Source organism: Camelina sativa, chromosome 2 (assembly GCF_030686135.1).
Source record: "Camelina sativa cultivar CO46 ecotype springtype chromosome 2, ASM3068613v1".
NCBI lineage: Eukaryota > Viridiplantae > Streptophyta > Magnoliopsida > Brassicales > Brassicaceae > Camelina > Camelina sativa.
In genome coordinates, this window is record NC_141881.1 from 11,764,468 (window position 1) to 11,830,575 (window position 66,108).

Consider the following 66,108-nt stretch of genomic DNA (forward strand, 5'->3'; position numbering starts at 1 on the left):
CACGGAGAAGCCATTCAAACGCCTATCCGATGCCTAACCCGATGGGATACATGATGCCCTATCTGATGCACCCATCGAGCACACAATCGGGTGATTACTTCGGACTCTTTCCTCCGCCTTACCAGATGCCATACACGATGCCTTTTACGATGCACCCTGCAAGCGGCTATACGGGTGATCACTCTGGACCTCTCCCGCCATACCTGTCGTACTACCTGATGCCCTACCCGATGAGCTACACGATGCCCCCCTCGATCAATCCCTCGGATGCTGGTCCGAGTAAGTCGTTCGTGCATATCTCCGAGCTCTCTGACGAGCAAACCCCGGCACCTGCTGAAGCCAGAGACGACCATGGCTACACGTTGGCGAGTATGGAGGCTGCTACAACCTCCTTCTTCACCAACCAATGAGGTACCACTTTCATCCAATCTTTTTAAATAACATAGCATTTAGTTTTATTTCATTTTATGTGATTCTTGGATTCTTTTTCCAACTTTTATTTACACAGAGACTGTGTAATTTAAGTTTGGAGGAGGGTCCTAGAATATATTTAACATTGTGTTTTATTTTCTTAATTTTCTTATTTCAAATTTTTGCATGCTAATTTTATTCATTTGAGTCTACATCTATGTGCATTAAAAACCCCAAAAAAATTGAAAAATTTTGTTAAAAAAAAAAAAAAAAAAAAGTGTTCATGTAGTTGCATTTACTTATTAGGATTGAGTCTAGTTTGTTTTCATATAGGATTGTTGCATATGCATCTTAGGGGACAATGATTAAAACTACCTTGTTTAAAATCAAACCTTAGGATTGAAGCTATAGCCATTAATCACAGTTCATTGTTGCTAGATCAATCTTTGGAAAAAAATGAAAAATCTTTGCTTAGAAACTTGCGTCTTTTGAATGCTTCCTCCACTTGCTTGAACATTTGAACTTATCTATATTATTGGACTTAATTTGAACTTAAATTGTCTTGCTTATGGAATTTGAATACTTGCTCATGATAACTCTAAACTCGTGTTAGCACTCCATTTTTACCAATCTTTTCGTTTAACCCGATTTGTTTGTCCTACCCATGAACCCAAACCATTCTTTCAAACCTTATTGTGAATTGTTGAATGAAGCCTTTTTCATTGTGCTATAGGTTGTGAAACCTTGAGAGTATTGAGAACGACAAAGAACTGCCTCTTGATTTAGCTAAGTTAGAATTTGAACTAGCTGATAGATTCGGTTTTGAAAGATAGGTGGTTAGCATATTTATTTCGGGTTGGGTTGAGGAATAAAGAAAAAAAAAAGAGAAAAGAAGTCAAGGTTAGAATCAATTAGCTCTAGGTAATTAAAAAAAAAAAAAAAAAGATCTTGCTATAGGAGTTTAGCAAAGAAAGAAAAGAAAAAAAAAAGAAAAAAAAAAGAGAGCTAGATGTTTAAAGTTTAAACCTTAGCGAGTAAAAAAAAAAAGTTAAAATCAAGGATGTGGGTAGTTTAATTCTAGAGGGGTTAAGATAAAATTAAAAAAAAAAGTGAATGAGAAAAGGGTAGATCATCAAGAGTTAAGCTTTGTATGCCCAAATTGTTCTCAATCTTAGATAGTTTTCACAACTGTCTAGCATCCATTGTTTTGAGAGAAAACCACCCAAAGAATTTGTTTGAAACCACCTTACTAAAAAACCTTACCCTTGAAACCGATTGAGTTTGATTCACCTTCCATTTGCAAGAATTCGCCAAACACTTAATTGAATGTGAAAGAGATGTTCTTTACTTTTAGTTGGAGGTTGAACTAGATCGATGCATGGTAATAAGCATAGAAAAATATTTGTAAGTATGTTGATTGATCTTAGCACCATTAAACTATCTATAAGGACTATAGCTTGAATCCTTCGCTTAGCATATAAAGTTTATGAGTCCCCGTTTTCAAACCGCACCCTCCTACTTCCTTGCTAGAGGACTAGCAAGATTTAAGTTTGGGGGTCTGATAACTATCTCATTTACATGTTTTTAGCATCCTTTTTTGTCCATATTTTGCATTGTTCATACCTTTAACTTAGCATTTTTAGGTCATTAACTGTAGGAATTCACTTTTAGGCCATTTAGGGTGTTGCATTTTTGCATTTGCATATTTTGGATGAAAACAGGTGCTTAAGAGCCTAAAATGGGGAAAAACAAGGACAAATCCGAGCACGTACCCGAAGGAGCCATCGAGCTGCAAGAACAGTCCGAACCCCAACAAGATCGAGGAGGATCCAAGAGCAGGAAGAACAACCCGAAGATCTACCCGAGGAGTAACCCGACCTTATCCTCGTGTACCCCATCGAGTAGACCCTCGGGCAGGAATGGGAAGCTAGGTCAAAGGGGTTTCCATATATAAACCCCTCCTCTCCTTCCTCGCAAACGAGCACGCCGCAGACCCTAAGACCAGAGAGCGAGAGCTTCTGAGAGAGAACTGAGCAACTCAAAACTCTTTTCACTTTTTGTTAGGATTTGTTTCATAACTTTTTATCATTTCTTTAGATTTCTATCTTGTATTCTTACTTCTCTACTCTACCGTTTATTATAATGCAATTTTCATTCATATATGCTTTTATGTTTCTTGCTATGATTTCCGAGTAGTGTAGTAAAGTTTCTAGGGATGGGATAGATGATTTTGTGTTCTTGATCGGTTAGGATGTCTTAGTTTGATTGTATGTGTTTGATAGATTTCCTTCTAGATTGATGTTCTTAATGCTGTCAACAAACCGAGAGGGTGAGATTAGATCTAAGGTGTTTTACCACCGAGAGGTGTAGATGAGATGCTTGAATCAACCAATGCTAGAGGTTTACTCACTTGGCCTAAGAGATTAGATGAGTAAGGGGTTTACTGACAATAATGAATCGGATCTTAATGCATGCTTGGTCATGTTTCTCCAATGAGAGTTGGGTAGGGGAGTGATCAAGGTTGATTGTTTCTATCACGAGAGTGTTTTAACAAGAGTTTAGAGATTCATTGTCTAGGAAATATTTGCTTTAGGCATGTAAGGCATGAGTTATAAGGGGGCGGTTCTGGCAGATGCGAGAAGGGGTTCTTCTTATGGTGGTGCTTCCAAGGGTCATCACAATGGGTCTCATCATGGGGGTGCTAAACCCAGGGCAGAATCTCTTTCAGGCTCTACTCGCAGGAAGGGGGCGCCCAAGGGAGCTTCTGGCTCGGGTAACCCACAAGAACATCGGGGGAGGCAAGGTCTCTCTCGGGGACAGGCTCATCAAGAATTTGTCCCAGTCATGCCACCGGTTTTGGAGGAGGTAAGGGAGGCAGAGGTGGGGCATTCGCAACAAAAATCTGCCAAGAAGGCTTTATTTCAGGATTCTATAGTTGAGGAAGGGTCCAAGAGTAGTATTGGCTTGGAGGAGAGTCCTTGTGAGGAAGGTCAGATTCTCGAAGGTTTAACTGGAGCTGTGGGAAATGCGTGTTTAGGTACAGAGCCGGTTCTTTATGCTAGGGCTACGGTCGGTGTCACAGTTGTACAGGAGGAAGCTGTTGAGAGGCAGGAGGGGTTTGTACTTGGTGTTTCTAATGCTGATATGGTAGCGTAGGCTGCTTCGTTTGCTCTTGGTGCTGAGGTTCTGATGCAAGAGGGTTTGGTTGAGGATATTTCACCTGTGGATGGTCCCGTTAATGGTGATTTGGGGTTACAAGGTACTGCTGTTGTTGACACGGACCCCATGGTGGAATGAGAGACTGCTGGGGAGCCTTTTGACATGGAGGAAGATGATCTGTTGGCTGAAGAAGGGGATGACAAAGATCAGGTGGAGTCGGATGTTGCAGGGGATGTGTTAGTTGGACCGACTGGCGGTGACATACAGGCTGCTCACGGGGAGAAGGGGAAAAAGGGCAAAGGGCATTTGGTTCTTCGGGGGGTCAGCACAAAGAAGCGGAACGCTAGTCTACTTTTATCACCAAGACGATGACCTCCTCCATCTGTTTCGACTCTTGGGGACAACGATCCTACTCTTAAGGCACAGGAAGGGGCTAAGGGAGGTCACGGTGGGCCAAAACCACCAAAACCAATGGTTTTCAAATGAATATTATGAGTTGGAATTGTCAGGGTCTCGAAAATAAGGCCACAATCGGAAATCTTCGGGATTTATGGCATAAGCATAGGCCAGAATTTTTATTTCTTATGGAAACAAAGCAATCTTTTTCTTTTTTGGAATAATTTGTAGGCCATTTTGGCGATAAAAATTTAAAAACAGTGGAGCCTATTGGTTGTAGTGGAGGGTTGAATCTCTTTTATAATAAAGAAGTTTTTGATTTGTCAATTTTATTTGAGTCCAACCATTTAATTGATGTTGAAGCTGTCTATAATGGTCGTGTAATTCATCTAACCTTTATTTATAGGGATCATGTCCCTAAAAATCAGGAGTTAGTTTGGGAACGAGTGTTAAGAATTAGTTCTGCTCGGTCGACTCCTTGGTTTATCATTGGGGATCTCAATGAATTAACAGGGAATCATGAGAAGTGAGGGGGTAAGCTTCATCATGCTTCTTCGTTTCTTTCTTTTAATGGGATGATTCGAGATTGTGGTTTTTTGGAATTTTCGTATCTTGGAGATGTTTGTCTTGGAGGGGTTGGCGTGATAAAAAACCAATCCGTTGCCGTTTGGATAGAGCTTTAGGTAACGAGGACTGGCATGATTTGTTTCCGGACACGGTTACAGAGTATTTACCAAGGATTGCTTCTGATCACACCCCGCTTATTGTAAATATAGGTGCCAAGAGATCGCGAGGAAGACAAACTTTTATGTTTGATCGTCGTTGGGTTGGTAAGGCGGGTCTGATGGAGACTATTTCGCAGGGTTGGAATGGGGAACAGAATGAGGGTCCGATATCTTTTGTGGACAAAATTGTGAATTGCCGACGAGCTATATCTCATTGGCGTAAAGAGAAAGTTCCGTTTGGACGAGATACTATTGAGGATCTCAAGCGCCAGTTGGCTGTGGCTCAAGCGGATGATGCGGTTTCATCGGGGGTCATTACTGATTTAACCACACGTCTGCGGGATGCTTATAATGATGAGGAAATTTATTGGTATCAGAAAAGCCGTAACCGATGGATGCGGGTGGGGGATAAAAACACAAAGTATTTTCAAGCTCAGACAAAGCAGCGACGGGCTCGAAATCGGATCACTGGCCTTTATGACAGGAATAATGTTTGGTCAACGAGGGATGACGATACCTACATGGTGGCGGTATCGTATTTTGAGGATTTGTTTACTTCTATTAACCCGTCTAATTTTGAGGATGCTTTACGCGAGGTGCAGATGGTAATAACGGATGAGGTAAATGAGAGTTTGACAGCTCCGGCAATGGAGGCGGAGGTGCGTAAGGCTTTATTTCTGATGTCCCCGGATAAGGCCCCTGGACCGGATGGAATGACAGCTTTGTTCTTCCAGAAGGCTTGGAGAGTGGTCAAGGAGGATCTTGTGGCTATGGTTAATCAATTCTTAGTAGAGGGTGTTTTTGATAAAAGTTTGAATAGGACGCACATCTGCTTGATCCCGAAGGTGGCCAAGCCAACCCGGATGGCGGAGATGCGGCCCATTAGTTTGTGTAATGTGGGATATAAGCTTATTTCGAAAATAATGTGTCAACAGTTTACCGGAGCTTATCTCGGAAACGCAATCAGCTTTTGTTCCAGGTCGTTTGATTTCGGATAATATCCTCAACGCCCAGGAGATGTTTCATGGTTTAAGAACAAATCCATCGTGTAAAGGGAAATTTATGGCAATCAAAACAGATATGAGCAAGGCGTATGATAGGGTGGAATGGAGTTTTATTGAGGCTTTGTTACGGAAGATGGGCTTTGGGGAGACATGGATTTCCAGAATTATGTTATGTGTTACTTCTGTTGTATATAAGGTCCTTTTAAATGGCCAACCCAATGGTAGGATTGTCCCCGAACGGGGTTTACGGGAAGGAGACCCGTTGTCTCCTTATTTGTTTATTTTGTGTACGGAGGTCTTAGTTGCAAATATTAAGCGGGCAGAACGGGATAAACAAATTACAGGGATTAAAGTAGTGAATAAGTGTCTGCCAATTATGCATTTGTTATTTGCAGATGATAGTCTTTTTTTCTGCAAAGTAGATAAGGCTCAATGTGGTGTTATTTTGGATATCTTAAAACAGTATGAGACTGTCTCGGGTCAGCAAATAAATTTTGCCAAATCTTCGATCCGATTTGGTCATAAGGTGGATGACGTTGTGCGGACAGAGATGCAGGGGGTGTTGGGGAACTCAAATTTGGGTGGGAGGGGTCATATCTAGGGTTACCGGAGAGTCTGGGAGGGTCAAAGACAAAGGTTTTCTCTTTCGTTCAGGACCGTCTTCAGGGACGCACGACGGGTTGGTCGGCGAAACTTCGCTCCAAAGGGGGAAAAGAGGTGATGATCAAGTCCGTCGCCACGACGGTCCCGACTTTTGTAATGTCGTGCTTCCGGTTACCGAAAACAATAACGTCCAAACTCACGAGTGCAGTGGCGAATTTTTGGTGGAGTACTTCAGGACAGTCTCGGGGGATGCACTGTTTAGCTTGGGATAAATGTAACGACCCGGAACCTCGGTAGCGCTAGTACCGAGAGTTGTCGAAGAATCGGTGCCGAGAAATGCCGAGAAACGGTATCGAGAAAGACCGAGAATCAGCACCGAGAAAGACCGAGAGTCAGTATCGAGAGTTACCGAAAACTAGTGCCGAGAGATACCGATACTTAAGTATCAAGGAATACCGGTAGCCAGTACCGAGAGTTGCCGATACTTAGTATCGAGGTTTGCCGATAGTTTCCGATACTTGGTATCGAGGAATGCCGATAGAATGCGGAAGTCAGTGATGGTAGAATCCGATGATAGAACTCGATACGTTAAGGGGATTGGTATGGAAATGGAGAGTTTGAGACAACTGAAGTAGTGAACAGACGTTTGAACTGAAGAAATGGAATCCCAAGTTTACTGTGTTCAGGCTTGCAAGTTCCTGGATGAAAATGGGGATCTTCGGTTCGGAATATACAGGCCTGTAAGTTGCCGAATAAAGAGATGGGAGGTTTCGGTACTTAGTCTGAGAGACAGTCCGAGTAGAATAGGGTGAAAGTCCTAGTGAGAGTGATAGTGAAGTGATAGTGATAGTATAGTGATAGTGAAGTGATAGTGATAGTGAAGTAGACTATCCGGAAATGGTTGCATCGGTGATCGATGGACAGGGCCGATACGAGGATGGATCGATTGGACTATGGGCCGATGGATGGCCTAAAGGACTCGGTAATCTCGCGGAGATTTAAGCCGACTCACGGGTAAGGAAACCGAGAGAAATGGAAACTCGCGGTAAAAGGAAAGGTGATCGGATAAGGATAGATGCGAGAAACAAGGGAAGTCGGGGGCGGTGAGACTTATCGTTCTAAGGCAACTTAGGGCGATTTCGTCGACCCTATATAAGGGACAAAAACCCTTAGAATTTCTCTAGTTTTGCAAGAGAGAAAGAGAGAGTTCCATCGAAGCTTAAACCGAAAGATCCTACGTCTAAGTCGAGAGAGGAACGGTAAGTGTCCTTCCACCTTGATCCGTCGATGGTTATGGAATATATCTCGGATACTAATTGTATCGATCTGTCCGTGTAGAAGCGGGGATCAGATCCAAGCATAGGAACCGAGAGTTCAATACCTTAGGTCGATACCGAAGGTGAGTGCGTGACTGTGGCCGAGTTCCATGGTTGATTCTCTTGACCCGTGGTTTATTTAATCTCGTTGATTGCTTGTCTTGTTATGGTTATGTGTTCTATTGCAATATGAATGGTGGTTGGTCTAAACGATTTAGGCAACTATCCGATGGGAATTGTTTGACTTGCGTGACTTGATTGGAATATACCCTGTGTTAGATTGAGATCGTTGAACTGAGCCTAGTGAGACGGGATGACCGCTCCACTAAGTAAACTTTGTTTGCTTACGCCTCCTTTTAATGGACGCAGGAAGAGAAAGGTCCGATGATCAGGACTATAGTGGCTGACCAGCTCGTGTGACGAAGGCAAGGGAGGAAGGAGGAAGGTGGCTTTGGGTAGATTTATTCATGGCGTTTGTTTTTATAAGTTTTTGTTATTTCCATGCATGGGACAAGTTGTTATTTAAGGATGAATCGAATCTCTTATTATTAATGAATTCGTATTTTTAAGTTATATCACCTGTTATACATATCCGCTGTTAAGTCTTGTTAAATAATTGAGTAGAATTCAGAGGCCCTAAGAACATTTTTATCGGTCAGTATGTCCGAGTGTGGATTTTTAGGGTCGGGGTCTTACAATAAGCTCTGTTGCAGCAAGCAGTTGGGGGGTTTGGGTTTTAGGAATGTTGATGCTTTTAATTCGGCATTGTTGGCAAAGCAACTGTGGCGGCTGATTGAGGCTCCGGATACACTGTTTGCACGGGTTTTCAAGGGCAGGTACTATCGCAATTCCAATCCTATGGAACCGATTCATTCTTATTCTCCATCTTATGGGTGGGGAAGCATTACTTCCGCTAGATCTTTGGTTAATAAAAGGCTTATTATATGGGTTGGTTCGGGGGAGTCCATTTCAATATGGACGGATCCTTGGGTACCGGCTCAATCCCCAAGACCAGCGTTCAGCAAGGCTCATTTAATTAATTGTCACACAAACACTTAGCGTACGGATAAGCTCAAGGAGTTTTTTACCCCGAAAGATGTTGATCTGATAGGAGCCATACCTTTAGGAAGTCGTCGCCTAGATGATTCCATGGGATGGCATTATACGAAATCAGGAAAGTATACAGTTAAATCTGGGTATGACACGGAACGTTTTGCTATATCACAGCTTACGATGGTCTCTCGAGCGGGTCTAGAGATAACTCCTCTGTTGCCGCCGTCTGGGGTGTTTCCTTGTACACCGAAAATTAAACATTTTATGTGGCAGGTCTTGACAGGATGTATTTCGGTTTCGGCAAATCTGCGGCGTCGCGGTATTGCGTGTGTTCAGCGTGTGTACGGTGTGGGGCTGAGGAGGAAACAATTAATCATGCTATTTTCCGATGCCCACCGGCTCGATAGGTGTGGGCTTTAGCTTAGGTTCATGTAGGTCCTAGTTCTTTCCCGACAGAGTCTGTGTACGCTAATGTAGACCATTTCTTAGGTTCTTCTAACCCGGGTTCTCAGATAGCCGCTTTCCCGTGGCTTATGTGGTATATTTGGAAAGCGCGAAATGCTCGTGTATTTGATGATGTGATGGATAATCCACTGGATGTAGTTCGGTTGGCGGAGGGTGAGGCGAATGTCTATTACAGGCCCAGGTGGAGGTTGAGGATGAGGATCATCCCCATACTCCGCTTGTCCCTAATTCTAGACAAAGGGGGCCCACACGTTTCCTCCATACCTCTTTTACAGGTTATCGGTGTTTCGTTGATGGCTCTTGGAAAGTGACAGATGCTCTTGCAGGTGCAGGTTGGGTTTGTTCTTCACCCTCAAGATTCGGGGTCAGTTATGGGAGCAACCAATTTCCTGCGACGTTTGTCTCCACTCCATGCTGAAGTAGAAGCTTTCATTTGGGCTATGCGATGCATGATCGGACATGACTACCGGGACGTAACTTTTTATACGGACTGTTCTGATTTGGTGAAGATGGTGTCTTCTCCTCATGACTGGCCGTCTTTCACACCCTACCTCGACGACATCAAAATAGATCAAGCGGAGTTTTCTTCTTTTTCTCTATCTCTAGTTCCCCGTAATGCAAATGTTACAGCGGATTCCCTGGCATACCAAGTGCGACTGTCACCGCAGTATGTCTTGTTTGTGAACTCTTTTCCCTCAAATTGGTTCTTTTGAACTGATTCTTGTTGTAAAAAAAAAAAAATCATATTTCATCTTTCAATATTAAATTGTGACTCAAATAACATAGTCAACATAAATCAACCGTTTATGTAATTATAAAGTCAAAAATATAAGTACTGAAACAATATTTTAAAAACTGAAAATTTGAACTTATACAATTTAATTATTTTCCCCCTAATTATTATGGTTTTGTGTTTTTTTTTTTTAATTCGAAATCCAGCCGATCTAACAAATTAATAATCATTTTTTTTCCGTAATTTTAGACACCACGTGGATCGGACTCTTGGACAATGTAAATGGGCTTGGCCCAATTCATTTGACTTTTGTGTATGTTGATCGTGTTCCTCGCAATTCGCCGTGTTCTTTTCTCTTCTTCGCTCCCTCAAACTCAGTCTTCTTCCCGACACAACATACTCCGATCTTCTGCGCTTAATTCCATATCTGAACTCAAAATTCAAATCAGTAATCTTGAAACGGCTTAGATTCGAAAAATCTTAACTCTGGAGGTGATGTTTTAAGTAAGGATACTCAGTTTATGGAGACCGAACCGTCGCGTCGAATGTGGAATTAATCGTGGGTGTTGTTGAAACCCTAATTTCGTGGGTTTAGGGTTTTGTAGCACAGTTTTTTTCGCAGCGCAGACTAAAATCAAATGAAGAAGAAACAAGAAGAGAGTTCGTTGGAGAAGCTAAGCACTTGGTATCAAGATGGAGAGCAAGAAGGTGGGGAGAGAAGTGAGAAGAGAAGGTTGAGTCTTAAAGCATCGGACTTTGAGAGTTCTCGAAGCGGTGGGAGTAAAAGCAAAGAAGATAACAAGTCTCTGGTTGATGCAGAGCATCAAGATCGTGATTCCAAGGGTTCTGATAAGAGAGAGAGAGACGGGAGAGAACGAACTCATGGGTCTTCTTCTGATTCGAGTAAGAGGAAGAGATGGGATGAAGCTGCTGTTCCTGTTATTGATGGTGATTATAAAAGTGGTAAGCTTTCTGATTCTAGACATGATAGTAGTGGTGGAGAGAAAGGTTCTGTTAGTAATGAACATGGTGAGGGTAGGAGTCATTCCAAGTCTGATAGGAGTTTGAAAGCTAGTAGTAGAGAGGATAAGAGTAAGAGTCGAGGTGTGAAAGATGATGATAGGAGTAGTCCTCTTAAGAAAACGAGTGGTAAGGATGGTTCTGAGACAGTGAGAGAAGTGGGTCGATCTAACAGGTCGAAGACACCAGACAGAAGTGGAAAGCGTCATCAAGAATCTGAACATTCGGATGCAGACTACGAAAAAGAGAAATATGGTCGGAAAGATGAGAGATCCAGAGGTAGGGATGACGGCTGGTCTGATAGGGATAGGGATCAAGAAGGCTCAAAGGATAATTGGAAGAGAAGACATTCTAGTAGTAGTGATAAAGATCAGAAAGATGGGGACTTGCTTTATGATCGTGGCAGGGAACGGGAGTTCCCAAGGCAAGGACGTGAAAGGAGTGAAGGCGAGAGGTCTCATGGTCGTTTGGGTGGCAGGAAAGATGGAAACAGGGGTGAGGCAGTTAAAGCTTTGTCAAGTGGTGGCGTTTCAAATGAGAATTATGATGTAATTGAGATACAAACCAAGCCACTTGATTATGTCAGAGCAGAATCAGGTCCCAACTTTGCTCGTACGACTGAATCCGGTCAGCAGCCTCCTAAAAAGCCTACTAATAATGATGAAGAGTGGGTTTACAACCAGGAAGGTAGTAGACAGAGAAGTGAGACTTTTGGGTTTGGAACTTATGGGGAGGATTCGAGAGATGAAGCTGGTGAAGCCAGTTCTGATTACTCAGGGGCTAAAGCAAGAAACCAGAGAGGTGCAACTCCTGGTCGAACTCATTCTATGCAAACCCCTAATAGAGGTCCGCAGGCTCCACAAGGCATGAGAGGGAACAGACCCGTAAGGGGTGGGAAAGGAAGACCTGCTGGTGGCAGAGAGAACCAACAAGGTGCCATTACAATGCCTATCATGGGGTCACCATTTGCGAACCTTGGAATGCCACCACCCAGCCCTATTCATTCTCTTACTCCTGGTATGTCGCCAATTCCAGGCGGTCCTGTTGTTACCCCTGTCTTCATGCCTCCATTTGCCTCAACTCTTGTCTGGCCTGGGGCCCGAGGAGTTGATGGCAGTATGTTACCTGTTCCTCCTGTTCTCTCGCCTCTTCCTCCTGGACCATCAGGCCCAAGATTTCCTTCAATTGGCACTCCACCAAACCCGAATATGTTCTTTAATCCACCAGGTTCTGACAGAGGAGGGCCACCTAACTTCTCTGGACCTGCATTCAATGTTTCTGGACAAATGGGACGTGGAATGCCATCTGATAAAAATTCAGGGGGTTGGGTTCCTCCTCGAGGTGGTGGACCTCCTGGAAAAGCTCCTTCTAGGGGAGAGCAAAATGACTATTCCCAGAACTTTGTGGATACTGGAATGCGGCCCCAGAATTTCATCCGAGAGCTGGAGCTTACCAATGTGGAAGACTACCCCAAGCTGAGAGAGCTTATACAGAAGAAGGATGAGATTGTATCTAACTCAGCTTCGGCACCAATGTATTTAAAAGGCGACTTGCATGAAGTTGAGTTATCTCCCGAGTTATTTGGAACTAAGTTTGATGTTATTCTTGTTGACCCACCATGGGAGGAATATGTCCATAGAGCTCCTGGTGTTTCTGATAGTATGGAGTATTGGACATTTGAAGACATTATCAATCTCAAGATTGAGGTGACTATTCTTTAGGCCCTTCAATTGCTCATAGGATTTTAGGGTACACACATTCTCCTGGGATATATTTTGTGTACTACGCTTTGCTTAGCACTAGATCTACTAGTGCAGATATCATTTTTCATCTTAAGTAATAGGTGGAGGAAATAGTGATACTGAACATATAGTATTTTGACTTCTGTGTAGATTTTAGGGGTAAGGTTGGTTGCCATCTTTGCTATTGTGGTTTATAACAGAAGCAAAAAATTTCCATGTATCTGTAGGCGATAGCTGATACTCCCTCCTTTATTTTTCTCTGGGTTGGTGATGGTGTTGGGCTTGAGCAAGGGCGCCAATGCCTAAAAAAGGTACAGGATTTAAACAATTTCCCATTTCATTTATTGTTTTGGGTTTCACTTCATCTATATTTATTTTATTTTGTGTGTTACAGTGGGGTTTCAGAAGGTGTGAAGATATTTGCTGGGTGAAGACGAACAAAAGTAATGCAGCACCAACTTTGCGACATGATTCTCGTACTGTGTTTCAGCGTTCCAAGGTTCAGTATGGTCTGCTATTACCTTCTCGTATGATTTCTGTGTTGCATATCTTTGCTTAATACGTTTTATTGTTTTCTCTGTATAGGAGCACTGCTTGATGGGGATAAAGGGTACTGTTCGGCGTAGCACTGATGGACATATAATCCACGCTAACATTGACACTGACGTAATTATTGCTGAAGAGCCTCCTTATGGTTAGTAAAATGTATTTTGCTTGTCATATCTTGTTCCGTCTCTCTGTTCTGCTTCCAGCTTACCCCCGCGTTAAAGGTGAATATGATAAGAAATCATCAATTATGCTACATCACCAGTTAGATGTGTATAAATAGGATCGTTGCTTCATGTGATTAAGGTGTCGAGTGTTTTGGTACTGGTTTGGGCCGATTGTTGGGAGGGAAACGTTGCGTTCTCACAAAAGCAAAACCCTTAATTTCCTTTGGCTGTCGGATATGGTATATGTGATTAGTTTGCTGGATTAGTCTTGGATTCTCTATAGTTTGAGCTTGTTCACTGAGAAAGATATACGATTCTGTGGTTGATTGTAACAGGGCCATATTATGCAGTTGTAGCCGTACTATTTATTGGAAGTAAGTGTTACTTAATTACATCTCTTTACGCTGCAAATCTGTAGGTTCCACTCAGAAGCCAGAAGATATGTATAGGATAATAGAGCATTTTGCACTTGGTCGCCGGAGGCTTGAGCTTTTTGGTGAAGACCACAATATTCGAGCTGGCTGGCTTACTGTTGGAAAAGGCCTTTCTTCCTCAAACTTTGAATCACAGGTAAAATCTCATACACTCTGCAAACATCTATCTCTACCTCCTCCTGTATTTACATGAGCTTTAGAACTATGCAACGAACTTCTTTGACAGCATGGGTAAGATGTGTTTGACCTGTTTTGGATATTGTGTGCTTTAGGCTTTTGTGAGGAACTTTGCGGACAAGGAGGGTAAAGTGTGGCAAGGAGGAGGAGGAAGGAATCCGCCTCCAGATGCACCACATCTCGTTGTGACTACTCCTGATATAGAATCGCTGCGGCCCAAATCACCAATGAAGAATCAGCAACAACAATCATATCCAACGTCTCTAGCCTCTGCAAATTCCTCAAACAGAAGGACCACAGGAAACTCACCACAGGCAAATCCTAATGTTGTTATCTTACATCAAGAGGCTTCTGGTTCTAACTTCTCTGTTCCGACTACCCCACATTGGGTAGCACCAGCGGCACCAGCCTCTGCAGGTCCTCCTCCAATGGACAGCTTTAGAGTGCCTGAAGGTGGCAACAACACAAGACCACCGGACGACAAGAAGTTTGACATGTACGGCTTTAACTGAGCCCTGCACAAATTGCAGAGTTTCTAAAATTGTTTTTTGTTCGATGGATTTTTTTCCACCACCTTTGCATTGAGAAACTCTGTTTACTTAACGGTTTTGGTTCTCTGTTTGTAATTCTTTTCATTTTTTTTACCTTCGTAGAGCCACCAATACTTTATATTCATTTCATTTTAAGCTTTTACCTAATACTCCCAATTTGCTTCATACAAAGTGATGTATCCAATTCAAATCGCGTTAACTCTTTATATTCACAATTTACAAAGTCTTATTTGGTAAATGATTTCATTGGTATAACAGTATGTGCAAACCATCGAGTGTTAGAAGCAGCCATGGTTTCTCAAGGAACCTCCAAGAGACCAGAATCTAAGATTCACTCACTCCACATTCCAACAGAAATCTCTTGTATTCGAGCTCGACTCTGCTATACGCTTCATTCATTTCATCCGTAGCTTCCTGATTCGCTGAAGCGACCTGCATGCAGTTAGCTTCTTTAACAACTGGAGCATAATCTGTAAACGTATATTATGCAGAACTTAAGTATGTAACTGACACTGTCTTCTGGTGACGAATCATGTTCATCAGAAGCAAGTGGCTCGTTCCTATCACTCAATGCAGTTCTCCACCTTGTTCCTTTGGAGCCAGGGTGATGACCTTTTGATGTTTTTCTGGGGATTATTGAGTGTATCGTCCCAATTATGCATACGATGCACAATCCAAGGACAGGAAGCAGAGAAGTGAACAAAACACCTGAGTTTAACTGAAGAGAGACATGATTACAGGCTGGAAAAAAACACACTAAGAGTATACAATTCTAAGTTGCATCAAGATTCAAACAAACATCTAATGCAAGAGTTTAGGCTAACACCACCAAAGCATTGCTGAACACATAGATCCAAACACAGTAAGAAAACTCAATATACTATCCAAGAAGACAAAAAAAAACATGAATTTCAAAGCAAACTCAAAATCCTTAGCACTCCTAATGGCTAGAAAGGTGGGGATAGTGGGCTAGTAGGGATATGTTCTTACATGTCCCAATTTGTGTCGGTGTTGTCCTGAAAGATTCTCTGCAGTGCTAACAGTCTCACTATATTTCTCTTGCCGACGTAAATCAGGTAACTCCTCAGTTGTGTTCTGTCAGTACTCATCAATTAACCAAAGACTAATATAAGTCAGGATCTCCCCAATTCAGATAGATACTATTTAAGGACACCTTCAGTGATATACCATCTTAGAGTCATCTATAACAGAAGAAGGAACAACAGCGTCATGCTCCTCTTCAAAATTTGTGTCATCAAGTCTACTAATTGTCTGAGTTTCTTCAGAATTTTCAACCGATACTCCATATTGCTTCAGAATACGTCTCAAAGACTCGCTTCTGCAACATCAGAGAGACTAATTCTATGAAACATTGCCAAAACTAAAGTAACTTTGATTGTTCTCATTAAATTAAAACAGGTAAATTACGAAATAAGTGTAGGGTTCTATCACACTTATCTAAAGAGAAAACTGCTGATGAAGCTGAAACCATCATTTTTTCAAAGCAACCACCACTAAATAAAGAACTCAATCACCAGAACCACACAATTCTTATCATAACTAGCTTAATCCTAAACTCCACAACACAATTCTAATGAGAGATGAAGTTCATAAACATTTTCACTAACAACAATTACACACACAGAGAGAGAACAAAGTCATCACCTTTTAGCAGAACGAGCCAGTTCGTGTTTAGTCCTCAGTTCCTTCTCTGACATCTGTTGAACACGAAACCTCCATCTCTACAAATACAAAACAACCACATAAACAATACTTCACTAAAAACTCAAAAAAAAAAGGAATCTTTGCTTGTAACCCTAACCTCTGAAACTCGTCTAAACCGTTTACTTCTGAAACCAATCAAGGAGGAGCCGAAGACGACCTCATTGATTAACAAAGCAGCAGCCCCAAGGTGTAAACTTGCCATGTACCCAGATGTTTATAAGACGAAATGCGGAAGATTTAGAGGACCATGTTCCACACCACTTAGAAGTTAGAAGACATTGTCTTCTTCTACTACTATAAAGCTTCGTCTTCATCTGAAAAGCAGAACACATGGTCCCCAATTGGCCAATTATCGTTTAAATCGCTCAAAGACTCATAGAAAGATACCAAAGGGTCCTCAGTTTTCTGATAAGGACGTTTCCTTTTGGAATATCTCTGAGTGAGAAAAGTAAAGGGTTGCTTTGTAAGGAATTAAAACTTTTGGGTCTGTATGTAATTTATAAATAGTGTAAGGGTGTAATAATAAATTCTATACCGAGTAATGAGAGGTGCTTCCAATAGCAAAAAAGAAGAAGCAATCATTCAGATTTTTCAGATTGTGACATCTTACCTTTTTTTCTTACCGCAATAAATCACGCGCGAAAGTCTCCAACGTCCACGCGCCTATTCCACTTCTTCATATCCACGCGCTTCATTTTTTCTAATTCAGATTATATTACTTTCAATATGTTAATGCCAATTTGAGTTGCGTGTAGGAGAAGTTATTTTCACTTGCTTATAAAAAAACTCTGAAGCAATCCAATTTTTACAAGGAAAAATACCTCTTGTTTATGTTGTATTTGGTGATATTGCAATTGCAGAAGGTTTTAATGGTTGTTATTACTATAATGGCCGTGGCATGTGTTGGGATACAATCCAAGTCCCACATCTGAAGTTTGAAAGGATTATCATTAATATATAAAGGATTAGGGTCAATCTACTAATTGCCAATTGGTTTTTAGTTAGAAGCCCAAGATAAGCCCAAATTTAACATGGTATCAGAGCCCAAGGTTAAAATTCTGGTGGACCTAGAAAAGTGGATACAGACATGCCTCTTGTTAACCCGAGTAATGGGGCCCAAGAAGGGGTTTATTGTCGGTCCAAGTAGGATCGGTTCGAGATGGAGTTATCATCTCGAGGAGGCGTGTTAATATCCCACATGTGGTCCTTGGTTTGAAGGGGAGATTGTTGGGATACAATCCAAGTCCCACATCTGAAGTTTGAAAAGATTATCATTAATATATAAAGGGTTAGGGTCAATCTACTAATTGCCAATTGGTTTTTAGTTAGAAGCCCAAGATAAGCCCAAATTTAACAGCATGATGACAAAGTTTTGTGATTTAATTAGTAGCGTTCTATCTATCTTTCATAGCGTAAAGCTTCCGTGGCTTTCTTCATTTTCTCAGTCTGAATTATAAGAGATGTTTAGTTTTAATTTATTTTGTATGCTTAGCTACCAGAGTCTCCAAACTTCAACGTAAAGCTATAACGCTTGATGCTAAACTCGGTAGAAACAACCAATTTTACCTGATCAACATCGAATCTGTTGGAAGAACAATGGTAATCCAGGTGATGGAGATGTTTTGACAGATGTAAGACAGCGAGATGATAATTAACCCGACGACTACGAGCTGGTGTCATCGAGATAATTTAGTGTCAATGTCCTCCATATCATACAAGTGCCTCGGGTGAGATCATCTATATCGCAGCCCTGAAAACGCTGAACATCTAGAGGAACCGCATGGTATATGTGATCCATATAGTAACCTTCAAGCACAAGAGTTGGTCCAAATTCTGCCTCATCCAGGATGGTCGGTCCACGACTATCCCGATAAGCGAGGAGATGATTGGATAGGGGATCCAATGACTTGGGAGCACGATGTTGGAGTTCTCTGATCAAGTCGTCTTTACTTCTACCAGGTAAGTAAAGATATTTGATTAATACTTCATTTCTCATTGGAACTTGGCTTGAAACTAATTAGGCTTTGTGGACAGGACCCGGGAACCAAATCAGTAAAGCGAGTGTGGACATCGATCAGTGTTGGTACAGAAATATATGTTAGCAATAGACAAGAAGAGTGACTTTGATGTTTTTGTTCCAAAACAAACAATCCTCGTGATGTTGTTGTAGCAACACTAGTCGCTTTTGCTTTCTGTTTTTTTTTTTATTCTCACTAATATGTATTTATTTTTCTGTCAATAAAATTCACAAGCGAAAGCTCATATGCCTCGATTACACATGATGTCTTCTTTTTGTTTAATTTTGTGAACCTGATACACAAAAATATATGAAAAGGAATCATTTTCTTTTTAGTTTTTGTTTGGAAAGAAAATGTATTTGGTCTATGTATTATTGGGTTTCTAAGTTTAGGCCCGACCGGTGGTGTTAACTTTATGAAAACGTGTTTCCAGAATCGTCCCTAGCACAACTTCAACATCTTTCTAACTCGTCATTAATACAGCCAAGTTGTCTGATATTAATACAAGAAAAGCAATATTTTTTTTAATGATCGATTATAGAAACAAAGATGTAAATTCAACTTTAACTAAAATCACTTTTTTTTTGGTCTTATGACTATTTGAAGCCGTGGAAGTTGACCAAAACAACTGCAAATTAATGCCTTGGAAAGTTACTGAGGCAACATATTTTCTAATTTAATTAAGAGTTCATAAAATTACTAAACCTTTTGGCACAAATCAAACTTTTAATTTACTAAAATTTCTCACCCATCCTAAAGTTACTTGATTTTCAAATCTTTTTTTTTTTGTCATAGCTAAACAACAATCATTTTTAACTGCCGATTTTATAGTTATAACACAGAGTAACAGCATATGTTGATCGGCTAATAATAAGTTGTGATGGCCGTCCGTAGTTTCTTTCTTTTCTTTTTTTGGTTAGAAAAAACTTCTTAATCCTTTGTTTGTTTTTATGTGAAATTTATTTAAGAAAAGAAACGAACGACAAATTAAAGATCCATGAAGATTAAGAAAATAACTGAAAATTCCAAATATCTAGTATTTTTTTTTTGTTGCTAAACGATTAAAAATGTTTAAGGCCTGGCCATATAAAATTTGTGGATTGAATCTATTTATCTTTTTTGTTTTTTGGTCAAAAGAATCTATCTATCTATATAGCCTAAAATTTGATTATCAAAAGATCTAAAAGATTGCTGATTTTTTGTATACATAAAAACCTTTTAAATTAACGTTTAGGCTGTCGTGGAAGAGCCATTTGACTTCCTAAACAACGTATTCTAAAACATTTGTTTAACAACAATTTTGAGTGGCTTAAATTGGTAACTTGTTAGTAATATATAAAAATGGGTTTTGAGTTTTAGAGTTTCGTGTGATTAACGAAGGAAATAATCAAAGCAAAAAAAAAATTACTTAAGAAAGAGTCAAAAGAGAAGATGGAAGCTAGCTAGGGCAAATAAATGAGGAGATGTACCAAGAACGTCAACATCTTCTCTCTCTTCCCTATCTCTCTTTCTTCTGCAATAATACAATTTGCGTGTCACTTTCGAGCCCTAAATTAAGCTCTGCAAATTCACCTTTCTCTTTAATTTTCCACCAAAGGAATCTTAAAATCATAAATATTGCGTGTCATTATAAAAATTCGATATGATTTTAAAACATACATGATACATATGTATTAATCTCAAAATGTAGATACAAAACATATACAGATATTTCAACTTTTCAACTTTTGTTTGGTATGTTTCTCACTTTCTTGAAAGAATGAAACATACTTACGTATATTTACGTGTAAGTTATGTATGTGTTAAAAAAATTGAAAAGTTAAATGTTAGGTTACTAATATAAATCACACATGTTTAAAATAAACATTAATAACCAATGAGTGGTGGAACACAGTGATATATTTTGAGTGGTGCAAAAAATTCTTTTGGATTTATATATGATAGGGTTTGTCATCCAGATATTTTACGATTAATTTACATATTTTTACTATATAATCTTCGTTGGTCACTATCGACGCTTTAATTAGAAAACTAAAACTTCTAAAATTAATTGATTAGTGGTTCGGTCATGGATTCTTCCGGTTACAAAAAAAAAATAATGTCTGAAACATTGTCCTCATATGGATGAAAATGAAATTGTAGTGAGAAAATTAAGTAATGTTTTTTTTCAACATTTTCCTTATTTTTTTTAACCATTTTAGAGATTATTACAATCATCAAAACTGAAAATAATGACAAAGATAATAATAAAATATTATGGTAAAAAGTTTTATGGTAAAGAAATAAATATCATATATAAGCAAGAAGCTATTTATATTTACAACTGCTCTCGATCGTTTAATAGTTTTCTTAAATAATGTTATTTTTTAAGTTATAATACTTTTGGTCATGAGCTAATTCAATCAATATTTGTGAGATAATACGCTTGTTTTTGGCGTTTTCTTTGTAATTAGGGATTCAGAAAATCATGATATTGATTTAAATTCCAATTTTTCAGACTTTGATAAGCTACCCACTGATACCCCAAGAATTTAAATTATTAAAAAATGTAATTGCCATTATTTTTACCATGAAACGAAACCTTTTTACGTCATACCCAGTAATGAAAATATTAGAAAGATACATAAATCGTATCTTCTGAAATCCCAAATCTTGGTCCTGCCTTGAACTTGATCAAAATATGAAATGATGACGCATGTAGCTTAGCTAGAGTCTCAATTTCTCTCAAAATTAGAAATGAAACAATGAAAAATTAACACTTCAGATTTTTAGGAATTTTTAGTTTATAATACTTTATATATGAGATTTTAGCTTAAATGAAAGGTTAAAATAACTTTTTTTCTTTCTCATTAATTACTTTTTCTTTCACATAGCCAAAACTTGAGATTCCTAAGCCATACACATTTTTTTTTTTTTTAACTATGTAACAATCGCATTGGCAACCGCAACCACAGCAATCACATTCTCTCTTTGGGACATTGGAAGGTGAGCAAAGAAAGAAACGTCTACAAATAGACATATTGAGTGGGAAGCTTAGGGTTTTTGAAGAGAAAAGAATTTGGGTTTGTTTTTGGGATTCTCAAAAAAAAAAAAAAAAAACTCTTTGAACTTTTTTTTTTCCTTCTGTTTTGTTTTCTTTATAAAGGAGAAAGAGAGAGAAAGAGAGACTTTCCGAAAGCTGAATTGAGTTGGGTGAAGCAATTCTCAGGTCTGTCTGTCATGTCTTTACTTCTTCTTCTCATAAAGGAAAACACTTCTTGATCTCATCAAGTTCCCATCTTTGTACACATCTCTTCATTCAAAAACTCTACATTTATATCTCTCTATATGTGCAGATTCCAATCTCATAATAATTCTTAACTCGTCATGGGTTTTTTCCTTCATAAAACTTAATTTTCACAATTATGAAATATTTTCCTTTTTTTAATACTTTCTTCTGTTTGATGCTCTTTCCCCATGAAAGAAATAGAGAGAGAAAGAAAGATCACAAGGGTTTAAGAATTAGGTTATGTTTATTTATTTTTAAGTTTCTCGCATGTAGATCTCTGCTAGATTCTCTTTCCTTTCTTGTCAGCTAAAGTGGAGTTCTTTGGTCTGAAAATCGTCCAAATCTGTTTGTGTTTCTTCATCCCTCTTCTCGAAACTAAGCATGGTTTTGTCTCTCTCTCTCTCTCTCTCCCTTTCTCTCTCTTTCTTCTTTGTGTGTAATAATGTTTTCTTGTGTGTTTCCCTTATGTACTATATAACTTCAGTTTCATGTGCATCAGTGCCTTCTTCTTCTATATCAATTTGATTTGTTTTCTCTCTCCATATTTTTCTTGTTTTTTTCTTCTTGGTAATATTCTTAGATTCTTCTGTGTGATTTTAAAGAATGTCTTCATACATCAGTTTAGAGATCAATGAATTTTGTAAAAGTTCTGTGTAAGTATTTACATCTTCCAATTTTATCAAAAAAAAATTGAAATGATATCTTCTAGATCTAAGTCAGAATTGATTACGTATATGTTGTTTTTGCATTTGACCCCATGAAGCCTTATAGAAATTAATGGAAGAGAGAGGGAGAGATCGTACAAGGGGGGATGGGTCAAAATAATTTGTCAGATTTACCTCCCCGGTTCTATTTTTTTTTTAGTCATGATGGGAAGTTAATATAGATTTTACATATAGAAACCTATTTGTAAGAAGCATTACATGTATTGTTTATGATCCTGATCTTGTATGGTTAGGTTCATAGTGAAAGTTTTGGATATATTCTTAATCCTCTAGTTCCAACAGCATCAGATCTGCATCAGATCCAATTTGATTCTTAATTTATTTTCCCGAGAAAGTTGGATACAACATCCTTACTCTTTTATTTATACATATATATATATATATATATCTATATATCTATATAACAAAAGTTGAGTTTGGTAGATCTCTATTAAGTATATTAATTCAAACTCTAGCTTTAGGGTTTTGTTTATCCTCCTCCACTTTTTATTATCTACAAAAATGTTACACATTTTCTGGTATATATTCTTTTATATCCTCTTGTAGTATATATCAATTATGAATTGGGTGTTTGTTAAACGGTATATTTGTCTTATCAATAATGTTGAAAATTGAGCAATTCTAAGTGTTGTTTTGTTGTTTGAAATGAAGGATGGGAAGAGGAAAGATAGAAATAAAGAGGATAGAGAACTCGACCAATCGACAAGTGACGTTTTGCAAAAGAAGAAATGGACTTCTCAAGAAAGCCTATGAGCTTTCAGTCCTTTGCGATGCAGAAGTTGCCCTCATCGTTTTCTCCACTCGTGGCCGACTCTATGAGTATGCCAATAACAAGTAAGCTATTTCTTGTTAATGAAAGATATGCTAATGAAATATACATAAAGTTTGGGATATGTCAAATTTTGCTAGTGATTGTTTGAATGAAATAGATGCTAAATAGTTGAGATAAAATATAGAAGATACTGAAATGTAAACATGTGACTTTTCTTGGTCTATATAAATAATGTTGACCCATATTTTTTAAAAATAAAATCTAGACAAAGAATCACCATTTATAACAAATAATGTACATATGAAGTTTTTATTTCAAAAGCATGTTATATACTTTTAGCTAAATATACATATACATATATACATATATATATATATATATATATTTGACAAAAGTAAACTATAAATATATACGAACAACCCCAAAGTACTAAATACACATACTATTTTCATATATTACCTAATAATTTTGAGAAAACTTTAGAAGTCAGTTTATCAAAAAAGAAAAATCTTAAAGAGATAGAGAAACAGAAAGAGAGATCGTACCATGTATTTAAGTACCAAACTCATGCTAGCTAGCTAGCAGTTGCAGTGTTGGTCAACACAGTCTTTTTATTGTTTTTTGCTTTTTGACAAAGTTGTTCTTGGAAAACAATTGTGCAGCGAGAGATGTAATGTTATGTTGTACTCTTCTTTCCTCTTTCATCTTAAGCATATCAAATCTATTTCTTCATGTCTTAACTTTCCCTTTTTGGCCTTTTCATCTTCTATCTTCCATTTCCTTTTTAATCTTGATTTGAAGTCACTTCAACTGTTATATTGTATATATCCATAATATTTAGTTCCTTTTTTTTTTCTTTTTCCATGACACAGTCTCACAACTGCACTTTCTGTCTTTCAATTAAAAGAGTTGAATAATTTATCTGAAATTCTGAATACAGAAACATATTATTATTCTACATTATACGTACAGAGAGTACATTGCTTGTTTGTCAATGCTAAAGGCAACATATATGTTTATATGCTGACTTCATTGCCAATGCTAACTATCCATCAATTTAACCAATATTGACAAAACCTATAAAAAAAATTTAATGAGATCTTATTTTAAAATATTTTAGGGTGTGATTAGCTTGGGCCTTGGGGAATGGTGTGATTGGTTATCTGCGTTAACATTTGCATTTAAATTTCCATTTCGTTGTTTTTAGACAAAAAAAATTGTGGCCATATTATAATTAATCCGAATACTGTAATATATATACCACAGTGATTAATTGCATAAGTACTTTTACTCTATGCTCTTGATAACGAATGAAACTGGATGTTTATTTGTAACAGCATAAGATCAACCATTGAGAGGTACAAGAAAGCTTGTTCTGATAGCACCAACACCAGCACTGTCCAAGAAATCAATGCCGCGGTTTTACTTTTTTTCCTCAATCTCTGTACTTACGTAACAGTTAACATAATATATGTATACATATGCGTATACGTTCTTACTGTGATGATGATGTTTGAATTTACAGTACTATCAACAAGAATCTGCAAAGCTGAGGCAGCAGATCCAAACGATTCAAAATTCCAACAGGTTTATATATATGACCAGCTTCTCTAGCCATGTTTATATGTCTGGTCTATTACTATTTATGTAACACATTTTTTAATTACATTGCAGGAATCTGATGGGAGACTCTTTGAGTTCCTTAAGTGTCAAAGAACTTAAACAGGTTGAGAATCGCCTTGAGAAAGCTATCTCCAGGATCAGGTCCAAGAAGGTAGACTCTCTTATACATAACCTTATTCTGTGATCAGTATCCTGAATGGTTTATATACATATTCTACATCTCCTTTGTGTTTCTTGCGAGATACAGCATGAGTTGCTTCTAGCTGAAATCGAAAACATGCAGAAAAGAGTAAGTAAAGCTCAGCTCAATAGTGTTTTGCTGTAAATTTTATATTGTGAATCTTTATATATATATATGGTTATATTAATTCTGCAGGAGATTGAGCTTGATAATGAGAATATCTATCTACGAACTAAGGTAAGAACATAGTTAGCATAATGTGTTCGTTAATACCACAGACATATCAAATCAGTCACATGTCTAACTAATTAGTATGTTTCTTAACAGGTAGCAGAAGTGGAGAGGTTTCAACAACACCATCATCAAATGGTCAGTAGCTCAGAGATTAACGCTATCGAGGCGTTAGCTGCCTCACGCAATTACTTTGCTCATAGCATTATGACTGCTGGCTCTGGATCTGGTAATGGAGGTTCTTACTCTGATCCCGACAAGAAAATTCTTCATCTCGGATAATCTCGTGGGCGTGAAAAATAAAACGAGGTGCGATCACAGTTTATAAAAGCTCTTCATTCTGAGGATCCTCTACTCAGTTTCTATCTCTACATAAAATATGTTTTGGTTTATAATAATTCAAAGTACAATGAAGGTATTGATCCTTCAAGACTCATTTGGAAATTGTGTTGTGTGATGGTTAAGGCAATACTCTGGTTTTTAATGTTTCATATGGTATCTGATTTAGTGATTCATATCATACAGCAGAGCATATACATATGATTTTAAAGAACAGAACATGATTATCTCTACATAACATATGTTTGATGTATTATTACAATACAGGACTATAAGATGTGATTAAAGAACAGTGCACTTCTTGTTGAGTTCGGTGCGTAAAGAAGCAGTCTCTCTCTCAGCTTTGTTAAGTTGTTCTCTAAGCCTCCTGATCTCATCAGTAGATAGTTTCTGAATTTCATGCATCTTTTTCTCGGTTTCCTCTCTTGCTTCTTGTGCCTTAGCTAATTGTTCCTTTACATCCCTCAATGACTCCTTCAGCTGATTAGAGATCTAACAAAAGACAACAAAACCAACATGTAATAACGATATATTCATATAAACATTACATATAAACCAACGAATGAACCTGAATGTACCTTCTCCTTTATCCCCTCGAGCATTTCGTTATGTGATTTCTCTACTTCCTTTTTCATTTGAGATATCTCTTGTTTTGAAGACCAACCCTTCATTGCTTCAATCTGCTTCTGCTTTTCCTCGATCGTCGCCTCATTCTCCTATAACAAGGTAGATGATACATAAAACTAAGATAACACAATACAAATTGTGAATTCTTGTTTTGTAAAACAGATTCTATCTTTTTTTCACCCTTAGCTCAAGTGACAAGTCAGCCATATAAGATCTTCCATTGTTCTTCTTTGAGATTTGTTCGACGAGGTTGAGAAGATCTTGGACTTGCTTCTCTCTCTTGCTCACAGAAGCATTACGCCTATTGTCAAACAACACCTTACGGTCATCACATTCTTTGAGAATTTCCTATACAGAGATGTTATCATGTAAGAGATGCTGATAGTTCATACAACATTAACCGCTCTTGGTGTACAGTAATAAACCGACCTGAAACTCAGGACAATCTTCCAAATAGTCATCTAGAGTTTCTCCATCTTCAAGTGCATCCTCATTGGTGAAGACAACGATTATATAATCAACGATTTGACTTCCGAAAAGGATCTTTAATGTGCGAAGCGTCGACTGTTCCTCTTCTGTTAACCGGTTCCTTACAGAGAAAACAAGAAGCACTGCATCGATACCGCTTTTAGCTAAAAGTAAACATCTAACGATTTCTCTGATGGTAAAATCTGTCGTCGAGGAAGCACTAAAGAGACCTGAAAGCACCACCATTAGGTAAACCTCAATGTATTTGTATATATATTTTTGATAAATCGTGAAAGCGTTACAAAAAACTCACCAGGAGTGTCTATTACATTGATGGTCAGACCATTTGGTAGCTCGGATTTATGTAACTTACACTCTTTGGTAATGAATTTTCCTCTTGCCTTTGACTGAAACATAGTTTTACCTAAGATGCTGTTTCCCGTTGCGCTTTTACCATTCCCTGTTCGACCGAGTAGGACTAGAGTTCTTTCAGGTTTCCACTCATTCTCCACATTAAGTGCCGATGAATCAAACGCCATTGTTTCCAATCTAACAACCCTCTATATAAGGAAATCTAATGGCTAGTGATGGTTCTTGAAATGAAAAAAAAGAAAGGTAAAACAGAATCAAGAAGGTAAAAAAAGAATCAAGAACATACCTGAGAAAAGCTCAAAACGAAATGTTATCCCAAATGAGAAAGCAAAGAAATAGTTTCGTAATTTATAGAGGCAAAACAGAATATTCAATAAGACAAATGAAGGAAGAAAAGAATAAACGGTGAAAAGATCTTTATAGTAAGAATAAAAACCAAAAGGAGTCTGACTTTGACAAGCAAGGAATCATAAGAGAAAAGATAACAATCTTTATGCTTTTACTTTGCCGGAAGAAAGGAAAATGAAGCTGCAGCTTCCACTATGATTGACCAATATATAAATCTTCCATTGAAGTGATCTGACAAAGCTAAACAAGAATCTTAGAGGTTTTGATTTCAACATTCCTGAAACAGAGATAACCTGCAGAACAAGTTACTTTAACAAAATAAACAAGAGTACTCAACAAGCAATATGGTTTTTTATTCCTCAACTTATTCGTCATTCAATTACGAAAGGCAAGACACATAAGAAGTGTAAGGTGCATGTAAGCATCTGAAACTAGTTCTAGAGTAAACAAGAGATTTCAACTTCACTTGCATTTTTCCTACGCATCTGATTGAGGGATAGAGAATCAAAGAGTTGAAAGAAACAAAGGCATACCTGATACCTCTCTACAGAACAACTACATGCTCTGACCCAAAAAGATATTATAAAGCAACAAGACTCTATTGTCACTCTAAAGAACTTAAAAAGGTCAAAAAATAATAATTGAACAGAGAGAGACTAAGTTCTTTTATCGGCAGAAGAAGAAGAAACATCATATAAAGGGTATCATAGTAAGAAAAATTAAGACCCTTATATAAAGGGTAGAAGAAGAAACATGAAAAGACTAACACAACTTAGAAAAAAATTATCTCTCAACGTTAAGAAAAGCACATTGCAGTCAGCATCAAGTTTGGTTCTTTTGATCACCATATCAATCACAGAATGGTGCACTTTTTGGAATTTCGTTTAAGCTGCATGGTCATTTTTTCGGCCCTCTCGAGATCCGTCCTGAGCTTATCAACTGCATTACTTGAATTTTTCTCCATTTCAAGTCTAGCAGCTTGCTCTCTCTTCAGCTGCAGCTCTAGCCTCAATTTTGTCTCTCTCAGCTTAGTCTCCAACTGACGAACAAGCAATAATAGGGTACTATATCATTAGTTCATGTCTTGTAAGATTCATGACTCATTCTGATAAGTAACAAAACAACATATGGACAACTCCAAAACACATTAATTACCCTCTCCATCATGTGACTGATCTGCTGATCTTCATGTGATTTCAGAGTATCTTTCATCATCTGAGACATGTCTTGTTGGTTCATCTTCATTTCCAAAATCTGCCTCTGCTTTTCTTGAAAAGCAGTCTCATTCTCCTAAGAAGCAGATGTAACAACCAAGATAAGCAATCATATAAGACATCAAAAGAGGGGATGTGTACAAACAAAAGTTCATTGTTTCACTCACTCTTATCTCGTGAGATAAATCGTCCATATACGGTTTCTCATTCGTCCTAGCGATTTCTTCAACATAGTTTAGGAGCTCTTGAACTTGCTTAGCTCTCTGAATGTCAGAGGCTTTCACCGTGTTTTCAAACAACACCTCGCGGTCACTGCAGGCCTCGAGAATTTCCTATAACCATAAACAATTCAATACTCAACGCGAAAGAACGTGAAAATCTTCTGAAAGAGGTTTCAGTAGCAATAGCAAGACCACACTAACCTTGATATCAGGACAGTCATTCACATATTCCTCAAACGTATCACCGTTATCTTCAAGGGCATCTTCATTTGTGAAAACAACGATCATGTAGTCTAAAACTTTGCTTCCGAATAGGATCTTTAATGCTAAAACCACAGATTTCTCCTCTTCTGTTAGCCTGTTCCTCAAGGAAAACACCAATAGTACTGCATCAATTCCTTCTTTGGTCAGAGATAAGCACCTTAATATCTCTCTGCACGTAAACTCGGTTGATGGAGACAGGCTAAACAGACCTGCAGAAACAAAAAGATGCATAGGTATATATATATATATATATATATATATATATCACGAGGCTTGATGGTTTTCAGATTCAAACACACATGTACATAAACACATTACCAGGAGTATCAATAACATGAACGATCTGGCCATTAGGTAGCGTCGAACTCTGTAGCTCACAGACTGTAGTCACCCCTGATGCACGACCTTTCGACTCGAAGGCTGGCCTTCCAAGAATGCTATTCCCTGTAGCGCTTTTCCCATTACCTGAACGCCCTACCAAAAGCACGGTTCTTGCAGGTCTCTGTTCTAAACGTGAATCACAAGTAACCTCTGAAACAGAACAATACTCTAAAGAAGATTCCGTCGCCACTAGCAACTCCGCGTAGTCCGAATCTATAGATAAACATAAATAAAAAAGAGCTAAGAGTATGAATTTAGAGGATACTCATATTCTCTTCTACTTGCGGTTACAATGAGATTGAAGAAACAAACCTGAAGGAACATCATCTGATAGTAGTCCTCCACCCATTTGAAAATTGTTTAGTGATAAGAGTCTGCGCTTAGCTTGCGATCTCGTGACAGGAGCTGTTGTTGGAATATGAATTTTCTCATTAGCATCAAAGACCCTTTGTATATATATGGGCCATGATACATCATAACCCTAATGTAAAAAGGAACATAATGCAAATAGGAAAACAATATTAGTTTTCATAATCCTAATGTAAAAAGGAACATAATGCTAAAACGAAAACAATAATAGTTTTTTTTTTTAACATCAGAAAACAATGTTAGTTTTCCCTTTTTTCTTTGGTAAATACTAAATAATGTGCTACTAATTCTCGAGGTTGCATGGAATTTTTTTTACCAAGGTCCGTTTCTGAAACGAAAACTTTTGGAAACACGGAAAATGTCACGAAAACACAATTTCTAAACTTTTTTTTTATTTGAAAACTCGTTAAAAAATCATATTTTCCGTTTTCTTTGATTTAATTTAATTTTTTAAGTTATATTTTTTTAGGTATATCCTAGTTGGTTTTGAGTTTTTGGGTCAAAAAATTAATTGAACGAATTGATTGAAGGATCTCAATGTCATGGACTATGCCATGTTAATTGGAGTAGACCGTGGCAAGCGGGAGTTGCTTTGCGGTGTCATCGACTACATTGGGCCTTTCAACATCGTGAATAAGCTAGAGTGGGCTGTAAAAAAAATATTGACGCTTTGTACTCTCCAGGAACAAACCGTGATCGAACCTTGTGCGTATAAGTAGAGGCTGACAACGTCCATTGACACGGCTTTCAGTTCCACCTGAATATGATTTTTCTCATAGAATCAAAGGCCCTTTAGGCCATGATACATCATCATGACCTTAATGTAAAAAGGAAACACAAATAACTCTAAATTCCTAATGTTGAATAACTCTTAACAAATAGCTCATTCCTTCTTTTTTTTTTGGGTCAAAATCATCACAGCTCATTCTAAATTCCAATATTCCATGGGATATTTATTGATTTGGGCTTTTACTGGACCAAATCTTTGAAATCAGGGATTATTGTCCATACTCTCAGATATAGGCATTTTGGGTTAGAGAAAATTTCAATTTTACCCCTCTGTGTCTTCACTTTCTTTCTCTCTTCACGACAAAACCGATTAGAAAAATCTCAATACCGCCGATCAAAATTTTTGTTTCTTCTTCTGACCAAAATCATGGCTTCTCAACTTCCAATCAATACCATGTTCGCCACTTTCAACACCAATTATTTGGCATCCAAAACACAAAACCTCTCTCAACCAAAACCATGGATTCTCTGATCTAATAAATCCAAAACCATGGCTTCTCTGATCCGATAAACACAAAACCTCTCTCAATCTCTATTTCGTTGTGCATGAAGAAATCTAAACCCTAAGGAGATACTATCTTGTGAACCCAATGGTTTGAAATCATAAACACTAAACAAATCAAAATTTTCCTTCAATTTATATGAATAAAACTAAGAAACTGCAAAGAAGAGAGAAATAATCGGATGCCATTATACCCATCGAAATAGCTGGTGGTCAACTGCATCGATTGAGAGAGCTCTGGCCATTCACGGCGGTTAGCCGGTAAAATCTGAAGCGAGAGGAAAAAAAAAAGTTGAATTACGTTGCAATGAGACTTGAGGTTAAAACTGTCTTTTGGTTACTAAGAAAATGCCTGTTTTTGAGAGTCCGGACTAAACGTCCTAATCTCATAAGAATCCAAATAAAAATGCCTTACTCGGTAATAAATCCAATATTCCATGCATGACTGATTATTTTAGGGGAAGATTTCGGTGGGCATAAAGCATCTCCAAACAAAAATATGAAATAACAAGATGTTTTTCTTTTTCTTATGTTTTGCTCTTTTTTTTTTTTGGGTAGAATTCTTATATTTTGCTTATACATATCTATACTTTTGCAGTTAAGACATTCTTAATACATATTTTTAATTTGTCACAATCATTTTCATTATAAAATATTATGTGTTTTTTATAACCAAATATATATGTTCAACTTTTCGTTATATAAGATGATATCTTTTTAATTTACATCATAACCCTAATGTAAAAAGGAAAAACAAATAACTCTAAATTCCTAATGTTACTGCAAAAAGGAAAAAAAAAAACAAACACAATGTTACCGTATTGTTCTTTCTGTTAAACAAGTAATTCTAACAGATAGGTTAATGGGTTGTATTTGTATATATAATAATTATTATATACATTAATATATATAGAACGAAAAGAAAAGAAAACTTTTTAAGACTTTCTGGTTTCTCAAGAACTCACATCTGAACCTTCAGTTTTATCTTAAAATAGACTAAAAAGATGAAAAAAAATATTAAAAGTTTACTTACTCTCAGTTGAGGAATTGTTGATATTGGTGTTTATTCCCAATGTGCGTTTTGTGTATCGAGAAGTCAGAAGGGTTGGCCCTGTAAATGTTCTTAGTATAATTCTTAAAGGGTACAAAAACAAAGGATAATAAAAGGTTTAACACTTAAAAGTTATTTTTCTTTTCCATAGTAGTAAGTGAGAAAGCAGAAAAAACCAACCCAACTTAGGGAAAATATGATTATCAAAAAAAAAAAACTTAGGGAAAATATATATCCGTCAATGATAAGATAACAAGAAACCAATCACTCCATTCATCAAGCATCAAATTTAGTCTTTTTGGTCACAAAATCAATCAAAGAATGATGCACTGTTTAGCCTTTTCATTGAGCTCCTTGGCCATTTCTTGAGCTCTCCTTAGATCTTCCCTCAGCTTCTCCATTTCACCAGTTGAATTTTTCTCTACTTCATTTGCTCTTTTCTCCATGTCAAGTCTTGCAGCTTGCTCTTCGTCCAGTTTCTTTACCACATCACTTGACATTTTCTCTGCTTCCATCGCCCTTTTCTCCAATTCAAGTCTTACAGCTTGCTCTTGGTTCAGCTGCTGCTCTAGCCTCTCTTTTGTCTCTTTCAGCTGAGTCTCCACCTAAGCAAGGAAATAAGAGGAATATCACACAGGAGTCATCAAGTTTTCAATACATTTAACAAAACTTTTTCTTCATAAATGAGCTGTGGAGAGAGAGGGAACTAATTAAAGTCATGTTATGACATTCATGACTCAATGTAACTGTCAGTGAAGAATATGGAAAACTACATAACACAGTACGTACCCTCTCCATCATTTGCCTGAGCTGCTGATTTTCAAAAGACCTCTCCATATCTTTCATCTTTAGAAACATCTCTTGTTTTGTGTACCAGCTCTTCATTTCTAAATTCCTCTGCTTTATCTGGAAGGCAGTTTCATTTTCCTGAGAAGCAGAATGTAATAATAAATAAGCAAATCAAAAGACATCAACTAGGGATGTGTACTTAAAAAACATTCACTTTTTTTATTCCTCACCCTTAACTCATGAGAGAAATCAGACATATATGGTTCACCATTCAACCTTGCAATTTCTTCAACATAGTTTAGAAGCTCCTCAACTTGCTTAGCTTTCTGACTCTCAGAGGCATTATGAAGATGCATCTATTGACAAATGTGTTGTACTAAAACAAAAGTAGTACAAGATGTGGATCAACAGGATTAAAGAATCAAAAGAGAAAATCCATCAAGGCAGTCAAGAGAAGTCACATGAAGCAAGAAGAAGTTTCTGGAAGAGTAAAGACTTTCTTGTTATAAGGATAAAAGGAAGTTTTACAAAGATTGTTAATTTCCTAAACTATAAAGAAAAAGGAAATTAACAATTCCTAGTTTAATTAGAATTGGAAATTTGTCAATTGTGTGGCTAAGTCCAATTAGTATAAATAGGGGAGGCTGGGTCTTGAAAAAGATCAGCACTTCATAGATTGAGAGATCCTTGCATTGAATCTTAAGTTTAAGAAAAGAATAGCTTGAAGATTCAAAGAAGGCTAAAGAACTTAATAGTATTAGAAAATAGAGTTAAAGGAGAAACCTTGTAAGAACTTATTTTCTAATAAAAGAGAGAGTTATTTGAATTCTTGTTCGATATTCTTTGTTAAAGATCCAAACCGTTTAGCTCTTACGTTTTCAATTGGTATCAGAGCTTACACTTGTAAGGATTTAATACGGGTGAGATCCTGTGGAAAGGATGGAGAGCTACGGTGATCTTCTTAACACCAACAAGGTCATTCTGGACGATGGAAACTATGGCTTTTGGAAATCAAGGATGAAGTCCATAATCGGTGGGATAGATCGACTTGCCTGGAAGGCTGTTCTTGAAAAGTGGGAAGAACCAACCATCAAAGATGAAAAGGGGTTAAGGATAGCTAAGCCAGAGGAGGATTGGACTGAAGACGAGATGAAAAAATCGAAATACAACTCTCGGGCTCTCACAGCTATTCACTGCAGCGTAGGAAGAAAGCAATTTGAATTGATTCAAGGATGTGAGACAGCGAAAGAAGCATGGGACATTCTTCAAATTCAATATGAGGGCACGACAAAGGTTCAGAGTTCCAGAAAAGACATGTTGGCATCTCGATTCGAGAATTTAAAAATGGAAGAGCATGAATCAATTTCTGATTTCAGTTCTAAAATCAGCACCTTGGCTCAGGAAGCAGTAACCTTGGGAAAGAAATATAAAGATCAGAAATTGGTTAAAAAATTCCTTCGATGCTTACCTACAAAGTTCATGGCCTACAAGACTGCACTATGTGTGTCAAATAACATTGAAGATTTAAGCTTTGCAGAATTAGTAGGAATGCTACAAGCTCATGAGATGGAGTTGGGAGGAGTCAAGAGCACTAAAAGTGTTGCCTTAGCAGTTTGTGAGACCAAGGATAAGATAGAAGATGATGATCCAGTTAGCTTGTTGGTTCGCAGATTTGATCGTGTGCTCAAGAGAGTAGAACAAGGTCAAGGACAGAAAAAGTTCACACCATATAAAAAGACTGGGGAAGAGAGCAAATTCACAAAGAAAGCAGAGATGCAGTGTCACGAATGCAAGGGTTATGGACACTTTATTCGGGAATGTCCTACGGTCAAAAGAAGAGAAAACAAATGTTCTGTATGCAAAGGTTTAGGACACACTCAGGAAGAATGTGTGAGTCGTAAGGAGAAGTCTTTGTTAAGCATGGATGAAGACACTAAGGAAGATAGTGACGAAGAAATTCTGAATTTTGTGGCTTATCTGGGCATTACAGAGTTTGTAGATGGGGAAGAAATCTCAGATTCTGAAGAAGAAAACGAAGAAGGAATGATAGAAAGTTACAATGAGGTTCGAAGTATTCTCATTAGCCTTGGAAAGGAGAATCAAGAATTAGTTAAGGAGAAGGAACGTCTTACTAATCTAGTTAAAACCCTCCAGGATGAGTTAGAGTCTGAGAAAAAGCTTAGCCAAGAGAGTGTATTATTGGTCAAAGAAAAACTTAATCTTGCTAACCGATGTGAAGAACTAAGAAGCAACTTGGATGCAGAAAAAGAAAAATCCGCAAAACTGCAAACTGAACTTGAAATTCAACATAAGAAGATTCACATGTTTGCTGGGACGAAGCAATTAGATGAAATTCTTAGCTATGGAAGGACAGAGAAGACTCATAGAGGCTTAGGATATGATGGTCGAACTTCTGGTATTATAAGGGAAACCAAATTTGTGTCAGGAGGACTGAACACTCCACCAGCGGATACAGGAAAAGTTCAACAAGTTAGGTCTAGTGGTTGTTATTATTGTGGAAAGTATGGGCACATAAAAGTTTTCTGCTATAAGTATTGGGAAAAGGTTCAGAAACTCAAGCATCAAGGCAGATTTTTCTGGAATGGATTTCGAAAACAAATTTGAATAAAGAAGTCTGATCTATATCAAACTGTATCAAAGGGAGTTACAAGGTTCACCTCAGGTGTAAACTTTAGATGCAATATGGCGTTGATTACAGAAGAACCAGATAACGATAGTCCTTGGTACTTTGATAGTGGTTGTTCTCGTCATATGACAGGCACACAAAATTATCTACAAGATTTCCGAAGAATCAGAGGTGGTAAAGTTACGTTTGGAGATGGAGGCCATGGAGATATTCAAGGAAAAGGGAAAACTGATGACTCCACTCTACCTAAGCTAATGAATGTCTACCTAGTACAAGGTTTGAAAGCAAATTTAATAAGTGTGAGCCAACTATGTGATGAAGGGTTAACAGTATCATTTACCAAAGTTGACTGCAAAGCTACTGATGAGGAGAAGAAGGTAGTTCTAAAAGGAATCCGATCTGGAAACAATTGTTATATGTGGAATGGCAACTCAGATGTGTGTTATTCAGCAAAAGATGATCTTAATTTGTGGCATCAAAGACTTGGGCATATGAATGTCAGAAACCTGTCTACGCTAGTCAATAATGAGATAGTACGAGGAGTTCCTCGTATCAAAGGTGTTGATCGTATGGTATGTGGACCATGTAATCAAGGAAAGCAAGTAAAGATTCAGCACAAGAAAGTTCCTGATATACAATCGAAGGATGTTTTGGATTTAGTTCACATGGATTTAATGGGCCCTATGCAAACAGAGAGTTTGGCTGGAAAAAGATATGCTTTTGTGTTAGTAGATGATTACTCAAGATACACATGGGTTCCTTTTATCCGAGAAAAGTCAGATACCATGGAGAGCTTCAGGATTTGGGCTTTGCAACTCATAAACGAAAAGGGAGGAATCAAAAAGATACGAAGTGATCATGGTGGGGAGTTCCAAAATGAAGTAATGAAAGTGTTTTGTGAGAATCATGGTATTTCACATCAGTTTTCTGCTCCTAGGACACCTCAACAAAATGGAGTAGTTGAGAGAAAGAATCGAACTTTGCAAGAAATGGCTAGAGCTATGATCCATGGAAATCATGTGTCACAAAGATTCTGGGCAGAAGCATTAAACACAGCCTGTTACATCATAAATCGAGTATATGTGAGGAAGAACTCGACCAAGACACCTTATGAGCTGTGGAAAGGAAAAAGTCCAAATCTTAGCTATTTTCATGTGTTTGGGTGCAAATGTTACATCTTGAATGACAAAGATTATCTTGGAAAATTTGATTCAAAAAGTGATGAAGGAATATTCCTGGGTTATTCAGAGAGTAGTACAGCTTTCAGAATCTACAACAAAAGGTTGGGCACAATAGTAGAATCTGTGAATGTTGTGTTTGATGATTACTCATTTAATCAATGGACAGAATGTGAGTCTGATAATGATTCAGAAAAAGAAGAATTCGGTACAAGTGAACCAGAAGAAGTGGAAGTTGGCGATAAATCTGAAGAAAAATTGGTAAAAGTCCAAGAACCTTTGCTGCAAGTTCATAAAAATCATTCTGCATCAGATGTTATAGGGGATCTCAAAGAAGGTATGAAGACCAGAGGTGTTAAGATTGATTTCAAGAAAATGGAGAGCAACTTTGCAAACTGGGAAAAAGTTCAGTTTGAGTGTTTTGTCTCATTCGTTGAGTCTAGGAATCATAACGAGGCTCTTGATGATAACTCATGGATTATAGCCATGGAAGAAGAATTGGAGCAGTTTGAGCGAAATGAGGTATGGGAGCTAGTTCCTCGACCAAACAATGTAAATGTGATAGGGACAAAATGGATTTTCAAGAACAAGACTGATGAAAATGGAACTGTTGTTCGAAACAAGGCAAGATTGGTGGCTCAAGGATATACACAGATTGAAGGAATTGATTTTGAAGAAACCTTTGCTCCAATAGCAAGACTTGAATCAATAAGGTTTTTCTTGGGAATGGCATGTATCATGAATTTCAAGGTATTTCAAATGGATGTTAAAAGTGCTTTCTTGAATGGAATTCTTAAAGAGGAAGTTTATGTGGAACAGCCTAAAGGATTTGAAGATCCAAGACACCCAGATTACGTGTATAGTCTAAAGAAAGCATTATATGGTTTGAAGCAAGCTCCAAGGGCATGGTATGAAAGGTTGACTAACTTTCTACTACAGCAAGGTTATGAATGAGGAAATGTTGACAAGACTTTGTTTGTATTAACCAATGAGCAACATATCATGGTTGTGCAAATTTATGTGGATGACATAATTTTTGGTAGCACATCGCAGGATTTGGTTAATACGTTTGTGGATAAGATGACTCAAGAGTTTGAGATGAGTCTAGTTGGAGAATTGAAGTACTTTCTGGGTTTGCAGATTACTCAAACAGATAAAGGAATCTTTATATCACAAAGTACTTATGCAAGGAAGCTGCTCACAAAGTTCAAGTTAGAAAAGTGCAAAGAAGGGGTTGTTCCAATGAGCACGACAAAGAAGTTAACGAAGGATGAGAAAGGACAAGATGTTGATGTAACTCTATATAGAGGAATGATCGGAAGTTTGTTATATTTAACAGCAAGCAGGCCTGATTTGTGTTACAGTGTAGGAGTTTGTGCAAGATATCAAGCAAAACCAAAGCAATCTCATCTAGAAGCTGTGAAAAGAATTATCAAGTATGTCAAGGGAACACTTGATCTTGGTATTTGGATGTCGAAAGGATCAAATTCAAGTTTAGTAGGTTATTGTGATGCAGATTATGCTGGGAGTATGGATGATAGAAAAAGTACAAGTGGAGGTTGTTTCTTTTTGGGAAATAACTTAATCTCTTGGTTGAGTAAGAAACAGAATTCTGCATCATTATCAATAGCTGAGTCTGAATATATTGCTATGGGAAGCTGCTGTACTCAATTACTTTGGATGAAGCAGATGTCTGCAGACTATGGTGTGGATTCAGGGATTCTTCAAGTCTTGTGTGATAATAAGAGTGCCATAGATCTCTCAAAAAATCCTGTGCAGCACTCTAGAACAAAGCATATTGATGTAAGGCATCATTTTATTAGAGAACTTGTGGAGAACAAGCAAGTTCAGATTGATCATCTACCCACTGAGATACAGTTAGCTGATCTGTTTACTAAAGCATTAGATTTTCAGAGGTTTGTGATGTTGAGAAATCTTATTGGAGTTTGTAAAATCTGAGCGTACCATTGCGGTACAGGAACTGGTTCAGTCGTTGTTGAAGTGATTATCCTAAATGAATCAGTTGGGTGTTTTTGTGCTTGGATCGTATAAGTTATGCGCCTGGGCTGTTGTGTGGTTTTTAATAAAAAGAAGGTTTTGATTTATAATAAAAAGACTTGGTGATTGTCGAGGAAGAGGAAGAGGCGAAAAAAAAAAAACAACAACAAAAACAAAGTTTTTTTTTTGGGTTGTCGAAGAAGAGAAACGCGATTGAGGAGGAAGAGGTTTTTTTTTTGAATCACAACAATGGTTCGAGCAACACGAAGAGGGTTGATTTCCGGAAGAAGAAGATCTGAGAGTCGGTCCGATGGTGACAAAAATCGGCCACATCTAATTGACGAAGAAATCGAGGAAGTTGAGCATGCACCGGGTTTGGTTCAGTCTTCGGAGGTTTCATCTTCAGTAGAGAAGACTCCAGCCGAAGATGAAGAATCATTTGGGACTGCTTGTGAAGACAATTTGAATGAATCGGAGGGTGTGGAGGTCGATGAACCGGCGATTGATCAAGTTCATAAGTCTCGGAAGGGGAAGGAACCGGAGATTTCGGATGATGAAATTGATCCTATTGAAGTCTCGGTTCAAGAACAAGTGGAGCGAATGGCTAGGAAGAAGCGAGTGCACAAAAAGCTTGGTCTCGCATCACCGAAGAAAACAAGGAAAGCAGGGGAATCAAGTTCGACTCGCATGAAATCAGCAAAAACGTTTGATCCTCAAGTATTTGTTTCGATTGCAGCTCAGGAAAGGTACAAGTCTTTTATTTCTAGAAAAATTATCAAGGAACGGCTAGTAGATCTTGAAGCTAAGGATGATTGGGGATATCTTGATTTGGTGAAGAAAATGGGTATTCCTGCTAGTGTTGAAGGTTTGGTTTCTTATGTGACGGAGGTTATAGCTGAATTCTATGCTAACTTTCCAGAAAAACCTTCCACTAATGGAGTGAGAGTATTTGTGCGTGGTCATATGTATGATTTTTCTCCAGATATAATTAATCAAGTGTTTGGTCAGTCTCCTTTGTCTGAAGAAGAAAAACAATCTGATGCCGCAATTGATTCACTAAGTCATGAGAAGCTTGCTGAGACTTTGAGTGGAGAAGATAATATCAAGTGGGACGATTTGAACCCCAAGAACTTGCCAGCTGTGTTTGGAGCTTTGCTCACTATCTCTAGTTACAACTGGTTACCAACGACTCATAGGAATCATGTGTCTGAGGACCGAGCTCGTCTTGTGTACAAGATTTTCAACAAGACCAGATTTGATTTTGGTCAGTTGGTGTATGATCAGGTTGTTGATTTGTCTGCAATTCAGAATCAGGATTCTCGTTGGTTGGTTTTTCCTAGAACCATCTTTTCGATTCTTATGCATCAGAAGAAGCTTCAGATTGCTGAGTCTGAAATGTTTGTCAAGCCTATTGCCTACCGCAAGGATGTTCGCACTGGTAAGGCTTATGCAGAAAAGTTTCCTGAATGTCCTAGCTTTTATGTTCCACCACCTCCTGAACCGCAACCTATCTCGTCTGAATCACCTACTGCGGCTCCTGGACAGAATTATATTGAGGTTGAGCTTGGGAGCATTCGTATGCCGTTAGTAGGGCATAATGAACCGGAGTTGGTCTATGGAGCATTGATTGATACAGCTCGAGTGTTACAAAATCTTTTTGGAGTTGTGTTGCGTTTAACTCAGAATCATCCTATGTCAAGGATGCTTTGACTGGTTTTTAACCTGTATACTCTTCAAGCAGGGGGAGAAGGATCAGTTTATGGGGGAGTGTCACGTTTGCGGGGGAGTATCAATTTTTCTCTGTTTTAGTTCTTTGCGGGTTTGTGGGGGAGCATCAATTCTGAATGTTCTTTGTTTTAGTTCTTTTTGAATGGTTCGATTTGAACATTTGAAACTATAAAACACTTTGCAGCTTGGTTTGATTGTCTTTTGAAATGATCTTGAGGTTGTTAAAGAATAGGCAATCAGATTTTTAACAAAGATTATGTGGTATGTTGAAATTCTTTGAATTATTTGTCTTGGTTGCTTGAAGGAGCATAAGGTTAAAAAGGGGGAGATTGAAGATGCATCTATTGACAAATGTGTTGTACTAAAACAAAAGTAGTACAAGATGTGGATCAACAGGATTAAAGAATCAAAAGAGAAAATCCATCAAGGCAGTCAAGAGAAGTCACATGAAGCAAGAAGAAGTTTCTGGAAGAGTAAAGACTTTCTTGTTATAAGGATAAAAGGAAGTTTTACAAAGATTGTTAATTTTCTAAACTATAAAGAAAAAGGAAATTAACAATTCCTAGTTTAATTAGAATTGGAAATTTGTCAATTGTGTGGCTAAGTCCAATTAGTATAAATAGGGGAGGCTGGCTCTTGAAAAAGATCAGCACTTCATAGATTGAGAGATCCTTGCATTGAATCTTAAGTTTAAGAAAAGAATAGCTTGAAGATTCAAAGAAGGCTAAAGAACTTAATAGTATTAGAAAATAGAGTTAAAGGAGAAACCTTGTAAGAACTTATTTTCTAATAAAAGAGAGAGTTATTTGAATTCTTGTTCGATATTCTTTGTTAAAGATCCAAACCGTTTAGCTCTTACGTTTTCACATTAGACCTGTTCCTAAACAACACCTTGCGGTCATTGCAGGCCTCGATAATTTCCTACAACTTACAAGACAACTCAATAAGAGAGACAAGATAAAGTGAAAATGTTCTGCCTGAAGTTTGGAGATCTAAAGTGAAAGATACACAAACCTTGAAATCAGGACAGTCTTTCACATAATCATCAAATGTGTGACCATCATCTTCAAGGGAATCTTCATTTGTAAAAACAACGATCATGTAGTTAACAATTTTGCCTCCAAAAAGGATCTTCAATGCGAAAAGCGCAGATTTCTCCTCTTCTGTGAGCCGGTTCCTCAAGGAAAATACAAGAAGCACTGCATCAATCCCTTCTTTGGTTAGAGAGAAGCACCTCAAAATCTCTCTGCATGTAAACTCGGTTGATGGAGACAGACTAAAGAGACCTGCAACAGGTTTAAGATTGTTAATACTTAATATCGTAGAAGACTCATTGGCTTGGTAGTTTTCAGACTCGCACACATTACCTGGAGTGTCAATAACATTGACGATCTGGCCATTGGCTAGCGACGAACTCTGCAGCTCACAGGCTGTAGTTACCCCTGATGCACGGCCTTTTGAGTTGAACGCTCGCCTTCCGAGAATGCTATTCCCTGTCGCACTCTTCCCGTTACCAGAACGTCCTACCAAAAGTAGGGTTCTTGCAGGTTTCTGCTCAAAACGTAACTCACAAGTATCCTCCAAAACAGAACCAACCTCAGGAAAGGGCTCTGAGACCTTTGGCAACTCGGTTAAATCGACCTTCAAAACTGGTCCATCCTCTGGCAAAGATTCTGAGACCTTTGGAAACTCTGTCAAACCGACCTCCAAAACCGGTCCATCCTCAGGCAAAGATTCTGTGACCTTTGGTAACTCTGTCAAGCCAAGCTCCAAAACCGGTCCATCCTCTTGCAAAGATTCTGAGTTCCTTGGCAACTCTGTCAAACCAACTTCCAAAACCGATCCATCCTCTTCCAAAGATTCTGCGACCATTGGCAACTCTGTGAAGCCAACCTCAAAAACCGGTTCATTCTCTCGCAAAGATTCTGTAACCATTGGCAACTCTGTCAAAATCCAAAGATATTCATGTAAAAAAAAAAAAGAACTAGGAAATATTGCATAAATATAAACTGTTTTGTGAAGGGTGGATCACTAATTCAAGCAGGTTTTGTTTACAAAAGACATTACAGTTATATCTTTAATCATTTGTGTCTATTTTTTTAGGCTCACTTTTTTCAAAAGTAAGAAAATTTGTTGTACTTTTAACTACAAATCTAAAGTAGATATATGTACGTTTCGTACTTCTCTTTTCTGCAAAAAGGAGAAGCAAAAAGATAAGCTAATACTCTTTTTTTTTTTTTTTTTAATCAGAAATGCATAGAGTCAATTTCTTTTACGGAACCAATTCTACAGTACTACTCTTTCACGACACAGATTCATATGTGGCGGACCCAGAAAATATTTTTACCTATGTCATAGGGAGGATTGAACCATGGTTTAAGGGTGTCAAAGTCTATTATTTACCATATTTTTATACAAAAAATCTTAATTTCAATATGAATGGGGTCAATTGAACTCCCTTTCCCCTTAATAGGTCCGCCAATCTGTTTTGATGAGAAAAAAAAATAGATTCAAAGAGTTAAAAGATACAGAAACTTACCTGAAGGTTTCTGCTGTAGACCTAAATCACAAGTAACCTCCGAAACAGAACCATCCTCCGAGACCAGAAGCAACTCAGTCAAATCCAGATCTATACATATCATCAAACAAAGAACTAGAGAAATTTTTAATATGAAACGAAAACATATTATTTCCTCATTTAATAGACTTACATGCATGCATGCTTCTCAAAAAAAAAAGGAAGGAACAAATTATATGTGAATCCTCTGGTTTATTAGAAATGCATAGAGAATAATAAGTTTGTTCTCTTAGACTAATACTAATTGCAATATAGATCCCATCAATGTTCTCTTCTTATTGCATACGACTGAGTGAGAGAAACAGATGATGAGAAGAAACAAAGACATACCTGCATGATCAGTTGAGAAATCATCTGCTATTAGTCCTCCACCCATTTGAAAATTGTATAGTTTCTTTCTGAATAAGTAAACTGTAGATAGGTTAATGGGTTTGGTTTTTATATAGAAACAAAGAAAAAAAAATGGCAAGATCTTTAGACTTTCTCGTTTCTCAAGAACCTTTGAGTTCGGCTTTCAAGAAAAATATTTATCTACAGTAAAAAAAAAAGGAATATAAAAAGTCTTATTGCTCCTCAACTAACGAATTCAATTGATGATGATGTCTTTAGTCGCAATGAGTGTTTTTTTTTCTTTTTGGTCTCAAGAAGTCATATGGGGACGTTATATTCCCAATAAACCATTAAAGCTTCTATAACTTTGAAGTTTTAAACCGATTCTCCCTAATATATGAATAAAACCAACTATAAGGAGTTTATACGATACGATACATAAAATTCACACAATACAATTAGTAAAATTCATATAATATACAAAATGTTACGTAGGTTGGTGCATATGAATTAAGAAAGGCTTTCCCATAAAAAAAACATTCTTAATGCCCTGTCTTCTGCTATTAAATCTTCTAGTTTGGTGTCATAAAAATGTACTCAGCTCTGTCTCACAAAGATTGATATTTTGGGATATATTTTTGTCCCACAAAGATTGATGTTTTGCAAACTTCAAGAAGTAATCATTTAAAATATTAAAATTTTTGAATTGTTATTGGTTTATATTTTCTCTCTCTACCAAAAAGTAATTATAAATTAATTAACAAATAAAAACTAAAAATTTTCTTAATATGTGTGAAAGTCTCAAAACATCAATCTTCATGAGACAGAGGGAGTATATGTTTCTTCAACTCTCTTCTTAATAATACCCTTGAAGCAATTCAATCTTATCTTCGGAGCTTATACAAATAGTATCAGGTTGAGAATGGGAAGATATAATCACATAATAGCGCACTTTTTCTCGTTAATTTTGGCACGCAAGTCATCTCTCTCTACCTTAGCTTTCGCGAGATCTTCTCTCAACTGCATAATCTCATCAGCCGATAGTTTGTGGTTTTCGTTCATCTTTTTCTCGGCTTCTTCTCTTTTAGCCTCTGCCTTCGATAGTTGCTCCCTCACCTCCCTCAAAGATTCCTTTAACTGATTAGAGACCTGACCAGACACAACAGATTCAACATATAATGATCTAAACATCACATACCAACGATAGCCGATATATGTACATATTACCTTCTCTTCGGTTTCCTTAAGCATTTTCTTATATGATTTCTCGAACTCCTTTAACAGAGATGTCTCTTCTTTAGAAGATAAACCATTCTTCATTGCTTCAATCTTCTTCTTCTTTTGCTGGAATGTGGCCTCATTCTCCTGCCAGGGATATCAAATTTTAACAAGATACATATAATGAAATGTCAAACATATTTTTAAAAGAAAAGAGTCAACTCTTTTTCAACCCTTAGTTCAAGTGATAAGTCAGCCATATATGATATCCCATTGTTTCTCTTTGAGATCCGCTCGACTAGTTTAAGAAGATCTTGGACTTGCTTGTCTTTCTTTCTTTCAGGGATATCACGGCCATTATCAAACAACAGCTTATGGTCACCACATTCCTTGAGAATTTCCTGCAAGCAATTTGGGAATTATAAGATGTTACTAGAATATCAAGACCGCTCTTACGTTAATGTCAAGCAAAAAAAAAAGAGAAAACTACTTGGAACTCAGGACAATCTTCCAAATAATCATCCAGAGTTTCTCCTTCATCAAGTGCATCTCCATTGGTGAAAACAACAATCATATGGTCTACGATTTGACTACCGAAAAGGATCTTTAAAGTTCGAAGTGTTGATTGTTCCTCATCTGTTAACCGAGCCCTCAAAGAGAAAACCAGAAGCACCGCGTCGATTCCATCTTTAGCTAGACATAAGCATCTAACGATTTCTCTGCTGGTAAATTCTATTGTCGAGGAAGCACTATACAGACCTGCAAGAAGCATTAATATCAATGTATGTTTTCAGCAAGTGTGGATAGTGTGAATAACCAAAATAGCACAAACACCTACCAGGTGTATCAATGACATTGACTTCAAGACCATTCGGTAGTGAGGCTTTTTGTAGCATACATTCTTTAGTAATGAATTTTCCTCTTGCTTTTGACTGGAACTTAGTTTCTCCTAGAATGCTGTTTCCCGTTGCACTTTTACCGTTCCCTGTTTTACCGACCAGCACTAGAGTTCTTTCAGGATGTTGTTCCAATACTAGCGAATCTGTTACACAAAAAAAGAACATGTGATGGTTCTTGAAATGAGAAAAAATTAGAAAGAAAGAACCAATAAAGTAACACATTTTAATTAGTGATTTTTACAGTAATAATTGAAATTAACAAAACAAATTAAGCGGTATAGACAAACAAACACATTAAGAAACAACAATGGAAGTCATGTAGGAAAGAGATTAATTATGTTTTTTCAAAAATGCAAAGAAACAGTAAGAGAAAGATATTTGAAGAGTCTAAAAACAAAAGACATACCTTTACCAGCTTCGATCTCATTTGCTACCAATCCTCCACCCATTTGAAAAATTGACAAGTAAATTTAAGAATAAGAGATCTTCAGACTCTCTCTCTTTTCTGAAGGAACTTATTCAAACCTTAAACATAAAGGATGGAAATAGAGAGAAACTTAAATTGCCTTCAGAATAATAAAAAGGAATGTCAACAGTCCCTACTGACAAATGCTGTTAATAGTGTTTTAGTCCCAATGAGAGTTTTGTGTCTCGAGAATGCAAAGAGGACAATCCATATTCCTCCATATTAACTTTGAAGTTAAACTAAACCAATTCACCGAGGGATGAATATGGAGAAATACGGATTGTCCTCTTTATTCTTAAGCACTAAAGTTGTATAATCTTAATTCTCTTTATTCTTAAGCACTAAAGTTGATGTATAATCTTAATTCTTTTTAGGATTAATTATAGATTTAGGCCTTTTTTCTCAGTTTCTTATAGATTTAGGACTTATAGTCCATACTTACAGATTTAGGCCTTTGTAATCAACCAAAAAGACTAAATTATCCTTCTCACATTAACCCTTAACTCTCTCTTTCTCTGCGACCTGCGCCGTGAACATTTTTTTTTTTTTTTTTTTTTTCAGATTTTCAAATCTCTGATTAAAGAAGGAGTTGCAGCCATCGATGGTGAGTTCCACCTTGATGATGGTTAGCTTATCGTCGTTAAGCGATTGAACCAATTACCAACTAATTTTTTTTGGATTTGTGAATCGCAGAACATGTAAAATATTTTTAATTTTGATTAGATTTTAAAATGAATCGGAAGAGTTGTCGGAAAAAGATGAATTGAAAGCTTTTGGGTTCACTAAACAAGATGGTCGGCGGACCTTGGAGGTGGAGTTCCTGGTTTGGAGAAATACAAACCAACGATGGTGGAGACTGGAGAAATAGAAAATCCATAAATGTTTATGATTGAAGCCCTTGGGTTCTCTAGGTAGTATCCTTTAGGGTTTAGATTTCTTCATTCAAAGTAAAATAGATTGAATCCTTTGAATTCACCTGATCAAAGATGGTGGATTAGATAAAAAAAAAAAAAAAACAGTGATGGTTGTCGTTGGGGGAGAAGAGCGAAGAAGGAGGAGAGACCAATGATAAAATCGTAGTTGCAAGTGGGGGAGAAAGGCCTAAAAACGAGAGTCCGGGTAATCATACCTATTCTCTAATATTTGGGCCAACAAAGGCTCTTATCTGTAATAATCCATTCTTTTTATTCTTAAGCACTGTTTATCAAAATATGAAAGTAATGTCACTATTGTCATTATATGAAATAGGATGAAGAATACGTCGAATACAAGGAGGCCTACACCATCTATCAACTTTAAACTCGAAATTTACAAGGAATTCTACTGGTATCAATAATCATGTTCCAAATAGTTCAGTTTTTTCATATAGTTTCTCAAGAAATTAGAAACTTACTTGGATTACGCGGAGAACCATATAAAACTTATCCAATAATCAAATCTTTTTTCCCGCAAGGATATGAGCTTTTAAAGGACGAAATGTAAAAGCTTTCTATAAGAGCGACTTTGATCATCCTCTTTTTCTTTTAAAGAACTAACAAAATTTTATGAACTATGTAGGAATGAGATTTGTCACGCCTTTTAGAAGTTCAAAGAAACTTAAAAGTAAATTCTTCTGGTCCATGTAAGAATTTATATTTAATATCTACAATGCTACACAGTTTTCAATATGTACTCAGCATACGTTTGAAGTATCAGCTATTATTATTTAACTAACCAAGTTTTGTTTTAACGAATTGGCCAAAAAATTGTTTCTTGAATTGGCTAAAAACTTCTTTCAGTTGTCTTCTACTCATGCAAAAGTTGACTCTAAATTCAGGAAATAGTTGTAACATACCTATAGAATTTAAAGGTTTGTTATGAACACAAGATTAAAGTATAATTCACTTTATTAGCTTAAGAAAATCTCTCAAAACTTAAGCTCAATCTCTCTTCTCTCTCAAAACGTTATAAGTTGTGTCACATCTCCACATCCTTATATACTACTTTGCTAATCCTAATCCTACTAGGAATCACACATATTAGATATCTCCTAATACACTTGATCCTTATCTCTTTAATAAGCCCAATTATAGTATGACTAAAACTAACTTCCAGCTCAAGCTTCCTTCAAGCTTATCCCAACAATCTCCTCCTTAAGCTTGAAGCTCTGTTTCGACAAGTCTTGAACTCCCAAGAGATCTCTCATTACCTTGAATTTGTTTTTGTCCAATGCTTTTGTAAGTATATCTACTCTCTGCTCATTTCCCGGGACATGCTCAACCTCAATCTGACCACTCTCAACTCGTTCTCTTATGAAGTGATAACGTCTATGAATGTGCTTGCTCCTACCATGAAAAACAGGATTCTTAGTAAGAGCTATAGCCGATTGGTTGTCAATCTGAATGACAACCTTCTCCTCTGCAGAACCAGTAATCTCGACCAACAAATCCTGCAGCCAAACTGCTTGTTTTGCAGCCTCAGTTCCAGCAATAAACTCTGCTTCAAAAGAGGATAACGTTACAACATCCTGCTTCTGCGAACACCATGTGATTGGACTCCCACCAAAATAAAATATGTGCCTTGAAGTACCTCTTCCATCATCAGGGTCGATATTATGGCTGCTATCACTGTAACCAATTAATCTTAGCACCTCTTAAGACATTCCAAGATGAGTAGTTCCTCTTAAGTATCGTAAACAATGTTTCATGGCTACTCCATGTGAATGTCTTGGGCTCTGCATGTAATGGCTCAATATCCCCACACAATACGATAAATCTGGCCTAGTGTGTAACAAGAAATGTAGAAATCCTACATTCTTTCTATACAGCATGGCATCAATTTCTTCTTCATCCTTGGCTCTTGACAATTTCAGTTCCGGTTCCATTGGTATTAGAACCGCACTGCATTTAGACATCCATGTGTCTTCTAAAATTCTGCAAGCATACCGAGCTTGATTTAATGTAATCCCATCTTAATGTTGATGTACTTGCATTCCTAGATAATATATCAATCTCCCAAGGTCACTCATCTCAAATTTACTAGCCATCTCCTCCTTAAATTTGTTGATAACAACCAAGCTTGTTCCTGTGACAAACAAATCATCAACATAAACTCCAATTATCAAAAGATCTTTACCAACGTTCTTCCAATAAACGGAGGGTTCTTTTGAACACTTAACAAACTGTAACTCCTCCAGAATGTAATTCAGTTTATTGTTCCAAGCTCTAGGAGCTTGTCGGAGGCCATACAAAGCCTATTGAGCTTGTAGACTTTACCTTCACTACATTTCTTTTCAAATCCTTCAGGTTGACTAACATAAATAGTATCCTTGAGTTCTCCATGAAGAAAGGCTGTTTTTACATCAAGATGATGGATTTCCCATCTATGTGAAGCTGCAAGAACAATTAGAATTCTTATAGTCTCGATCCTAGCAATTGGTGCAAAAACTTCCTCAAAATCAACACCATACTTTTGCACATGTCCTTTAGCTACAAGCCGAGCTTTGTATTTGTTGATACTCCCATCAGAATTTCTCTTTAACTTGAATACCCACTTTAGACCAATTGGTTTTGCTCCTAATGGGAGATCAACAAGATCCCAAGTTCTTAGTTTCTCTATTGACCCTATTTCCTCCTCACAAGCTCTTATTTATTCCTTAGACTCCTTGGCTTCATATAAGTTTTTAGGCTCATTATTTAGACATAGAAGCAAGATCTCACCTTCTTCTTCAGCAAGTAATATGTAATCTTCAAGATGCTTTGGCTTAACTTTCACCCGTTGTGACCTTCGTAACTCAGGTTCTGCAGTCGTAGTTGCAGATTGTGTTTCGGTAATTGCAGGTTGGTGAGGCTCTGCTTTAACTTCTCGTAAAGGACTCCGGCTCTCAGTATTATCACCATGCTCTGCATCACTTAGACCTTCCTCATCTCCAATATCCTGCTCTTATTCATTAGTTTCATCAATTTCTTGAAGACCATGATTTCCAAAAACGTCAAATTTCACTATAAAGCTTTCATCGCATCCTCCTTTAGAACTATCTCGTGACCAATGCCATCTTTTTGTCTCATCAAACACAACATCACGACTTACAATGATTCTTTTTGACAGTGGATCTAGCAACCGATATGCCTTAGATCCTTGTTCTGTTCCCAAGTGAACAAGCATTCGAGTCATGTCGTCTAGCTTCTTGAGATAGACTTCTCTACCTTTGCGAATCCGATACATCCAAAGATCCTAATATGTTCAACAGTTGGTTTCTTGTCTCGAAAACATTCATATGGAGTTTTATCTTTCAAAGCTCGAGTAGTAACTCTGTTTATAAGATATCTGGAATGTCTTATGGCTTCTCCCCAAAGATAATTTGGCATATGCATGTGCTTCAAGATACTTCTCGCCATTTCCATTAGAGTTCTATTGCGCCGTTCAACAACACCATTCTGTTGTGGTGTATATGGAGCTGTCAAGTGTCTTTGTATACCAGAGATTTCACAAAAAGAATTGAACTCATGAGACACAAACTCTCCTCCTCTATATGTTCTTAGGATTTGTATCGTCTCTCTAACTTCTTTTTCTACCACAGCTTTAAACCTCTGAAACTTCTGAAACGATTCCCCTTTCTCCTTTAAAAGCATAGTCCACATATATCGGGAGAAATCATCAATGATCACAAATACATATCTATTTCCAGCTGATGTTCTTGGTGTTATTGGTCTGCAAAGGTCACCGTGTAGAAGCTCTAGTCTCTTTGTTGCTCGAAAGCTAGTTTCCTAAGAAAACACATGCCTAGTTTGCTTCCCAAGTAGGCATGAACTGCAGATTTCTTTCTTCATCTTAAACTGTGGTGCTCCTAAGACAAGTTTTTTATCCAACATTAACTCTAAGGTGGCGTAATTCACATGCCCCATTCTCGCATGCCACTTTCTTGACTCATTTATTTCTATAAGATATAAACAAGCATTGTCTCGCAACCCCATCTGAACTTTGTATAACCGATTCCTTGATTTCTCTGTTTTGACAAGAAGATTTCCATCTCGATCTTTCATTGTCAAGTAGTTACCTCTTAGTCGGATGTCACAACCCGATTCTGTAGTTTGACCGAGGCTAATAATACTGCTTCTTAGATCAGGAATGAAGTAGACATCAGTCATCTCCCTGGACTTGCCATTCTGATCAATAAAAGCAATCGTTCCTTTTCCCTTTATGTCGACCCGCAAATCATCTCTGAAGCGTACTTTTCCAGTAACAGATAGATCAAGCTGATCAAAGTACCTTCTATCACCGGTCATGTGGTTATTGGCACCATTATCCAAATACCAGGTATTATCCCCATCTGTGCTAGTCTCAAATTTACTTGGAATAACACGCTTCTCATTCAAAAAGACTACTTCATGCATTAAGAGTTCATCTACATTCTGCGTATCTTTGTTATCACTTTCTTGTGCCTCTTGCTGCTTGAGTAGCTGGTCAGGGCAATGAGAGGCAAAGTGTCCAGTTTGATCGCACCTAAAACAGGTGACTTGCGACATATCTCTACCACCAAAACGTCCTCTGTAACCATATCTACCTCCACGACCTCTTCCTCTGTAGCTTCCAAAATCTCCATTATATTCCCTGTTGTGTTGATTAGCTTTGTGACTCTGAATTTGCGTACATTAGCTTGCTCTGTTCCTCCTGAACTTCCTCTTCTACAGCAATCCTTTCTTCATAAGTCTTCAAGCGACCAACAATATCCTCAAAGCTCACGGTGTTTAAATCCAAAACTTGTTCTAGAGAGGCAACAATGTGAATGAAATTCTTTCGAGGGAGACTATTAAGAAACTTTTTGACAATCTTTGATTCCTCTATATTTGTCCCTAGTGCAGCTGACTTCGATCCAATTGCAGCAAGCTTACCGACAAAATCATCAATTTTTTTCAGACTCCTGCATCCTTAGTCGATCAAACTCTGCCATTAGAGTTTGTAACCTTGCTTCTCTAACACGTTCTGCTCCAACAAGTCTAGCTTTGATTGCTTCCCACATCTTCTTAGCTGTATGCAATTCTCCAACCTGTAAGGTTAAACTCTCGGGTATTGATTGAAACAGCAAGGCGATGGCTATATTATTTTATCTTCGTTGATCTGATCGGTTTCTACTTCAGTAACATCCCAGACTTTATGGACTTTGAGTGCAATATTCATCTTCATCGCCCATACAGTATAGTTTGTCGTGTTTAACATGGGACAAACAATGGAGGACGAGCCTCCTCCTTCTTTAGGTCGTGGTGACGCGACTGTTAGTTCGGACATAGCTTCTTTGATGATCGAGCAAAGTTCTAATACCAAATATAGAATTTAAAGGTTTGTTAAGAACACAAGATTAAAGTATAACTCACTTTATTAGCTTAAGAAAATCTCTCAAAACTTAAGCTCTCAATCTTTCTTCTCTCTCAAAACCTTATAAGTTGTGTCACATCTCAACACATCCTTATATACTACTTTGCTAATCCTAATCCTACTAGGAATCACACATATTAGCTATCTCCTAATACACTTGATCCTTATCTCTTTAATAAACTCAATTATAGTAGGACTAGAACTAACTTCCAGCTCAAGCTTCCTTCAAGCTTATCCCAACAATACCTAACTGGGTCCACACCAAAACCCCCTGGAGGAAGAGGAGATCTGGAAATAAGGCGATGCACCCCAGGAAACAAGATCTCACAAGCAAGCCCCAAAAGAGGAAAGCTCTGGCACAACTACCGACCCATCAGAGCCACAAACCAAACCGGAGAAAGAAGTCGCAACGAACCGCCGAGATTCTCCCTGCCACCACACAGCGACGACCAACAAGAGTCGGAGAGCGAAGAGCCATAGAAACCGCCGGCCAAATTAAGAAGAGAATTTGAAGTTAAATTGTTAATAGTCTAATAACTCGATTCGATTATCGGATTCTCGATGAGAAACAACTTTCCCTTTCCTTTTTCTTTTAATTTGTCGGTAAATTTTTTTTTTTTTTTTGGCCAACCACATATATCATTAATCGAAAGCCCAAACGGGTACATTACAAGTCTGAATACAAGTCTTTTGAAGCCCAAAAACTAAAATGAACCAAACACAATATGACATGTAATTGTAATCGCGTTTCTTTCAGAATGCTAGAGGGTTAATGACGTATGAGATGAGAGAACTCAATGGAGCATTATCAATTGGTTGCTAAAGTTCGTGCTCTATCTAGTTTGATATGCTAGTTTCAGGGGAAAATAATTTGTTTTTCCAAGATAAGACATAAGCAACATCAGCTAAAAAATTGGAGAAAACTCGAATTTGACAAAACACAAATTTTTAAAAATTCTTCAAACCATTTTTTTCATGAAAATTTTCAAATTTAATTTGAGTGTATATTGATGGGAATCGTACTCTTCTGAAATGTTTTCCCCGGACAATAGACTTTTCCAATTTGGTTATTAAATTGGTTCGGTTCAATAAGGTTTTCAATATTAATTAATATATTTTTTTTTGCCTAAACCAAAGTACCGGTTTGGTTTGGTTGAATTTAATTTCAAAATCTCTTGCGACCTTTTGGTTGAATATAATCTGGTGAAAGTGAGTCGACTGGTTAAGTCTGGCTTCATTCGGATTTTGGTTTAAACCGGTTAAAGAGTGGTTTTTTTCTTTTTTTCTTTTGACAACGCCTGTGTAAGAGTTAAAATATTTCTTTTGGATAAAATTGAGTTTTTCTAAACCAGATTAGTTAATTTTTTAAAAACCAGATTTAGTTTGATAACCAGATTAAACCGGGTTATAATTTGATAAACTGAGTTAAACTTTTAATTTATTTTTCCTTAACCAGATTTAGTTTGCAAACCAAATCAGGTTCTCTAATTTGATTAGGTCCGGTTAACGATCGAATCATCGGATCGATCGAATCATCCTCAATGGGGGCAAAACAGTTGTTTAAAAAAAACAACAAAAATACCACTGTTTTAGAAACTAGCAACTCTGTTAACTTAACTAGGGGTGGGCATTCGGGTACCCTATCGGGTTTCGGGTCGGGTATTTCGGGTTTTTGGGTTTTAAATTATAAGACCCATTCGAGTATTTTTAGATTTCGGATCGGATTCGGATAAACATCCATCGGGTTCGGGTTACACCCAAACTACCCAGCTAAACAAACTGATTGTAAATTGTAATCATCAAATATAAAAAAGCCAACTTCATCATACTATATTGAGTTCAATAAAAAGAAATGACAAATCCAAACACAAAAACAATAAGTTCATGAACCAATAGACAATAATTCTTGATTTCCTGAAACATGAAATGACACCAAATTTAAAGTTAGAATCATATAATCATATAAAGTTAGTTCTAATTATTATAACTCAAACTAATTAACTGTTCACTGAATCCTCTACTAAAACAAATTCAGAAGTGAGGCAAAAAATAAATGAAGTACAAAAAAACACATACACACTCATACACACAAGCAATCATATTTACGAAACCCACTCCAACACTTTAAATTAATTCTCGTGGAGTTGATGGTGAATCTATCAAGCAAAAAAACATAGACACACACAAGCATGAATTTAAATATAATTAATACTAGACTACAACACAACACTCGTAATAAAGAATTCAACACTCGTAAATTCATATTGTTAGCCTCTGTTTTAAGTTATTTGATAAAATCGACGAAGAAGAAAGTGATGTACCTGATTTGCCTTGAGATCTCAGATGGAGGAGAGTCGGGGAACGATGAGAATTATTTTAGGGTTTCTAGTTTGTTAAATTGGGGGATTTTCTGGTTGGTTTGAATATCTTAGAAATCGGGATATGGCAAGTCGAGAATCAAGATAGTTTGGATGATTTAATCGGGTGTTCGGGTATACCCGGTCGGGTTCGGGTACCCGTTTTATTTAATATAAACACCCGATCAGATAGTTTGGATGATTTATATCCGACCCGAATTACTTACTTCAGGTTCGGGTTCAGGTATCGGGTGCGGGTATTTTGCCCACCCCTTAACTATGAATATCCGAAAATTATAGAACTGAAAAGTTTCATTCAAAAGATTATGGATTTGGTGGATCTTTTTGTTTGAATGAATATAAAATTTATTCAAACAAAATAACCATCTTATGTAAAGAATTAGTAGGAAAAAATTGAATGGTAGAAAACCAAATGAAATGTGTGTTTCAGTACCAATGAAAAGGTTCACATAATGCCAGATATCTCAGAAGTAGTTTCTTTTAATTGATAGAAAGAAAAAGACCATAGAAAACTCAATACGTATGTATCATCTCTGGGTGGCACAATTTTGAAAGAACATCTATTAAAGAACGATGCAACCTCCTTCCTGTTTCTCGAGTTTCTTCTCTGCCTGCTGGAGTTTCTCCCTCAGCATCCTAATCTCTTCTCTCGCCCTTGTTTCTGCTTCACGTCTTGCAGTTTTCTCCTCATTCAGTTTCTCCTTCAGCCAACTCCTTGTTTCTTCCACCTGAGCAATAACAAAGAAGACCAATTAATGTAAAACTTTAAAAAGAAAATTCTCCCCATCATGATCAGTTCTTAAAGAATTGTCCAAGAAACATATTCACATCGAAGCCTTATGTCTCATAAGTTACTACACATTATTATCTATCGTATGAGATCAGAACCATAGAGATGGACTTGAAAACACCTTACCTTCTTTACCCTTTGGCTGAACTGATGATGAGGTGAATTCTCTTCCTCTTCCTTCCAATTGGACTTCTCTTCTTCTGTGTAGTGACCCTTCATTGCTTTAATCTTTTTCTGCTTTTCTTCAACTTCGGCCTCCTAAGATGCAGATGGTTACTGATAAGCAAACAAAAGATATCGGAAAGGGAACATGCATTAAAAAAAAAGGTTACCATTGTCTTATGAGATAAATCAAACAGAAATGGTTTTTTGTTGTTCTTCCTCACAACTTCTTCAACAAGGTCTAGAAGCCTCTGAACTTTCTTAGCTTTCTTGCGCTTTCCTGTTTTTGCCCTATTATCAAACAGAACCACACGGTTGTTGCAGGCCGCAAGAATTTCCTAGAACCATAAACAAATCCAACTGATAGATGTAAGTCGCAACTCGCAAGAAAAGGTGAAAATCTCTTTAGAAAGTTTTTCCTAGCTCGCTGTTTCAATAGAAGAAAACACAGTAACCTTGAAACGAGAAGATTCCTTCAAATAGCCATCCAATGTCTCATTGTTATCAGTAAGTGAATCCTCATTGGTGAAAACAACGATCATGTAGTCAACAATATCATCTCCGAAAAGGACCTTCAACACTGAAAGCACAGAGTTCTCCTCTTCTGTTAGCCTGCCTCTCAAAGAAAAAACCATAAGCAGCGCATTAATCCCCTCTTTGGCAAGACGAAAGCATTTTAAGATTTCTCGGATGGTAGACTCGTTCGAGGGGAACAAACTAAAAAGGCCTGCAGAACAAATCATGACCAACATGTTTAGCATTGCATTGTTTGCTAATGGGACTCTGGCTCGACTATTACATTTTCATATGAACAAAAGGCACATGCAAACACACACACCAGGAGTATCAATAACATTGATGATCTGTCCGTTTGGTCGCTTAGTAGTCTTTAGCTCACATTCTTTGGTAACAGCTGCTGCACTTCCTTTCGACTCGAACGCCTCTCTTCCGAGAATGCTATTCCCAGTCGCGCTTTTCCCATTGCCCGAGCAGCCAAGAAGGACTAAGGTTCTTGCAGGCTTCAGCAGTAAATCAGAAGCACATGCATCTTCAAAAAATAAAAATAATAATAGAAACTCTGTCAAAGCCAGAACTGAAATATCTTCTCACTAGCTCTTTCTTAAGGCTCTCGTTTTTTACTTCTAATTAAATCTTTTAAAACGATTTATAATTGCTAGACTGATTCGTACCCGTTTTTGTATAAAGCAACGAGTGAGAGAAACATTTAAGAAAAGCGACATACCTTGACCAGGTTTGAAATCATCTGCTACCAGTCCTCCACCCATTTTGAAAATAAATATTGAAGTAAAGATTAAAGGAATTAATATATCAATAGATCTTTGGACTCTAGATCTCTTTTTTCAAGAACTCATCGGAACCTTACATATAAAAGAGAGAAATGGAAAAACTAAATTTGCCTTCCAAAATTATGATTAAAAAGAATACAAAAAAAGGAAGGAATCTCAAAGGTCTCTATTGATGCATGTGGTTGAATATGTTTAGTTCCAAAGATAGTTTTATTGTCTCGAGAATGCAAAGAGTACAGCTTTACTTTAACCTAATTAATGGTTACATGTTTTCAATAAATCTTTTTCGAGTAATTAATGATCCACTTTAAAGAGATGTAGAATTTGTCAATTACAGTATAAAATTATCAGGAGACACCACAAGGACTAAGGAGAAAAGAGATCGCTCAATTCGTCTAGCATCGATCATAGATGGACTATTTGCCAAAATGCATGTGCATGTATGTAACGCCCCCGAACCATACTATGACCACTAAGGCCATCGGACAGTCACGGGACGCCACTTGTGGAATTGCACCAAGGTGATCCGGTCGAGGGACGGAAGCTGCAGACTTCCCGACCGGTCCTCCCTAGCACAGTCCCACCCGCAGCCGAGGTTACTTAGGCTTTGCAACCCTCGCGGCCTGGTGCGTTGTGTTAGCCCGGACTAGGCCGAGTATCAGTTGCAACGTGCCATGCTTTCCTGAAAACCGTATATATATCACTTTAATAAGATACTTCATCGAAAATAAATCATTAAAGTAATATATATAAAGATAGTCGGAAAACTTTACACTTGTTCTTTTAAGAAAATATAGGGTTTTACAAGAAACACAAGAAAACCCTATCCGGTACCCTAACGTTTGCTCCGGCTCTAGACTCACTTAGGTTTCCCTGCAAAACCACAACAAATGAGACATGAGTAATCTAAGATTACTTAGTGAGTCTGGGTACCCCCTTTCTATCCTCAACAGGATATTACTTCCCCAAACCGACTACCCCGGCAATCCCAAAAAGCTAGCAAGCCACAACAACTAGCAAATAACATCAAAGCAACGCAACAAAAGCTTAGCGGAAGCAATTCAAACTACAACATGCAAGAGAGGTTAGATCAACGCGACTCGTCTCGACGCTCTAAGTCCTCTACACGACTAGCAAGGACAACTAGGATAAACAAGGAACTCTTGAACTATCCTAACTCCTTGACCGAATAACCAAACAAGACGTCTAGAGTACAACAAGGATCGCTTGAAATACCCTAAGCTCTTTAACAACACGCAACACACAACATGTAAAGACGACTAGACATAAACAAGGGACACTTGATTACTCTAGACTCTTTACTCCTAGGGCCCTTCGATAATCTGTTCCGTTCCAATCCTTCCCATGCCGAGACCACAAAGTTCTCCGGCATGAACCCACCTTTAGCTAAATCGTCATGTAGCGGTTACGCCGGTAGCTAGCCAGCCGTAACAATGTCCCCGCATGAGTGGTCGTCGGGAACTCACGCGTGACAAACACTTATGGAACCAGAATTATCGACACACAACGCTAGCTACAACTCAAGAAACACAATCAAGAGCCTAGCTGAAATAAAACACCACCTCTATTCAAGTAACGATTTATCAAGCACGCATGCAAGAAAGCGAACAAGAACAAATCATGCAATAATCACACAAGAAGCGAGATAGGAAATCAAGCAACTTAGGATTATTGTATATGCATGCAAACAATCATAGAAGAAAACCCAACACGAAATAATCAACAAGAAGCAAGATAATAAATCAAGCAACTTAAGATTATTTTACATGCATGCAATCAACATAATCGACTTAAGCAAAACAATTGCAACAAGTCCTAATATGCATGCAACCAAATAAGATTTAACCGTTTAAATCTTTAGTCCAATTTACACATGCAAGGCCATTCGATTTAACTCATTAAACCCTTAGGTTCATTTAGCATGCTATTAATCCCATCTGACTTTTATGCAATAAAAATTGCTAACAAACTTCAACTCCCAATTCGCATGCAATAGCCTTGTCCATATTTTAAGTAAGTCCAATTTACTTAAGTGCATCCAAATTCTTCTTTAACCAAGTATTGAGTGAGTCCCAATTATTTTGCATGCAACTAATCCATTTTCGCATGATGATTCTAGCAAGAATCCCATCATGTTCGCATGCAACCTACTCAAACCGCAACTACATGTACTACACTACATGCACTACCTCAGACTCACCTCTTGCGCAATCGTCGATGATACTCGGACTTCACAGCACCACCCGATCAGACCACTCACTCCTACTCCGCGTCAACTGCTTCTCGCTACGTCGGTCGCAACCCGTTCTTTTCCCCAATGATCGTTGGCCCAACCGTCGGCCTTTCTCAGCGTTTTCTAAGCGTACGCGTCGATCACTTCTCCTCTCGAACTCCTTCTTGATCACTCTTGATCTTTCTCTCGATAACTCTCTTGATTCCTCTCGATTTTAGGTGAAACAAGAGAGCTTATGAACTTAAAGAAATTTTGGGAAATGAGAGAATGTAATCCCACATCCTCTATTTATAAGCTCAACTCTCCTCTCATCCCCTTAGTGCTCTTTGACAAATGGCATTCTCTTTGGCTGCATGTTGGGCATGTAGCTCCTCCACCAATGGCAGCTCACCACTTAAGCCACTAATTCTCCTTGTATTAGTGCATGTAAATCTCCCCATTAGTGCATGTAATCCCTTCTTATTAGTGCATGTGGGTTAAGTAAGCTTAACCATAAGCTTTCTGCCAATTGAATTTCGCCACTCCGCTAATCTCCTTGGATTAAGATAATTCCCCACTATCTCTTCTTAATCACCTTGAATTTTTAATTCCCCCCACTAATTCTTCCTTGATTATTTTAATTCTCCACTTTCCTCAATTTTTATTGGTCAAAATTTTGAGAAAACACTAAATTTTCCCAAAATGTTTGATCCTTCGTCCGGCACCTTCGACGTTCTCTCCGGTGCTTCTCGACTCGGTCAGATCATTTTCTCGACCGTTCGGACGTTCTGCTCGGTACGTTCGGCAGTCTATCGGGCAATTCGGACCGTACGCCTCGGCGATACGTCTCGGGCACTTTGACTATACGTCACGGATATCTCGACACTCTCTCGAGTCATCAGCAGTTTCCCTCGAGCTTTCAACAATTTCCTCGGGTACTCGGCATATCCCTCGAGTCTCGACAATTTTCTCGAGTACTCGGCAACTCCCTCGAGTATTGACAATTTTCTCGAGTACTCGGCATCTCTCTCGAGTCTCGACAATTTTCTCGATCTTCTCAACCACTTGTCTTAGTAAATACTTAGGGTCTCGACCGTGCGTCCGGTACTTCGGTCTTGGCTCGGCCATTCTTCGACTTACACATATTTCTCCGGACTTCCTTGGGCCATTCACCTTTATTTCTCTGCTTCTTCTTTCCTAGGTCTTTTCCGTCCCATTTCTTCGACCCTTTTTGCTTAAAATTTCTATTCTTGGTGAGGGTCATTACATTCTCCTCCCCTTATAAGAATTCGTCCCCGAATTCTCATGCCTTCTCCTTCTTTTTGGCTGCTTCCTCGCATCGCCTTGCTTCTCCAATTATACCACCGTTTCTCTTAAACCCTGATCATTTGTGGTTGATGCTTTTTGGTAAGCTTCTTCATCTCCAACATTCCCTTGGCTCCTCTTAATTTTTATGTCCTCCAATACTAAGGCTTTTGCCTTGTTGCTTCATGACTTGCCCACTACGTGGACTTCTTAGTTCAATACTTCTCTTTCTTCAGCTTGTTCCTGACTCTTTTCTTTTCTCCAACGTTTTAATACTTCTTCGTACAACTCCGTACTCCCTTTAATTTATGAACCACCGTGCTTTGCTCCTTTGGTTTCCCCCAGTTTTTTTTTTTTTTCAACCTCGATCTTCTTTCTCCAATTCTTTTAACTTCATCCTCCTTAGGACTTTTAACTCCTCCAACGCTTTTAGCTTCACGCTTTATTGGTTTTCAACTTTTCCCAATGCCCTTGGCTCCATAAAACCTCTCCCTAGGTGACTCTGCCCCACTACGAACTTCTTCATCAACTCCCATACTTTTGAAATTTGGTTCGATAACCTTGCCCATACCTTGCCCCTTAGCATAGAAATGCTGTTTCTCTTGTCGCCCATTATTTTCTTGATCCCTCTTTGTCTATTCATAGACTCTTCTTTTCACGCATTATCTTTTTGCGTCCTCCTTGTCCACTCCTTGGACCATGCACTATTTCTCTTGCACTTTCTGGGTCATGTTCACTTCGACCCCTTTAGTTTCGCCATTGTCAATCGATTCTGCACTATTCTTTCTTCCTCGAATTTCTTTGCGTTCGCCGCAACCTTTCTCATCATTTCTATTCTCCTTTTCGCATCATTATTCCAAACTGGCTGTTCTGCTTCCGCTGAACACCCCCTTGGACTCCCTTGGACATCTTCTCTTTTGTCTGATCGCGCTTAGTGGTGTCTTACGTGAATCCTCATCGATTGCGTGCAAGTTAATCATGCAAAAGCTTATGCAATATATTAACTATGCAAACCTATAAAACTCAAGCAACAATCAAAGCAAGTGATAAAACAAGCAAGGATTAGCAAGAAGTTTTAAACAATAAAACCAACAACACCAGCAACATTACGGCTAGAGAACATAGGGTACTTTTTACAAACCGATTTGAAAAAGCTACACAAGTTCTAAACCATCCTAGCCGAAAATACTAAGGGTTCGGATTCTAGACAACAACAACAGAGGTTAAGTCTAGAAACAACAAAAGAATACTATCCAACCCTTACACATAAACCCCAAAAAAAACTTCCCTTACACCCCAGTATCCTACTGGTTCCTGAGCCTAGTACACGCTTCGCACGTGCACACCCATTCCCTGGCTGGCTCATCAGGTGGCGGTTCGGCGGGAGACTCGGTTGAGACATCGAGGTTCCAGCTTGATTTGTCGGGCTCACTTCAACTCTTTCGGTTCGACCTATCGGGTTCATTCCCGTTCCTTCGAATGAATTGGTCGAGTTCATTCTCTCTCGCACCATCTGGTATGGACATTCATGAACATAATGTCCTCTTCCACCACACACGGTACATACCATAAACTCCGGGTCCGGAAAATGTTGAGGCCTCGTCCTCCAACAATGATTGTTCGGATGCCCCGGTTCCCCACACGCTTCACACCGCCTCCAATACCTCATACGGTTTGGGTTTGGGCAGCAATAGGCAAAGTGCCCTCGCTCTCCGCACCATTCACAGTTCTCGTCCGTCGGGTCACACATGCGTCTCAACGCCGGCCTCCAGCAATGTCTTGTCCAATGCCCCACGCCTTCGCACCACTCGCAATAGGGCGTGTTTCTCATGTGAACTTGGTTCGGGTACACCACCCTCTTCCTGGCAGTGGCTCGCACTTTCAGCCTGCCTCTTGGTTGGAACGTTATGGAGTGCATCTCCAACTCCCCTTTCGCCTGCAACTCTTGGTAATACTCCCTTGTTCTCTTCAAACTCGAACTACTTTCTCCAATTTCCATCCTTAGTTGCTCTCGGTTCTGCCTTCTCAGCTCATACGCCTTAGCGAGCATTTCCAAATCCACGTCAATTGGTTCCTCTTCTTGCTCCTCCTCTTGTCCCGGCAACACCATTTGCAACGGTACAGCTCTAATGGGACTATTGCGCCTTGGCACAATCTGATTCTGCTCCGCCTGACTTGGTACGTGTTGGTCTGGCATTAGGAGGTCTGGCTCTCCTCGGTCTCGTGCAACTTGACTCGATCCCCTCGTTCTCTCACGACTTGGCTCGAACTGGCCCATCGCCTCACATTCTCTCTCGGCTCCGTACTAGCCTCAATTTCTCGGTCTCGGTCTCTCCTTGGTTCCACTATAAAAGTCGGAATCCCCTCATCGTCACTTGACACAAGATCGATCACCTCTACTTCCCTGATCCGCTTCTCAGTCTTAGAGTCTCCATCAATCGGATTCTCTTCTCCATTGGCTTCCGGTACCATGACTTCCCCGTCACCCTCACTTACTTGCTCCGGTGAGCGCATCCCATGTAACATAAGTCGGATCCTCGTAAGCGTCTCGGGTCTCTCCTCCGTAGATTGCTCCATACCGCTAGTGCCTCCGATCTCGGGTACCACTCCCACAGTACTAGCATTGCCTCCTTCCTCCGGCACATACACATCGGTCAAGAAATTGAGAATCTTCTCGACTGTCTCCGGGTACTCCCTCAAGTGTTCCTCGGGACTAACATCATCGGACTGATCTTCCACAAGATCTAACAGCAACCTTTGTAATCGTTCGGCGAGCTCCACCTCCGCCTCCCCATGATCTCCAACAGGTAGAGTTTCGAACTTGCCTTGCGCGTCCATTCGAACTTGAAGACGGCTCGGCTCACCAATCTCCAACACAATAGTCTGATCATCTTGATCAGCTTCTTCCTCCTCTATCTCATCTGAACACTCGGACGGATCGGTCTCAATCGACCAGTTGGTGTCGTCCGCGTCGAACACCCCGTCCTCATCCCAGTCATTCGAATCACTCGGCCCTCGGCCACTTTCTAATTCTGTCGACAAATACCCATTGTGATGCCCACAATCCTCATGTCTCGGCCCCTCATCCCCTGAACCAGCCCCGCAACCTGAATCACCTGAATACATCTAAAACCCACAAGAAACAAGGTTAGATGCTTAATTCATTCTAAGGTTCCACTTAGACTAGTCAAGCAAACGGTCCGGATAAAATTTCATGCTCTTGCGACGCATTACTCGATAAAACATTGAAATGCACAAGTGCTCGCGGGTTCGAAAACACCGCTCTGATACCACCGTTGTAACGCCCCTGAACCGTACTATGACCACTAAGGCCATCGGACAGCCACGGGACGCCACTTGTGGAATTGCACCAAGGTGATCCGGTCGAGGGACGGAAGCTGCAGACTTCCCGACCGGTCCTCCCTAGCACAGTCCCACCCGCAGCCGAGGTTACTTAGGCTTTGCAACCCTCGCGGCCTGGTGCGTTGTGTTAGCCCGGACTAGGCCGAGTATCAGTTGCAACGTGCCATGCTTTCCTGAAAACCGTATATATATCACTTTAATAAGATACTTCATCGAAAATAAATCATTAAAGTAATATATATAAAGATAGTCGGAAAACTTTACACTTGTTCTTTTAAGAAAATATAGGGTTTTACAAGAAACACAAGAAAACCCTATCCGGTACCCTAACGTTTGCTCCGGCTCTAGACTCACTTAGGTTTCCCTGCAAAACCACAACAAATGAGACATGAGTAATCTAAGATTACTCAGTGAGTCTGGGTACCCCCTTTCTATCCTCAACAGGATATTACTTCCCCAAACCGACTACCCCGGCAATCCCAAAAAGCTAGCAAGCCACAACAACTAGCAAATAACATCAAAGCAACGCAACAAAAGCTTAGCGGAAGCAATTCAAACTACAACATGCAAGAGAGGTTAGATCAACGCGACTCGTCTCGACGCTCTAAGTCCTCTACACGACTAGCAAGGACAACTAGGATAAACAAGGAACTCTTGAACTATCCTAACTCCTTGACCGAATAACCAAACAAGACGTCTAGAGTACAACAAGGATCGCTTGAAATACCCTAAGCTCTTTAACAACACGCAACACACAACATGTAAAGACGACTAGACATAAACAAGGGACACTTGATTACTCTAGACTCTTTACTCCTAGGGCCCTTCGATAATCTGTTCCGTTCCAATCCTTCCCATGCCGAGACCACAAAGTTCTCCGGCATGAACCCACCTTTAGCTACATCGTCATGTAGCGGTTACGCCGGTAGCTAGCCAGCCGTAACAATGTCCCCGCGTGAGTGGTCGTCGGGAACTCACGCGTGACAAACACTTATGGAACTAGAATTATCGACACACAACGCTAGCTACGACTCAAGAAACACAATCAAGAGCCTAGCTGAAATAAAACACCACCTCTATTCAAGTAACGATTTATCAAGCACGCATGCAAGAAATCGAACAAGAACAAATCATGCAATAATCACACAAGAAGCGAGATAGGAAATCAAGCAACTTAGGATTATTGTATACGCATGCAAACAATCATACAAGAAAACCCAACACGAAATAATCAACAAGAAGCACGATAATAAATCAAGCAACTTAAGATTATTTTACATGCATGCAATCAACATAATCGACTTAAGCAAAACAATTGCAACAAGTCCTAATATGCATGCAACCAAATAAGATTTAACCGTTTAAATCTTTAGTCCAATTTACACATGCAAGGCCATTCGATTTAACTCATTAAACCCTTAGGTTCATTTAGCATGCTATTAATCCCATCTGACTTTTATGCAATAAAAATTGCTAACAAACTTCAACTCCCAATTCGCATGCAATAGCCTTGTCCATATTTTAAGTAAGTCCAATTTACTTAAGTGCATCCAAATTCTTCTTTAACCAAGTATTGAGTGAGTCCCAATTATTTTGCATGCAACTAATCCATTTTCGCATGATGATTCTAGCAAGAATCCCATCATGTTCGCATGCAACCTACTCAAACCGCAACTACATATACTACACTACATGCACTACCTCAGACTCACCTCTTGCGCAATCGTCGATGATACTCGGACTTCACAGCACCACCCGATCAGACCACTCACTCCTACTCCGCGTCAACTGCTTCTCGCTACGTCGGTCGCAACCCATTCTTTTCCCCAATGATCGTTGGCCCAACCGTCGGCCTTTCTCAGCGTTTTCTAAGCGTACGCGTCGATCACTTCTCCTCTCGAACTCCTTCTTGATCACTCTTGATCTTTCTCTCGATAACTCTCTTGATTCCTCTCGATTTTAGGTGAAACAAGAGAGCTTATGAACTTAAAGAAATTTTGGGAAATGAGAGAATGTAATCCCACATCCTCTATTTATAAGCTCAACTCTCCTCTCATCCCCTTAGTGCTCTTTGACAAATGGCATTCTCTTTGGCTGCATGTTGGGCATGTAGCTCCTCCACCAATGGCAGCTCACCACTTAAGCCACTAATTCTCCTTGTATTAGTGCATGTAAATCTCCCCATTAGTGCATGTAATCCCTTCTTATTAGTGCATGTGGGTTAAGTAAGCTTAATCATAAGCTTTCAGCCAATTGAATTTCGCCACTCCGCTAATCTCCTTGGATTAAGATAATTCCCCCACTATCTCTTCTTAATCACCTTGAATTTTTAATTCCCCCCACTAATTCTTCCTTGATTATTTTAATTCTCCACTTTCCTCAATTTTTATTGGTCAAA

At 38.4% G+C, this 66,108-nt stretch overlaps 10 protein-coding genes and 1 long non-coding RNA gene across 19 annotated transcripts; 4 read left to right on the plus strand and 7 right to left on the minus strand.

Moving 5' to 3' along the window:
- Positions 1-7,195: 7,195 nt before the first annotated feature.
- LOC147948471 (uncharacterized) lies at positions 7,196-9,443 on the plus strand. The gene is made up of 5 exons (XM_087467073.1): positions 7,196-7,280; positions 8,297-8,562; positions 8,674-8,898; positions 8,941-9,004; positions 9,124-9,443. Exons 1-5 carry the CDS (start codon positions 7,196-7,198, stop codon positions 9,441-9,443), a joined length of 960 nt encoding a protein of 319 aa, XP_087323199.1.
- A 733-nt stretch (positions 9,444-10,176) lies between these two features.
- EMB1691 (Methyltransferase MT-A70 family protein) lies at positions 10,177-14,649 on the plus strand. 3 transcript variants are annotated; one of them, XR_015578335.1, is made up of 7 exons: positions 10,183-12,591; positions 12,855-12,938; positions 13,022-13,126; positions 13,213-13,397; positions 13,480-13,579; positions 13,676-13,910; positions 14,047-14,649. XR_015578335.1 is itself a non-coding variant. In XM_010439478.2 (6 exons), the coding sequence occupies exons 1-6, from the start codon at positions 10,504-10,506 to the stop codon at positions 14,461-14,463; spliced, it is 2,955 nt and encodes a 984-aa protein (XP_010437780.2). In that variant the 5' UTR covers positions 10,177-10,503; the 3' UTR covers positions 14,464-14,649. The 3 variants fall into 3 exon arrangements, 1 of the variants encoding a protein (XP_010437780.2); XM_010439478.2 differs by lacking the exon at positions 13,480-13,579 and having other exon boundaries at positions 10,177-12,591; positions 13,213-13,321; positions 13,759-13,910; XR_015578334.1 differs by having other exon boundaries at positions 13,213-13,579.
- A 30-nt stretch (positions 14,650-14,679) lies between these two features.
- LOC104721476 (uncharacterized) lies at positions 14,680-18,382 on the minus strand. The gene is made up of 7 exons (XM_010439466.3): positions 17,794-18,382; positions 16,325-16,927; positions 16,168-16,244; positions 15,691-15,841; positions 15,493-15,597; positions 15,014-15,220; positions 14,680-14,934 (listed from the first exon to the last, which is right to left on the minus strand). Exons 2-7 carry the CDS (start codon positions 16,427-16,429, stop codon positions 14,827-14,829), a joined length of 753 nt encoding a protein of 250 aa, XP_010437768.1. The 5' UTR covers positions 16,430-16,927; positions 17,794-18,382; the 3' UTR covers positions 14,680-14,826.
- LOC147948472 (uncharacterized) lies at positions 18,053-18,504 on the plus strand. Its single transcript, XR_015578339.1, has 2 exons — positions 18,053-18,186; positions 18,262-18,504. It is a non-coding gene; the product is annotated as an uncharacterized LOC147948472 (long non-coding RNA).
- Positions 18,505-20,866: 2,362 nt separating this feature from the next.
- On the plus strand, positions 20,867-25,565 carry LOC104721509 (agamous-like MADS-box protein AGL11). 4 transcript variants are annotated; one of them, XM_087482034.1, is made up of 8 exons: positions 20,867-21,230; positions 22,890-23,072; positions 24,348-24,429; positions 24,536-24,597; positions 24,685-24,784; positions 24,881-24,922; positions 25,010-25,051; positions 25,142-25,565. In XM_087482034.1, exons 2-8 carry the CDS (start codon positions 22,891-22,893, stop codon positions 25,325-25,327), a joined length of 696 nt encoding a protein of 231 aa, XP_087338160.1. In that variant the 5' UTR covers positions 20,867-21,230; position 22,890; the 3' UTR covers positions 25,328-25,565. The 4 variants fall into 4 exon arrangements, with proteins under 4 accessions (XP_087338160.1, XP_087338148.1, XP_087338157.1 ...); XM_087482022.1 differs by having other exon boundaries at positions 21,101-21,453; XM_087482031.1 differs by lacking the exon at positions 20,867-21,230 and adding an exon at positions 21,426-21,897.
- On the minus strand, positions 25,520-27,432 carry LOC104721495 (immune-associated nucleotide-binding protein 13). Of its 4 annotated transcripts, none has more exons than XM_010439498.2 (6): positions 27,138-27,432; positions 26,793-27,053; positions 26,441-26,709; positions 26,192-26,359; positions 25,963-26,100; positions 25,520-25,876 (listed from the first exon to the last, which is right to left on the minus strand). In XM_010439498.2, exons 2-6 carry the CDS (start codon positions 27,016-27,018, stop codon positions 25,667-25,669), a joined length of 1,011 nt encoding a protein of 336 aa, XP_010437800.1. In that variant the 5' UTR covers positions 27,019-27,053; positions 27,138-27,432; the 3' UTR covers positions 25,520-25,666. The 4 variants fall into 4 exon arrangements, with proteins under 4 accessions (XP_010437800.1, XP_010437792.1, XP_087338132.1 ...); XM_010439490.2 differs by having other exon boundaries at positions 26,793-27,039; positions 27,138-27,173; XM_087482006.1 differs by having other exon boundaries at positions 26,793-27,060; positions 27,138-27,172.
- Positions 27,433-28,052: 620 nt separating this feature from the next.
- On the minus strand, positions 28,053-29,628 carry LOC104750289 (immune-associated nucleotide-binding protein 12-like). The gene is made up of 6 exons (XM_010472068.2): positions 29,592-29,628; positions 29,217-29,429; positions 28,836-29,107; positions 28,581-28,745; positions 28,355-28,489; positions 28,053-28,238 (listed from the first exon to the last, which is right to left on the minus strand). The coding sequence occupies exons 1-6, from the start codon at positions 29,626-29,628 to the stop codon at positions 28,053-28,055; spliced, it is 1,008 nt and encodes a 335-aa protein (XP_010470370.1).
- Positions 29,629-32,161: 2,533 nt separating this feature from the next.
- Positions 32,162-34,037, minus strand: LOC104721535 (immune-associated nucleotide-binding protein 12-like). The gene is made up of 3 exons (XM_010439545.3): positions 33,010-34,037; positions 32,780-32,917; positions 32,162-32,595 (listed from the first exon to the last, which is right to left on the minus strand). Exons 1-3 carry the CDS (start codon positions 33,133-33,135, stop codon positions 32,305-32,307), a joined length of 555 nt encoding a protein of 184 aa, XP_010437847.1. The 5' UTR covers positions 33,136-34,037; the 3' UTR covers positions 32,162-32,304.
- Positions 34,038-40,657: 6,620 nt separating this feature from the next.
- On the minus strand, positions 40,658-43,354 carry LOC104721545 (immune-associated nucleotide-binding protein 12-like). The gene is made up of 5 exons (XM_019234639.2): positions 43,239-43,354; positions 42,870-42,959; positions 41,698-42,255; positions 41,345-41,616; positions 40,658-41,251 (listed from the first exon to the last, which is right to left on the minus strand). The coding sequence occupies exons 1-5, from the start codon at positions 43,282-43,284 to the stop codon at positions 41,186-41,188; spliced, it is 1,032 nt and encodes a 343-aa protein (XP_019090184.1). The 5' UTR covers positions 43,285-43,354; the 3' UTR covers positions 40,658-41,185.
- Positions 43,355-44,135: 781 nt separating this feature from the next.
- On the minus strand, positions 44,136-45,804 carry LOC104750298 (immune-associated nucleotide-binding protein 13-like). The gene is made up of 6 exons (XM_087467089.1): positions 45,762-45,804; positions 45,295-45,498; positions 44,947-45,215; positions 44,690-44,857; positions 44,466-44,603; positions 44,136-44,387 (listed from the first exon to the last, which is right to left on the minus strand). Exons 1-6 carry the CDS (start codon positions 45,802-45,804, stop codon positions 44,175-44,177), a joined length of 1,035 nt encoding a protein of 344 aa, XP_087323215.1. The 3' UTR covers positions 44,136-44,174.
- Positions 45,805-54,948: 9,144 nt separating this feature from the next.
- LOC104721572 (Avirulence induced gene (AIG1) family protein) lies at positions 54,949-57,073 on the minus strand. Its single transcript, XM_010439589.3, has 6 exons — positions 56,746-57,073; positions 56,341-56,550; positions 55,958-56,229; positions 55,673-55,840; positions 55,467-55,598; positions 54,949-55,278 (listed from the first exon to the last, which is right to left on the minus strand). Exons 1-6 carry the CDS (start codon positions 56,786-56,788, stop codon positions 55,114-55,116), a joined length of 990 nt encoding a protein of 329 aa, XP_010437891.1. The 5' UTR covers positions 56,789-57,073; the 3' UTR covers positions 54,949-55,113.
- Between the last annotated feature and the right edge of the window lie 9,035 nt (positions 57,074-66,108).

Excerpts from the sequence above, each read along its gene's own strand:
- LOC147948471 (XM_087467073.1), top strand. The coding sequence starts at position 7,196 with ATGGTTGCATCGGTGATCGATGGACAGGGCCGATACGAGGATGGATCG. Across the intron at positions 8,563-8,673 it reads ATAAAAGGCTTATTATATGG|CGTACGGATAAGCTCAAGGA; the intron begins GTTGGTTCGGGG and ends ACAAACACTTAG. Across the intron at positions 9,005-9,123 it reads CGGTATTGCGTGTGTTCAGC|AGTCTGTGTACGCTAATGTA; the intron begins GTGTGTACGGTG and ends CTTTCCCGACAG.
- EMB1691 (XM_010439478.2), top strand. The coding sequence starts at position 10,504 with ATGAAGAAGAAACAAGAAGAGAGTTCGTTGGAGAAGCTAAGCACTTGG. Across the intron at positions 12,592-12,854 it reads TTATCAATCTCAAGATTGAG|GCGATAGCTGATACTCCCTC; the intron begins GTGACTATTCTT and ends ATGTATCTGTAG. Across the intron at positions 13,127-13,212 it reads CTGTGTTTCAGCGTTCCAAG|GAGCACTGCTTGATGGGGAT; the intron begins GTTCAGTATGGT and ends TTCTCTGTATAG.
- LOC104721476 (XM_010439466.3), bottom strand. The coding sequence starts at position 16,429 with ATGGCAAGTTTACACCTTGGGGCTGCTGCTTTGTTAATCAATGAGGTC. Across the intron at positions 16,245-16,324 it reads GGTTTAGACGAGTTTCAGAG|AGATGGAGGTTTCGTGTTCA; the intron begins GTTAGGGTTACA and ends TTGTATTTGTAG. Across the intron at positions 15,598-15,690 it reads TTATAGATGACTCTAAGATG|AACACAACTGAGGAGTTACC; the intron begins GTATATCACTGA and ends GAGTACTGACAG.
- LOC104721509 (XM_010439519.3), top strand. The coding sequence starts at position 22,117 with ATGTCTTCATACATCAGTTTAGAGATCAATGAATTTTGTAAAAGTTCT. Across the intron at positions 24,785-24,880 it reads CCAGGATCAGGTCCAAGAAG|CATGAGTTGCTTCTAGCTGA; the intron begins GTAGACTCTCTT and ends TGCGAGATACAG. Across the intron at positions 24,923-25,009 it reads TCGAAAACATGCAGAAAAGA|GAGATTGAGCTTGATAATGA; the intron begins GTAAGTAAAGCT and ends TTAATTCTGCAG.
- LOC104721495 (XM_010439498.2), bottom strand. The coding sequence starts at position 27,018 with ATGGCGTTTGATTCATCGGCACTTAATGTGGAGAATGAGTGGAAACCT. Across the intron at positions 26,360-26,440 it reads AAGATTGTCCTGAGTTTCAG|GAAATTCTCAAAGAATGTGA; the intron begins GTCGGTTTATTA and ends ATCTCTGTATAG. Across the intron at positions 25,877-25,962 it reads TCGAGGGGATAAAGGAGAAG|ATCTCTAATCAGCTGAAGGA; the intron begins GTACATTCAGGT and ends GTCTTTTGTTAG.
- LOC104750289 (XM_010472068.2), bottom strand. The coding sequence starts at position 29,628 with ATGGGTGGAGGACTACTATCAGATGATGTTCCTTCAG. Across the intron at positions 29,430-29,591 it reads ATCAGATGATGTTCCTTCAG|AGGTTACTTGTGATTCACGT; the intron begins GTTTGTTTCTTC and ends GTTCTGTTTCAG. Across the intron at positions 28,746-28,835 it reads ATGACTGTCCTGATATCAAG|GAAATTCTCGAGGCCTGCAG; the intron begins GTTAGTGTGGTC and ends TTATGGTTATAG.
- LOC104721535 (XM_010439545.3), bottom strand. The coding sequence starts at position 33,135 with ATGCATCTTCATAATGCCTCTGAGAGTCAGAAAGCTAAGCAAGTTGAG. Across the intron at positions 32,918-33,009 it reads ATTTCTCTCATGAGTTAAGG|GAAAATGAAACTGCCTTCCA; the intron begins GTGAGGAATAAA and ends TCTGCTTCTCAG. Across the intron at positions 32,596-32,779 it reads TCAGGCAAATGATGGAGAGG|GTGGAGACTCAGCTGAAAGA; the intron begins GTACGTACTGTG and ends TTCCTTGCTTAG.
- LOC104721545 (XM_019234639.2), bottom strand. The coding sequence starts at position 43,284 with ATGGGTGGAGGACTAATAGCAGATGATTTCTCAACTGATCATGCAG. Across the intron at positions 41,617-41,697 it reads CAATGTTATTGACACTCCAG|GTCTCTTTAGTCTGTCTCCA; the intron begins GTAATGTGTGCG and ends AACCTGTTGCAG. Across the intron at positions 41,252-41,344 it reads AAGACTGTCCTGATTTCAAG|GAAATTATCGAGGCCTGCAA; the intron begins GTTTGTGTATCT and ends TGTAAGTTGTAG.
- LOC104750298 (XM_087467089.1), bottom strand. The coding sequence starts at position 45,804 with ATGGGTGGAGGATTGGTAGCAAATGAGATCGAAGCTGGTAAAG. Across the intron at positions 45,216-45,294 it reads CAATGTCATTGATACACCTG|GTCTGTATAGTGCTTCCTCG; the intron begins GTAGGTGTTTGT and ends TGCTTCTTGCAG. Across the intron at positions 44,388-44,465 it reads TTAAGGAAACCGAAGAGAAG|GTCTCTAATCAGTTAAAGGA; the intron begins GTAATATGTACA and ends GTGTCTGGTCAG.
- LOC104721572 (XM_010439589.3), bottom strand. The coding sequence starts at position 56,788 with ATGGGTGGAGGACTGGTAGCAGATGATTTCAAACCTGGTCAAG. Across the intron at positions 55,599-55,672 it reads ATTTATCTCATAAGACAATG|GAGGCCGAAGTTGAAGAAAA; the intron begins GTAACCTTTTTT and ends TCTGCATCTTAG. Across the intron at positions 55,279-55,466 it reads TCAGCCAAAGGGTAAAGAAG|GTGGAAGAAACAAGGAGTTG; the intron begins GTAAGGTGTTTT and ends GTTATTGCTCAG.